Source organism: Amblyomma americanum, chromosome 8 (genome assembly GCF_052857255.1).
Source record: "Amblyomma americanum isolate KBUSLIRL-KWMA chromosome 8, ASM5285725v1, whole genome shotgun sequence".
Lineage (NCBI taxonomy): Eukaryota > Metazoa > Arthropoda > Arachnida > Ixodida > Ixodidae > Amblyomma > Amblyomma americanum.
This window is the reverse complement of record NC_135504.1, coordinates 58,250,601-58,322,057: the sequence shown is the minus strand read 5'-3', so window position 1 is coordinate 58,322,057 and position 71,457 is coordinate 58,250,601. Positions and strand designations below refer to the sequence as shown.

The 71,457-nt window shown below is 47.8% G+C and overlaps 4 protein-coding genes across 4 annotated transcripts in view; 2 read left to right on the top strand and 2 right to left on the bottom strand.

Moving 5' to 3' along the window:
- Positions 1-15,727, top strand: part of LOC144100364 (uncharacterized) — a 16,761-nt gene extending 1,034 nt beyond the window's left edge. Inside the window, exons 2-4 of the mRNA XM_077633337.1 lie at positions 4,356-4,722; positions 12,235-12,394; positions 15,515-15,727. Coding sequence (XP_077489463.1) covers positions 4,356-4,722; positions 12,235-12,394; positions 15,515-15,684 — 697 coding nt within the window. The 3' untranslated portion in view covers positions 15,685-15,727. The remainder of the gene's footprint in view (positions 1-4,355; positions 4,723-12,234; positions 12,395-15,514) is intronic.
- A 19,280-nt stretch (positions 15,728-35,007) lies between these two features.
- On the bottom strand, positions 35,008-48,693 carry LOC144100363 (ubiquitin-conjugating enzyme E2-17 kDa-like). The gene is made up of 3 exons (XM_077633336.1): positions 48,640-48,693; positions 45,095-45,398; positions 35,008-35,350 (listed from the first exon to the last, which is right to left on the bottom strand). Exons 2-3 carry the CDS (start codon positions 45,293-45,295, stop codon positions 35,096-35,098), a joined length of 456 nt encoding a protein of 151 aa, XP_077489462.1. The 5' UTR covers positions 45,296-45,398; positions 48,640-48,693; the 3' UTR covers positions 35,008-35,095.
- LOC144101510 (uncharacterized) lies at positions 38,284-41,323 on the top strand. Its single transcript, XM_077634685.1, has 2 exons — positions 38,284-38,318; positions 39,389-41,323. The coding sequence occupies exons 1-2, from the start codon at positions 38,284-38,286 to the stop codon at positions 41,277-41,279; spliced, it is 1,926 nt and encodes a 641-aa protein (XP_077490811.1). The 3' UTR covers positions 41,280-41,323.
- Positions 48,694-57,790: 9,097 nt separating the features above from the next.
- LOC144101731 (uncharacterized) lies at positions 57,791-64,915 on the bottom strand. Its single transcript, XM_077634863.1, has 2 exons — positions 64,561-64,915; positions 57,791-58,217 (listed from the first exon to the last, which is right to left on the bottom strand). Exons 1-2 carry the CDS (start codon positions 64,858-64,860, stop codon positions 57,966-57,968), a joined length of 552 nt encoding a protein of 183 aa, XP_077490989.1. The 5' UTR covers positions 64,861-64,915; the 3' UTR covers positions 57,791-57,965.
- Positions 64,916-71,457: the final 6,542 nt, after the last annotated feature.

Below are 71,457 nucleotides of genomic sequence, written 5' to 3'. Positions count from 1 at the left end.
ATAAAGGAGGGAGTGAAAGAAGAAAGGAAGAGGTGCCGTAGTGGAGGGCTCCGGAATAATTTCGACCACCTGGGGATCTTTATCGTGCACTGACATCGTACAGCACACGGGCACCTTAGCGTTTTTCCTCCATAAAAACGCAGCCGCCGCGGTTGGGTTCGAACCCAGGGACTCCGGATCAGTAGCCCAGCGCCCTAACCACTCAGCCACCGCGGCGGGCCCATTGTATGGCTACGTTTACGGTTTCGTGTCATCACGAGCTTGTCATCACGATAACGTTCGAATGAATTGAGTTGTAAGAAAAAGAATGATTGCATTAGAGAGCATCAAAAATCTCTGAGAGGAAATCATGAGGTGCATGTGGAGTAATTAGTTAATTAATTAGAGCCAAAAATATCCACAAAGTGGGCGGGGCTGGAGCAAAAGTGGCTCCAAATTTGAAAAACCGGAAGTGTTTTTGGAGTGAAGAGTGGCGCTAAACTTGATAACGAAGCGTGGCGCCAAGTTTGAAAGTCAAAATGGACAATGAGAGAACTTGATTAGTTTAGGCAAAGAGGAGCAAAGAGTGGCAAAGAGGGAAGAGGAGGCGTCAGTGATTACGCATTCCTCAAATGTGGGTGCCGCAGTGATCTCATATTTTTGTTTGTTGTATTTTGAGAGAACTAGCGCGTGCAGTGCAAGAAAAGCAGTCACGGATAGCTTACAAGGTGCTGCAATAGGTCGACAGCCAAAAGGCGTTCAGTGCAGGCCTGACGAGGCCTTCTTCTCCGAATTTATTCTACCACTGGATGCACAATCAGTCACATGATAGACAAGAAACCGTGAAGAAGAAGCAATCACTTTTACAAGAAACATAGACGCTTGAACAATGCACATTGAGACCCGATTTGACTCACCAAATACGCAGCATGTACTGGGCGCTTCAGAGGATTCTAAGTAATTTCCACAAAAAGATTTTTTTTAAGGTTAAAATATGACTTTTGCGGCACGGTATTGCCAGGGTTGGCGGACACCAGAAAACCGGTGATTCATCTTAAGTTGTAAGCTGGTTAACAAATTTTCAATAATTACCTTTTTAACTACTAGAGTTAGGCACCTGTTTGCAATGAGAGATTTTTAGCCGGTCGTTAGTAACCGCCATATCAGTTTTTAGAATTTAGAAAACGCGATTGCCTTCGGTGCTGTGGCCCAACAAATTATGGCTACATAGTGCCGAAATACACGGGCATTAGAAGAACGTGCAGGGAAAGCATTCCTCCAGTGCATGTAACTAGTCGAAAAAGCCCAGTTTTGTTGAGCCACATCACCGGGCATAATCGCGTTTTAAAAATTCTATAAACTGATGTATCGTAATACTTTAGTAAAACTTGGTGTTGGGCTAGTTGGTTAAACATTTCTTTGAAACAGGTTAGCGCTAAAAAATACGACCACAAGGTGAGAGAACGACGACACGACACAGATGAGCGCTATATAGTGATACATTTGTGAGTGATATATCAGTTACTATGGAGTGATATATCGGTTACTAACGGCCGGCTAAAAATCTCTAATTGCAACCAGGCGACCACGTATCCTGCTAAACTGCAACACACTCGCGCTGCACATTGCGCGTCGTCGTTTTCATCGACTAATACTACTATCGAACTCATAGACACAACCTCACGTCGTCATCATCAATTAATGCTAATGTCGAAGTAATATCGTCGCCAGACGTGCCGACCACCCAGCAGGGCAAAACCATGAGACAACCAGGCTAAACACATGCTTTCGCACGTCTATTCGGTTCAACTACATCAAAATACTAGCACTTTTAAAGGGTAAGCAAAACCCCTTGTCTTTGAAATAGTCTGCTAGGTGCGTGATACGCCAGGAATTCAGGATTCAAAGGCCGGAAAACCCCAGACCTTTCACAGCGCCCAAAAATGGGAGGGGTTCAAGGTGGCTTGAACCTATTGTTATACGAGCGAAAGCTCTGTTAAATATGGTCTCCACTGTCTCAAACTAAATGTCAAGGTAGTACTAGCTGATGAACATGACGCGAGATTCTGTATATTAGTTCGATAGTAGTATCAGTCGATGAAGACGACGAAGTCAAGGTCAGCTGCCCACTGTCTCAAATCCAATGTGCTGTACCTTGAAGCCCGCATTCCGCCTCTCTTATGACGACTTCAATTTTTAACTGTGCAACCTTACCTCAGGATCCATGAATCCCATTTCCACCGTTCCCAAAGCATTTCCTGTTGTCGGCCGACCTCCTTTTTTGGTGTCCCCTGCTCTCGTTTCAATTCCCCTCAGGTATTGTTTGTGCAAAGATTACTTCAGCCTTTAGATGCAAACATTTATGATATCCTTCCTGCGCTTCGCAATGGGCCCGCTATTCACTTTGTTTTCGACGACATATTCCCAAAAAATGCAAAACTTTTGCCACCGAGTATTCTAAATGGTCTACTATAAGATCATCTGAGGCCCCTACCTACAGATATAGCAATAGCCACTGACGCATCGCAATGACGCATCGCAATGACGCCGTAATGAAAAATGATGACTCCTTACTTACACTTGCTGGGTTAGAGCAAAGCAGAACTGTGTATGATACCCGCGCAGCAGAGCTTTGGAATGTTAAGAAATGCCGCACAAACTATGGTAAACAAATGTTGCAGCATACTTTACCGACACTTCTGAACCAGTTGTACTGCCACAAGAATCTTGATGTCTCCAATATTTCTCTGAAAGAATTGCCCCAATTGTTCCTGTAATTTTTTTTCTTGCTATTACCATTCTGAGTGGATGTGTCAATTTTGCTGTCCCTTATTTTCTCCTCTCTGCGTTTTGCCTTTATAGGCTCTTGGACCTAAAGTAGTTCTTTTTCCTTTACATGCAGAATGTACTGCGTACTGAACGTACATGTGTCGTTATATGTACTGAACATTTTGTTTGATGTCCTTTTCTGCCAACGTCAATGCTGCACTGTAAGAGGAAGCCAGGACCGTTCAAGCTGTCTATACAGTTTTTTTCCTGGCTGTACTCGCAACATCTAGTTGCGGAAATAAATAAACCTTCAAACCTTCAATGCAATGAAAAAGCAGGTGTGGGAATATTTTGCTCGCATTTAGGCTGGTCCTTTTCTCTGCGCCTTCCAGATTTCACCCCTATTTTTCAAGCAGAGTTTCTAGCAGTTGTACTTGCTCTACGCAAGCTAGACCCCTCTATTACAGCAGTTGCAGTAATTACTGATTCTTTATCTTTGTGTTCGTCCCTCGCTGCACAGGTTGACGGTCCCATTTTATCAACTTTCTTATCCCTACTTCCTCCGCATTTGAGCCTTGTTCATTTAGTATGGGTTCCCGGCCACAGCAGTGTGACAGTAAATGAGATTGCTGATAATCTCGCAAAGGCTTCCCTCAGCGGCCCCGTGTTGCCAATCATCCCGGCTACAGCCTATATTACAGCATCTAGATTTCGGCGACGTGCGTTTTTAAGCACGCAAGACACATCACTTTTAACATTGGCGGATTATGAGCACCGTAAATATTATTGGAACAGGAAAATTTGTTGCTCTCGGCAGCTTGAAGTATCACTGACGAGGCTGCGCTGCAGCATCCCCCCTCTAAATTTCTATTTACACAAGTCGGGTTTGGCGCTCTCTCCCCTTTGTGCATTTTGCCGTGAGCCTGAATCTATAGAACATTTTTGGCTGTATTGTCGCCGATTGAACTCTCTGAGAAAAAGGTTGCTGGAGGAGCCCTTGCAGCATCTTGGCCTTAGTTTGAGCAGCCCGCTCTTGCTATCATTTGGCGCCACCACATTTGGGTTCAGCCACAGATCTGTTTGTACCGCTGTTCTAAATTTCCTGATAAAATCTCACCGAGTGCCTTGCTAAGTGTTCCAAACTTTTCTTATCTATCAATTATTACATTTTGACTTAATCATTATTATTTAATCCCTCTCTTTATTATTATTCTTATAATCTTGAAATCAAAACTGTCATCCCTTTTCTGTTCATGAGGAAGAATTCACCGGTGTTGCGCTCCCACGTGCTTTTCCTTTTTATTAACTGCATTCAGGTGAATAGCCACCCGATTCTTGGCCGATCCCCCAGTGTGGGTATGTGCCTCATTTGATAGGCTAACAACAACAACATCAAATGTCAAAGTCAAGGGTCAAGGTTAAAGGTCAAGTTCAGGTACCCATAGTCATATGATCACGTGGCCATAGCTTGGGACATACCACCACGCCGTTAAGTTCGGTTTGACGAGGTGAGGAATTGAAGGTCATTGTCTCATCCCCATCGAAATGGGAAGTTGCACCCTGAGGAGTAAGCGCTCACTCTAAAACTAAGCTCGCCAACTTTTCAGCTTCACCCTACGGTTCCTGCTTCCCCATGTGCCTTCCTGGTGCAAGAGGCTGGTGGGCGCCGATAAATCGGAGCTCATGCTTGAATTTGCGCGCGAAAACCGCGCGGACCCGCGGATCGACTACAAACTCCTGGACCTAATGGCGGACGACGACGTGGCCCGATTCGTGAGGGAACAGGGCCGCTTCCAGAGGGTCTTCTCCTTCTTGACTGTACAGTGGATGGCCGACCAGCGACACGCGATGAGGAACATCGAGACACTGATGGCGCCCGGAGGAGAGTGCTTTCTACTCTTTTCGGCCAGGCTGAACGCCCACGAAGTCCTCATGGCCGTGAAGAACTCGCCTCGGTGGAGCAAGTACTCCCAAGTAGGTGGAACAGAACGAGCGGTCGGGCTAGCTGGTTCACTGAGGAAGGGAGTTATAGCATAACGTGATTCGCTGCTGTGATTTTCTTCCGCGGGGCCACAGTGAGTACACGCTGATTGACCCCGACGCTGCAGGCGCGCACGCAGCTGACGGGAACGTGGCGCCATCTGGCGCCCTCAGAGCGTTTTCTGCACGCGCAGTGGCTCCTCGCGTAATCACGGGGGCGGATCATAGATCGCGATATGCTGTAATTCCCTAATTTAGGAGAGGCCATTACGTCATGTTTTGGAATCCGCTGGCCTCCGCTGGTCAATCACAAAAGTAAACGGAATCAGCTTCTTAATGTTTGACTATATTAAACAAGCCATGTATAATAATTATAGCGCTTCCTTTTTTCCTTTGTGATTAGCTAGTGCTTTAGGCAACAAATAAATTTTTTAAACTACGGGCTACTTTTTCGTCGTCGACAAATTGTGTGCGGCGGTCCTGAATGCGGGATGAGCGGCACTGCAGAATTAAGTTGTATTCGACTACAGCTGGCCGCTGATCGCGTGTGCGCATGAGCAATAGAAAAAAAAACTAGCTGTGGTTTTAACTTTGGTTAACCCTGGTGAGAAGCGAAAGCTTCCTTTGCATGGCACACTGCCGATGGGGCAGTTGTCACCTGCCACAGTGGGAAGATTGTGATGACGTCAGTAGGTCACATGACCTGTCACGCGACACCACGTGACATATGCCACATGACTGCACTGACGCTGCCCAATTGAAAACCTAGCGTAGTGAAGCTTTCGCTTCAAAATCTCTTCTCGTCGGGACAACAGCAATCCTATAGCAACTGACACGCGCCATTGATGCAGACGACGCAGCTGTGCCCGACGATTCTATTGGCTGCGGCATTCGCCAAGGACCCCCTATAGTTCTTGCGAAAACACATCACTTCCGACGCAAGATTTGCCGCACAGGTCGGACAGCGAGGGGCTCTCCTAAGCTTTCCTTCCTCCACGTTGGTTTCACATCACTTTAACCTCCAGCAGACATGGACGAGCCAGGGTCGTCATAAGCCGGCTGTTTTTCTGGCTCTTGACGAATCCAACTTGTCGTGTGTTTTTTTGGCACCGTGTGCTCGGATTAACGCGAATAGGGCTCGTCCAAAGCAATTTTTTTTGTTGATCAACAGATGAAAGCGCGGGCACTAAATGACTATTTTGGTACCATTTTCGAAAAAAAATGATCAGCCCATTAGAGATTTGGGGGTTAAGAGCAGCACGAAAAAAAACGCGCGGACAAGGTAGGGACAAGACAAGCGTTAATGTTCAGCATTTTCTTGTGTCGTTTTCATTTTCTGCTCGCCTTGTTTCCTACTGCTCTCATAGTGAAGAGAAGTGCCATCGGAGGCAAAAATAACCGGACCGCTCCCCCCCCCCCCCCCCTTCTTTAAAGTTCCGACCCGTGCCACTCTCCGTAGGGCTGCCACCTGACGAAGCACTTCTGGTGTCGAAACGGGTCCACTGCGCCAGTCTCGCCACCAGAAGTATTTTGTCAGGTGGCGCCACCACGCATAGTGGCACGGGCCGGAACTTGGTGGAAGGGAGGTCTGTTACTTTTGCCCCCGACGGTACATTGTTTTATTCGCACACTTTCTTACGCGTATGTTTATTTACCGTTAAACATTGAAGTGTTCGTAAGCAGCCCACGCAGCCAGTCAACGTGCAGCGCGGGTGTCAATCTGCGGGAACATCATTCCTACACAATTTGTAAGGAGGACCGTAAATCAGGCTTATTAGTACAGAGCCATAGTCAGGTACAGTATCGCGCTGAACACAAAACTTTGGCTTGTAATACAGCGTGAATATGAGGAGCAATAAAACGAAGGATGCAGATAAAAAAGGAAAGAGAACAGGTGAAAAGAGCAATCACTATTCTGGGGATTTAATTGTAGTAGTACTAAGGTGACTACAGAGTCTGTACAGAACGTAGCGTAAGGAGGTTACAGACGTTGCGTGGAGATAAAAGTGTAATTCTATTCTATCATGATCACTTTGCGAATGCAAGGCTTTAGCTATGCACATTGTTGGTGGCCCAAGACTCTAATCATTCCTCTGGACACCTCCTCCTCGCCAACTATAACGTCTTTGTCATATCCCTTCCCTCATAAACCTTTTTACTTTGATCATTCTCCGTATCGCTCATTCTAAACGCATCACCTTACGTACTGAATTGGTATCAAAGGTGACTTTGGTGTGCCTGGGTTATTGGCATGCCCTGGTGTTTGGCACGCCGTCATCGCCTCGGCGCACATCAGGGCTGCGATCCGCGTCTAAACTTCATTTTCTTTGCATATCCCTTTCATTCTCCAGAAATCTGCACATTTCATTGGTAGTTGCCCAGATGCCGCAATCACTGGACGGAACTATGTTCATCTCTGTTCATCTTTGTGTGGCCATTCACTATTACCTCTACTCCTTAGCTAGTTTCGCCCTTCAGTTTGCCGTTTTGTTTGACTTTTTGCTGTAGGGACTCCTGACTAAGGCCAAGTAGTACACGGAAAAGAAGTGAACAGTTTTGGCGCGTTTAAGTTTAAGGATTTAAGTTTTCAGCATAGCAACATAAAACCTGTACATAGTCTGTAGCGTTAGCATTGCATTAACCCTAGGGCATAAAACTACGAACAGCGATGCTCAAGAAAGCAGAAAACCAACAGACCCGAGTTAAACTGCTTGGGAGTTCAATGACAGATTAGAGTAGTATATTTTTTCTCGTTCAGAACAACTTGTCACATTTTTTCCTATAGATCATTGACGCGCACTCATTACTTCCGGGGAATTACGGAATTACGGAAGTCTCCTTCAACTCCACACTTGCTTTAGATTTACACTTAAACGGCACCGCATTTCAAGAATTCCACTCGGCGAGGTCTGTTTACCCCAGCATTCGATTTCTTTTGAAAGCACGATGTGGCCAAGAAATGCAAAAGCGCACACATTGATCCATTTGCGTGCCTATTGCAAGTCTGATGAGTCTGTGGTGCAACCTCGTTATTGCAAACAGGTCGATTTCGCCGTGAGTTTCGCACTGCTGTGCATCATCTTGGACGCCTGATCAGGCTTAATGTATTCTGCCATCATCAAGATCCATCTGCACTCGGCCTCTATTTCTGTTCTTACCTTTCCTACAGTGTGGAGTCTATAATCTAATATAACGCTGCACCCGCCCATCGTTTTCACCAGACCTGTCGTTGACGCCTCCTTTCTCACCGTGGCGCTGCTGCCACAGAAACGGCCGCCAGTTGTAAGGCATTAAATGACACCAGCGAGGATGACCACAGACAAAAACCATGTGCTTTAATTGGTTGGCAATCCGCCGCGATGGCTCAATGGCTTCGGAATTGTTCGACTACTGAGCCCAAAGGCGGGATATCCTAGCGCTAGGGGCCGCATTTGGAAGGAAGAGAAATGCGAAAATTCCCGTGTGCTGTGCGATGTCAGTGCACTAAGAAGAACGCCATGTTATCGACATCAACTCGGAGCAGCCCAAAACGGTGTCCCTCAGAGCCCATATGTTGCTTTGGGCCGTTAAATACCACGAACCGTTACGCGGTGTATTCGCAGCCATGAATACATTATTCGCGGGAACTTTAATTTTAACTACAAAAGTTATGCAGATCTTTCTTGTGGCTCCTTCAAATGAAGCACTTTCGAAGAAGACTGCGGAGCCCGCACTTTCTTTAGCCCTTAAATACGGCAGTATAAAACACTCCTGCTGACCACCTGCGGCACAGCTTTATTTTACGAATTGCCTCCGGAATCCCCACCGAACGGTATCATGGGACTTCACACAAGCAAGTTTGCTTTACTGGCCATGAAATTCTCAAGTTTGAGACAGGGTCAGAACCAGCCACTAGGGAGGCGCCACTGTCTACTCAAGGGCAGCGAACTTTTTTTGTGCAACAAAAATAAAAATATCATTAAAAGTGAGAGGGATGGTTGAGTTGCGAGTGTAATAACAAGCGGGTTCGTTTAATAAGTTTAGCCCAGAAATAACTACGCTTCATTATCGCAGTCATTTATACATAAAGCGCAGTTCCTTGCCTTCGAAGTGTCCGCTCGTGAGCACGGTGACAATATGGCGATCTCTGAGGCTAGTAATGTGCACTGAGTGATGGCGAGTGCTTAAAACGGAAACTGTGGCCTCCAGACTACGCGGCCCTAGGTGCACTAATATCACCCAGAGCGTTACGCAGATACGACATCACCCGATGGGATTTCTCAAACGGCACTGCTTGTAATTATTTCCAAATTGCGTGCAGAGGAAAGAGAACTCTGAGTTGCTAAAATTTAATGCTATATTCAGGAACTCCAAAATAAAAATGGTCGTCTTCCTACCTCTCCTCCTGAGAACAGTTTGTGTACCTCGAAGGTTATAAATCGACTTCTTCCCTGGTGGTTTCAGGTGTTCCACAGGGAAGTGTTTTGACCCCCTTTTATTCTTGGTTTTTATAAATGATCTTCCAAAATCTACTAATCAGACTGTTCGCTGATGATTGTGTGGTATACAAAACATTTAAGACCCCAACTGATCAGGAACTAAAGGGTAAGCTACAAGCAATAGAAAATTGGTGAGCTAAGTGGCAATACTACTACTACTACTAGTACTACTACTACTACTACTACTACTACTACTACTACTAATAATAATAATAATTGGTTTTTGGGAAAGGAAATGGTGCAGCATCTGGCTCATATATCGTTCGACACCTGTACCGCGCCGTAAGGGAAGGGATAAAGGAGAGAGTGAAACAAGAAAGGAAGAAAGAGGTGCCGCAGTGGATGGCTCCTGAATACTTTGAACCACTTGGGGATCTTCAACGTGCACTGACATCGCACAGCACACGGGCGCCTTAGCGTTTTTCCTCCATAAAAACGCAGCCGCCGCGGTCGGTTTCGAACCCGGGTACTCCGGATCAGTAGCCGAGCGCCCTAACCACTGAGCCACCGCAAATGGTGCTAAATTGTGACAAATCCGTAATTATGCTGGTATAGAAAGAATGATATTATGGTATAACTTTACTCCATTACAGGAAAACTAACTAATAGTTTAGGACAGCATAAGTATCTCGGCTTAAGCTTCACCTCTGACCTATGCTGTAATACGCGCAAAACTAATGTATGCTCCTAGGCACACAGAGCAATTTGGGCACTAAGACGCAAAATCGCAGTGCAACTCCCGATGGGAAAATACTCACTTGTGCCAGTTACACCCTCGTAAAACTTGTAATTGAACATGGGAGAATTGTTTGGGATCCGTGTGCCGCTTGCAACAAAATAGAAATGGAAAAAGCTCAGAAACTCGCTTCCCGTTTCATCTACAATAAATATCACCGACCGATTCACCGACCGAATTATGTAAATCAGCAAACCTTAAAAGTCTAGAATACCGCAGAAAAGTAGAAAGGCTGAAGTTGTGGTCTTTTTAATTCATGACAACTTTATTATCAACACATCGCATTGTTTTTCAATACACCTTAATGAGACATCAAGACATTGTCATAGCATGTATATTCCTGTGTCGCGTTCTTATAATGGTTGTTTGAAGTACAGATTTTTTCGTCGTGCTATTAAAGAATGGAACCTGCTACCTCATTCCATTGTAAAAAATGACTCCTTGGATGCTTTTCTGGAATACCTGAAATCATACCTGGACCGTAATACACCAATATAATAGTTCTGCCTCTGCACGTGCGTTTCCCGATTTGCTGTTCGATTTTGTTCCTTCATGTCCTGTGCACTTTCTACCGTTTTGTGTCGGATGTCATAGTTGTGAGATGTACCTTGTTTTGAATGGGCATTTATTCGAATTCTTCACACCTGTAATAGGCTGCGAACGCTGACAGTATGAATAAACGAATGAGTGGACAAATACGGGGTTTTTTCAAAGAGTTTGAGCTAATTATAATAATAATAATAATCTTTATTTGCCATCGTAACATTTGGATGGGAGGACGGCGGGAAAAAAGCTGCTCGCAGGCAGCTTGATTAGCCCACAGCCCCTGTTTTTTTTTTTTGGCAGAAGAAGCACAACAATACATCAAATCTGTACACAATTTGGCACAGTAGTCACAGTACAAACAACAGAATAACATGAAATCACAGAAAATGAAAGTATCCGAAGTCATGAACTATACATAAGGCGGAGATTTCTGTAAGGACATGAAAATAAATCAAACCCATCTAATTTGTAGGTGTTCAAAAGAGAGGGTAACGTGTAGGATAGGCGCTGTTTCCCGGTGTTCAGACGAGGAGTAGGAACTAACCACCGTTCTGCATATCTAGTGGGGTATCGTGGCAAATTGGTTTGCAAGTTTGCAAGACCCTGTAAGCTATTCAGATTGTGTCTTAATTCTGTTTTGATCTTCACGCTGAGTCGGTATTTATATAAGTTGTATATACTAATTACCTTGGCATTGTGAAAAAGGTCTGCAGTGTGGGATCGGTGTGATGTATTATAAACATGACGTATGTATTTTTTCTGTAAAAGATGTATGCGCTGTAAAATAGACGGTGCTGCGGTTCCCCATACGAGTTGACAATAGTTAAGGTGCGAGTAAAAAAGTGAGTTATATAAAAGCAATTTGGTTCTCGTTGATAGCTGATATTTTAAACTGCCTACCAAGCCGGTGATTTGAGCTAACTTTGTTATGAGATAGTTTATGTGATCATTCCAAGACATATGAGAGGAGAAAATTACTCCAAGACACTTGAAACTCTCCACAATTTCTACGTTACGGAAGTTTAGTACTATGGCATGATGTGGCGGGATGATTTTGTTTATTGGCCGAAAAAAGATTGCTTTGGTTGCTTTGGGGCCCTGTTTCCTGCAGAACAAACTGTTTTTCACAATACAAATAGAACCCATGTAAAACAGAGAAAACAGCAGCCTGAAGCCGAAACTGGGTTCGTAGATATATGGACGAATTGACGCAGCAATGACGCCCCAGACATTATTGAAAAAAAGCCCTCAATGACTGGAAATGACGACTACGTTCATAAATGCACAAAGCGACCTAATACAAGTGTCAAAATGTTTTCTGCTCGTGGGGAGCGGAGACTAATGTGCGAATAATGTTTATGACGCCACAAACGGAGTATTGCCGGCAGAAATCACCTCAACCAAGGCCACGAAAACAGCCAACTTATATATATATATATATATATATATATATATATATATATATATATATATATATATATATATATATATATATATATATATATATATATATATAATTTGCGCAGGAATGAAATGCCAAGTCACTGTCAAACTTGGTGGAAATGATCAGTGCTTGGAAGAAAATGTACAGGAAATGATTCTTTGGGATACTTAAATTACAAAAAAAAAAACTGTTGTGGTTGCCAGTTAAGGCTCAGTGTGCCAGACTTCAGTGACCAATCCTGTTACTTTAGAAATGGCCCGAGGACAATGAAAAACGCTCTTTGTTTCTCCTGCGCGCGACAGCTTTTAGACGACGTTATTCCGGAAACAACCCTGATGGAGGACACTGCTTCCCTGCGGAGTTACGCCGCCGAACTCGTCCGTGCTACGAAGTTGACTCCACTGGCTTGCGAGATTTTCTCTATCACGGCGCAAAACGGACTCAAGAATGACGCGGCTTGCGGTACGCCCTTCCAGCCAAAACTTTCATGTGCATTTTCTTGTCGAAGGCAATGATCAGTGAACATTGCCATTAACCGAACTTAGTTCTTTGAACGTCAAGAACGAATGCATCGAGGTACATATTATGTGATAGTTCTTATTAGTGCTTCCTTTTGAATGGCATTGTGGAGCGTCTTTTTAAACGGCTGACTCTCTTTACTCTGTGTTTAGATTCCTCTGCTACTTATGCAATATTTATTATAGACATGTGTGACCACTTTTCATGCTCAAACCACCTTGGACCATACCTGGGCTCTTAAAACAAGTAATGACGTTGACCGGTTTCTATACAGCTGTGAACAGTTGAAACGACCGTGGCGTATGTTCTTATGGATGGCTGGTAAAACTTTATTTCGTCAAAAAGCACGTGCTAACGATTCCCTGTTAGACGGCCATCAAGCCATGGCTGACGGCGACCTGGGTGGCCCCTTCCACAGCCCTGGTCTGGACGACTAGGTTTGAGCTGGCCAACACGGCCTCCCACTGCTCGAGAGAAGGATCACGCATAATATCCGCCGGTGGCGGCGCTATGCTACACTCCCATAAGATGGGATTATATATGTTACCTGCTCCTGGCGCTATCTGGACTAATAATAATAATAATAATAATAATAATAATAATAATAATAATAATAATAATAATAATAATAATAATAATTGGTTTTTGGGGAGAGGAAATGGCGCAGTATCTGTCTCATATATCGTTGGACACCTGAACAACGCCTTAAGGGAAGGGATAAGGGAGGGAGTGAAAGAAGAAAGGAAGAAGGCGGTGCCGTAGTGGAGGGCTCCGGAATAATTTCGACCACCTGGGGATCTTTAACGTGCACTGACATCGCACAGCACACGGGCGCCTGAGCGTTTTTCCTCCATAAAAACGCAGCCCCGCGGTGGCTCAGTGGTTAGGGCGCTATCTGGACTCCGGCTTGATTTCCTCCGGATTGTTTTACTCAACACGTATGCTTCTGGAGAAGATTGCAGACGAGATCTTTGCTTAATCAGTACGTTCTTAGAAAGACGAAAATTGAGTGAATAAAAAAGAAAGGAGATGAAAAAAGAGCAAGTGGTTTTCATTACTATTAGAACACGGCTGCGCAATTCGTCGTGTGTGGCATTTTTTACTTTGTTATCGATGGTATAAACTTATTTTCCAAGGGGTGAGCAAGAACCTGCAAATAAAGAGAAGCCACAACCGGTGCAGACTCTTGAGTTAATTTTGTACGAAAACTATAAGGTACCGTTCAGCAAAAAAAAAAAAGAAGTGTCTAGGGACATAAGCATATTCAGGGTGTTGCAGCTAAGATTTTGTACATTTTTTAAAACAGGATTTTTGAGTTAGAGGAGTGCATTTTGGTATTGGCAGCGGTGTAGTACATCAGTTTACAGCTAGGACGTGCTAACTAGTACGCTGGCTAAGTAGTGCTGAATAGTTAACTTTTTAACTATCATCGTGAGGCTCTTTAAACATTCAAAGGCGTGTAGCCTATCGTAAGTGATATCCATATCAGTTTATAGAATTTCGAAAACGCTGTTACCCTCGGCGCTGTGGCGGAACAAGTTTCAGCTACATTGCACCAAAATACATGCGCTTTCGAGAAGCTTGCAGGCAAAGCAACCTACCCAGTGCATGTAACAGGTCGATGTGGCCAAAATTTGTTAGACCGCAGCGCCGAGGGTAACTGCGTTTTTGAAATTCTATAAACTTATATGGATATCGCTTAAGATGGGATACACGCCTTCGAATAATTAAAGGGCCTACCGGTAAATGTTAAAAACTTAACTATTGAACATTAGTTAACCGCCCTTAGCTGTATTATAATGTACTACACCGCTCACAAAGCTATACCAAAAAAAGCGCTTTCTAAATCAAAAAGCCCATTTTTAACATTTGTGTCAGCCTCAGGTGAAACACTCTGCATAAGGCTACAATGCGCTCAGTCCGGGGTTGAGGCTTAAACCATTTCTACAGCTGGCACAAACGACATAATAGGGTCGGAAAGCTTTTCAAACGCAAACTTAAGCTTGTAGCGCCCCTTATAAACTTTGAGTATTATCGGGCGTTTTAAATATAATCAAGCACATAATTCAGGTACGCGCTTAGCGCAACAGTATAATACGTGTAGTGCTCCTATTACGTGATAGCGTACACAGCTCGTTCGATCGAAAGCCGTCGGCATAGTAATAGTCGGCACCGCGAGTCGGCAATAATCGGGGGCTGTGTAAAAAAATACGTGATTGGTGATTTATTGGTGAGTGATAGGCGGTGACTAGTTAATCATGGTAATTAATTGACTGATTAGAGAAATGAAAAAAATGAGAAAAAAGGGCTTAAAACGTGTCAAAATGCTCAGAATGAAATGCCAATGCTTGATGATACTAATTAAGAAAGCTTAGAGTGTGTAATTGATCAATTAATGCAATGAAACAATAGAAAAAAAATGAAAAATGCGTTCAAAGGTGTCTAACTGCTCAGAATGGCAAGCCTAATTTATTTATTTACACAGTACTGCTAGCCTCTAGGTGAGGCTGTAAGCAGGAGCGGGAAAAGAAAGAAAAAAAAAGACATAAGTGACATGCGCAAAACGAATCAAGGCACAACACGCTGCCTTCAACAAATGAGATGCACTCACAAGCAAAAATAGATGAAGGAAAGTTGCGTGCAGAAACCCCCCCCCCCCCCCCCAAAAAAAAAAAAATCTCAAGAACACTCCGTAATCATCAATTACTATCTGACCGCATTCTGACAGCATTCATAAATGCTTCAGTAGTAGGGCATTCTACAATGCTGGCCGGAAGCCGGTTCCACTCACGGACAGTTTTCGGAAAAAAAAGAGTTAGCGAAGGTTTGAGTGTGGCAGGAATAATCTTTAAGTTTTTTGCTATGATGCGATCGGGTGGTTCGTCGGTGTACAGGCTCCATGTAATCGTGTTTTCTCATACCTAGTTTATCATGAAACAGCAAGTGCATGCATTTTAATCGATCATACTGACGCCGTTTTTGTCGACTACGCTATCGCTTGATAGCCTTAAGGCGAAGCTTAAGTGTCGTCTGATTTTTCACTTCACTCTACTTTCTTTGCAGACTTTTACTGTCTGATGAACCCCATTAACGACCACCTCAAGGAAGACGAAAAAAAGGAGCTTCAGGAATTCACACGCCAAGCACTCGAAGACATCAGGAAGCATGGCGTTGGATCTCCTAACAAGGGCCGCAAATGCATTGTAATACACGCGTACAAGCCGAGAAATTAAGCGCTACATGCCCACTCGGTATTGAATAATCGAGCATGTGCATTACCATACGCTACCATGAATAAACTGATTTTCAGTACTATGGAGTCTAGAATCAAAATGTGGCCTTACAGCCTTATAAAAATTTCTTTGGAGTTTATACACTATCCATACACTATTGTCGATAAAGTCAATAGATTTTTATCGACAAATTCTATATACTAGTCTAGAGGGAGTAGAAATCCTACAGACGGTCTATAGACAATCTATGTATTTATGGCCATATACTTTTAGTAGACTTTTTTCTATACACAGTCCACAGGCTACGCATTGCCAAAAGAAAATATCTATAAGAAGGTAGGTAGATAGATAGATAGATAGATAGATAGATAGATAGATAGATAGATAGATAGATAGATAGATAGATAGATAGATAGATAGATAGATAGATAGATAGATAGACAGACAGACAGACAGACAGACAGACAGACAGACAGACAGACAGACAGACAGACAGACAGACAGACAGACAGACAGACAGACAGACAGACAGACAGACAGACAGACAGACAGACAGACAGACAGACAGACAGACAGATAGATAGATAGATAGATAGATAGATAGATAGATAGATAGATAGATAGATAGATAGATAGATAGATAGATAGATAGATAGATAGATAGATAGATAGATAGATAGATAGATAGATAGATAGATAGATAAAGAGGAGGAGGGAAAGGCAGGGATGTTAACCAGAAAGGGGTTCCGGTTGGCTACCCGGCACTGGGGAAGAGGGATTAGGGGACGAAAAGGAGGAAGAGAGAAGGGAAAAAAGGAATAACACACACACGCAAGAAGGTAGTAGTGTTTATAAGAAATCTACAGACAGTCTGTAGACCATTTTTATGAGGGTAAACTTTCAACAAAGCGAGAAACCTGTGCGAAGTTTTCACTGGTTGCCTACCTTTGCCGTGGGAAGACTCTTCTCAAAGTGGGGGCTGCTTCTCGGTAGTCACTGAAGTTGAAGCGAGTAGTCTTCTCTAGAGGCTCGGTACGCAGCTTTGAGCTGACGGTACGTGGCATTCGGGGTTAGTAATCTGCGATTCGCTGATGACAGTGCCTTGGTGAGTCACTCAAGAGATGAAGTGCAAAACATGATCAAATGAGTTAGACAGGCTTAGTAGTACTGGGGGGCTAAAAATTAATGTGCAGAAAGCCAAAGCAATGTTAAACAGTCGTCTCGGAAGGGAACAGCAGTCTACAATGCGTTGCGAGGAGCTCGGAGTGGTAAGGGAATACGTTTACCTTAGACAGGTCGGATCATGAGGGTGAAATAACTAGAAGAATAAGAATGAGGAGGAGCGTATTTCACAGGTTCTCTCAGATCATGAATGGCAGTCGACAGTTGTCTCTCAAGAGGAAAGTATATAACAGCTGTATCTTACCGGTACTCACTTACGGGGCAGAAACGTGGACGCTTACGAAAAAGGTTCAACTTAAATTTAGGACAGCGCAGCACAGCAGAGGAAGCTGTCAGGCGGTTGTATGTTGTGAAGAAGTCAGCGCAAAAAACCGATGAGGCACAGAAGAGAGGACCCATATGAGCGCTCGTGAACGTGTTGTGTGTCTTCTGTGCCTCGTCCGTTTTTGCGCTGTTTTTCTCACGATAGCGCAGCGAGCTACGCCATAGAAATGATGGGCGTAACGTCAAAAGACAGGAAGAGGGCAGAGTGGATCAGGGTTAAAACACAGTTAATGACAGAAGTGGAAATGGGCTTGCGCAGGGCATGTAATGCGAAGGGAAGATAACCGCGTGTCTTTAAGGGTAACGGAGTGGATTCCAAGAGAAGGCAAGCGTAGCAGGGGGCGGCAGAAAGTTAAGTGGGCGGATGAGATTAGGAAGTTTGCAGGCATAGGTTGGCCGCAGCTGGCAAATGACAGGGTTAATTGGAGGACACATGAGAGGGGCCTTTGCCCTGCAGTGGGCGTAGTCAGACTGATGGTGATGATGACGGCGTTCTGGGAGTTTGCTAGAAACGAAGAGTTATGTAACGGCACGTATTTTTTACGCAGTATTGGCAATGCTCCGACACACACACGCACACGCACACGCACGCACACACACACACACACACACACACACACACACACACACACACACACACACACACACACACACACACACACACACACACACACACACACACACACACACACACACACACACACACACACACACACACACACACACACACACACACACACACACACACACACACACACACACACACACACACACACACACACACACACACACACACACACACACACACACACACACACACACACACACACACACACATGTGCGCGCGCGCACATGAAACACGGCTTTTCGCTGAAAGAGGACTATGCTGCTTACGCCGTAAAAGAAAGCTTTACAAGCAATGAAGGGAGAGAGAGAGCGTTTATCGACGGAAAGCAGAGAGGTTGGCCGGAAAAATGAATATCTGGCCCTGCTACTCTGCACTGGGGAACGGGAACAGGAGAAAAAAAATTGGCTGTGGTTTAGCTCTGGTTAATCCTAGTTGAATTGCGAAAGCTTCGTTTCCTCGGCACGTCGTCTACACAGCGTCTCATTCAGACGCTCTCGAGAACTCAAAGCGGTCTCCTCCGCAGTTGGAGTCACTCTGGGACGTGGCACGACTCCTTATAGGCTCCGTGCGCTGCAGTTTGGAGCGCGTGAGTGGCGCCACCTCCCTCCCTGGCGCCACCTCCTCTCCCTCTACCCAGTTGAGCATATCTGGTGGAGCGAACGGGGACGCAGCGTCGACGGCGGCGCCATCTCTTGGAGCACGGCTGCCGCGTTGCGAGGCAACGGCGGCTGAAGGTCGTTCATCGGCCACGGGCATACGGCATACGGATTAAGTGCGCGACGAGCCGAAATAGTTCGCTGGCTGGCGTAGTAAATTTTTCGCTTTAAAAAAGGGTCACGAGGGGGACGATTATGATGGGAGGATGCAGATGAAAAAAAAACAAGGCACACTTTCTAACATCACAAACGTGAGGCAAGGTCCGTGTCGCTTAAAAAGCGTGAGAGCGCTCGCGTTGCCTGTACATTTTTCAAACAATCTGGCCAAGCGCCGAGGATCAAATCTTCCGAGAGAAGCCTTCTGTCCATCGACTTCAAAGCAGATGCGAGCATGAGTCTCGTGGATATGCTGGGAACGCTACTAAAACATGCTCTACAGTCTCTAGCACGCCACATGTGGTACAGTTAGGGAAGTCCGCTTGTCCAATTAAGTGCAAGCACTTGCGCGTGAAGGCGACGTTTAAACGTAACCTATGAATAATGCACGCAATAGGGCGTGCTGTTCCGCGAGGAACAGAAAAGGTCACCGCCGGATCTAGACGTTTATTGCGGATGTGTCGGGTGTGTGGCAGGGCCCAATATCTAGCCGTCGCACTCCTCATAGATCCCGAAAGGAGACAAGTGGTGTTCGGTCTAGAGAACGGCACAGTTGTGCGCAGGCCCCTGCTAAAGGCTTTCCTTGCTTCCCTCCCTCTTCTTCCTTGCTTCAGCATCGGTGCAAGCAATGAAGAAGAAAAGTTAATCAACCACCTTTTTTTTAAAGCAATGACGGAAAAAATGTGGTTGATTACCATGAAATCTGCTCGAACGGATCAAGAATACAGTGTCCAAAAAGCTTGCTTTTCTTTGTGAAAACTGTCTTATAACCTCAGACGCACTATAGGTATACATCGAAAAACTGTACTACTACCGAAATCGGACAAAAAAACGACATCATATTTCCTAGAATTTATAGACCCATTAGCTTAATGGCTGTCGTGTACAGCAAACTCGCTGGGATAACGGCAAATAAAATTGTGGGCATGCTGAACTTCGAAAAACCCAGGAAACAGCCAGGCATTCGGCATATATACTCGAAAGCAGATTACAATCAGGCAAACTGTGAAACTGCAGAGAAGTTCACAAGAGCCCAGCTGTCGTGTATGTGGCGGTTGTAGGCTTTGAAAACGTGCTTCGTTCGGCGGAAACAACACCGGCCACGCAGGCATGACGCGTCTACGGCGCTGATGCAAGATGCGTTCGCTTAATGGGAACTATCTACAATAACTACATAGCAGCCATAGAACTGCAGGAGAAAAGAGAGAAAAATATAAAAAAACTGACAGGACTGTTACCACTCTGCAACGCGTCATTGTAGGTATCTTGCTGTGAAAGTATGTGCAGCTGTAGAAGTCTTTTCATTTAGCGATACACTTAGGTAAATAATTTGAGAGCGACACGCATATGCCAGGTGTTTCAGGGAAGCCTGCAACAAATTTTTGAAATAGGCTCTTCGAGTTTTTATGAAAGCGAATTCTGCGGCAGAATAGTACCAGTGTCGGTAGACATCAGAAAATACGCGAATAAAGTTCACTAGTTAGCCTGTTAAGTTCACATAACTTTTTAGCTATCACATTTAGACACCTGGTTACAAATAGAAATTTGTAGCCGCTCATTAGTAATAGCATATAGCTTTTAGAATTTCGAAAACGCCATTACCGTGGACGCTGTGGCTCGACAAATTTTGGCTATTCATGCTATTTATGTGTAATAGAGTTATTGCCTTGCCTGCATGCTTTCGAAAGGGAATGTATTACGGCACGATGTAGCCAAAATTTGTTGGGCCTCCGCGGCGAGGGTAATCGCGTTTTCGAAGGTCTGAAACATGACGTATCTACCACTAACGACCGGCTACAAATCTCTAGTTGCAACCATTTACCTAAATGTGTCAGTTAAAAAGTTAATTATCATAAGTTAGCTAACCGGCTAATTACTTAGAAGGGTGATGGATCGTGCTAGTGGGTATTCAGATGAGGTTTCAGAGCGCAAAACAACGAAGGGAGGTGACACAAGTGCTAAACTTCCACTAACTATTGAACTTTATTGACCTCTTTTCTGATGTTCGCCAACACTGGTATTATTCTGCCGCAGAAGCCGTGTTCATAACTCAAGAAGCATATTTGAAAAAGTAGTGGCCGGCTTCCTTGCAACACCTGGTATTCACTATGTTATAAAGAAATCTTTTCAGTTCGCACAAATAGCGGTTCATCTACTATAGCCTCTCTCCAGTCTGCCGCTAAACCTCTCTTCGGGCAGTGCTTTTCTCAGCAGCCGCCGTAGGCCAAGAGTGCAACATTCTTACTCTCTCGCCACACTTTTCCTCCTGCTTCCATGGTAACCACCCTCTGAGTTCTTCCGGTGTCAGCCACCCTCCAGCTGCACATTTCTCCGCTCTCACCGGACCCTCCTTTCTCCATGGTGACCCTCCTCTGGTTACGCGGACCATTACTACTAACCCAAGGAAAAGGCCTTCGACAGCTATCGCTGTAGAACGGCGCCAAGAAGGGCAAAGCGATCTCTCCAGTATTATTCTACAATTATCCTGTATTATTTACGGCATGCCTGCAAGAAGCACTCTGAGAGGTAAAGTGCGCAGAGCTAGGGGGCAAGGCTTAACGAGGAATACCTCAACAATAGAGGGTTTGCCTACTGAATTGCCACTCTAAGCAACTCAGGGGACGTACCGCAGCGAATGATTAGGACCTTTACACGGAACCTGTAATGAGATCTTTAAATTTACGGTGAATAAAATGAATGCGCAATTGGTTTGGCTTTTACAGTGCTTAACGTCCCAAAGCGACTCAAGCTATGAGGGACGCCGTAGTGGAGAGTTCCGCACAATTTCGACCACCTGGGGTTCACAATACTCGGGCCTCTAGCATTGAACACGCCAGTTGCTCCTCTTTTAGTGTTGTAGCACTTATAGTAGCCATTCCCCGCATTTAGCCGTTGTGTGCTTGTCTGTCTGTCCGTCTGTCTGTTTCAAGCATGTTTTGTGGCAGGCTGCTCACCTGCCCACCGGGAGGTGGACAGCCTGACCAGGTGTGCGTGTGTAGAAGCTGCTCGGGAAGAGAGAGAGAATTCTTTACACTGAAGGAATTCGGGTACGCAAGCCCTTGGGGTCCCTGCACGATCCCACTGCACTCAAGTGTTCACGTTCCTTAGGTTCACAACCCTAACGGTCCGGCCGGTAGCGATGGTCTGCACGGCCGGGTTCTCCGAGCGCAGAAGGGTCTCCGAGCCCTCCCCATCCCCCCCCCCCCCCCCCAAAAAAAAAAAAAAAATTCTGCTCTGTACGTTCGGCGATGATGTTCCGGAACTCGCCGCAGTGGCTCAGTGGCTGTGGTGCTCAGCCACTAAATCCCAAGGTGACCCCTGCCACGTCAGATGCCGCGGCGGCAACATTTTTGCGTGGACGGAATGCAAAAACGACCGCGAGCAGAGAAATGTCAGAGCATGATAAGAACAACAAATGGTCAAAATTAGGGTTCAGAGTGCTCCTCCGAAGCTTTGGGACGGTAAACCTCAAGTACCACCCTGCTTCCTTGGGAAGATGAATAATCACTATTATGAAAAATGCAGGCAAGAACCGCAAAAAAATGCGAAGTCAATGTTGTCTCTTTGTTAACTTTTATGCCACGTGTAAGCTTCTGCCTAAGCAAGCGGAGCATGCATCCGTGCTTCTTAACGCGATACGAAGGAGAAATGAAAGTTGACGGAAATTGAAGCTGATCGTGCAGATTTTTGTTTACGGAACTCGGAGAAGAGCTCACACTCTAGTCCACTTCTGTCAGTAATTAATGGCTCTGTAATTCATCGAATTCGCCGTCAGCGTTACTATAACGAATCGAGTATCGGGAAAAGTGCGCCAAATCTTATTCCAAAAATTTTTCCAGAATATATGGGCGTTTTGCTGCCCAACAAACTTTGCCGACACTGCTGCAAAAAAAAAGCTAAACTGTTGCATTTTCATCGTCATCATCATCCTGACTACGCCCACTGCAGGGCAAAGGCCTCTCCCATGTCTCTGCAATTAACCCTGTCCTTTGCCAGCTGCAGCCACCGTATCCCCGCAAACTTCTTAATCTTATCCGCCCACCTAAATTTCGTTCGCCCCCTGCTACGCTTGCCTTCTCTTGGAATCCGCTCCGTTGCCTTTAACGACACTGCAGTTTGTTTAAAAAGGCCGAAAAACTGGATGTGCAGCTGACCTCAGAGTCCCCTTAAAGCGGTGAAAAAGTAGGCAAAAGCGGTCGCGTTTTACCTGAAAGTTACCGGGAAGGTGACGGCGACCACGTTTTGCCTGTGAAGTCATTAGCTTAGAGCGCAGAACTTCATGAATGTAAAAACTCATGTGTGCAGAAAGCAGCAGCCTAATTTAACTTTACTTCCCTTTCCTTGTAGACGTTTAAAAAAAAATAGCTGGACGATGACGAAAGGGAAGAGTTCCGGATCTTCACGCGCACCGTACTGCGAGACATCAGTACCTGAATACCATACTGAATGAGATTTTTCCTATTTGGATCTGCACCAAACCCTGGCCAATTCCCCACCGTGGGTATGTGCCATCGTATTTGAGGCAACAACAACAACAACAACCACGACAACAAAAAGACAAAAAGCGCAAAGCTGGCACTGAGAAAGAGAACCACTACTTCGCCGTAATTCACGTTTAAAAGCCGCAAACATAAGCGCACCCCTGAACACACTGAATAAACGCACTGTTCACTGGAACGGATGTAGTATTGCTTTATAAGGTTAATCAGCAAAGTCCTAGTGCTGTGCAGTCTGCACGAAGAAAATCTAATTGGTTGGTTTTTGGGGAAAGGAAATGGCGCAGTATCTGTCTCATATATCGTTGTAACACCTAAACCGCGCCGTAAAGGAAGATATAAAGGAGGGAGTGATTGAAGAAAGCAAGAAACAGGAGCCGTAGTGGAGGGCTCCGGAATAATTTCGACCACCAGGGGATTTTTAACGTGCACTGACATCACTCTGCACACGGGCGCCATAGCGTTTTGCCTCCTATAAACGCAGCCGCCGCTTTCGGGTTCGAACCCGGGAACTCCGGATCAGTAGGCGGGTGCCCTCACCACAGAGTCACCGCGGGCGGTAAGAAAATCTGGAGAAGAGCAGTTTTCGGACAGGAGGATACACTCATGCCGTTAGGCTGGTTGCCCAAACTAGCCTATCAAGTTTGCTAGCGTAAAAACACCGGATTTTCTGCTACGAATAGCTTCCACCGAACTGGAACACTCATGTCACTCGCATGGCGGTCGAATTTCGATGGAGGCCCGCGTACTGTGCGATATCAGTGCGCGTTAAAGAATCCAGGTGGTCCAAATTTCCGGAACCCTTCACCACGGCGTCCCTCAGAGCCTCAGTCGCTTTCGGACATTAAACCTCCATAAGCCATAAACATGTCATGTGCGGTACCTCCAAAATTGAAATCAGCACACCTTTTCGTCTTGTGCAATATAGACTGCGTGGAAGAGAAAAGCAGCTATCAGGAAACTTCACAACTACGCGGCCCTTATATATAGGACAATTGATGGGTATCCCGCACCCCAAAAATGGCCCTCATAACGAGCAAGGCAATAATTAGGCTGGTATTGAAAACATTACTCTTGTTGTGAACAGTGTAAAGAGTTCATTAAAATGGAAGCAAGGAAAAACAAAAATAAGTAGATAGACATTTAAAATCAATAGCATAACAAAAGACGTTCTTGACAAATTTTAAACGGAGTGTTCCTGCTTTCATGTTTTCCCACGTATTCTGTGCTTGTCAGTCTTTTGTTCCCGGACGGTGGAAAAGTTATGTTTCTGTCACACCTAACTGAAATCGTACTTTTAACAGCGATAATTTTTTCGATGCACTGACAATATGAGTATTATAAAAGAAGTGCCCCCCCCCCCCCCCCCCCCGGTAGCACTGTACGGTGATTTGTACGCATACCGAAGGCATCGGTGTTTGTTTATTAAATTATGTGAACAGGTCGGCATTCCTAACACTAATTGGAAATAGTCAAGGGTAAAATAGGAGAGGCTCGTAAAGGATATTAAGTGCATAAGAACCACATGGCAGATTCGACCTATTTGGCAGGTAACTCAGTGTACTTCAGCCCAGTATTTATGGGACTGTCTCGTCGTATGTCTGCAGAAGATAAGGAACTAAAGACACCTCTGGCGGCGGTAGGTCTCTCACCGGACAATCCGGATTCCTATATTGCCTGGACACAGGGTCCATATCATCGTTCACTACTTGATTTCATTACATCAGCCTACCCTTTCTCATTTATTTAAGCATCTTACTCATCTCTCATGTCATAACCTTTATGCCTGGATGAAATAAACATCGCTTGAAAAAAAAAAGACACCTGGTGCGATCGAGTGCAATATTTGTGTCTTATGGGCTGGCTTATTTTGTGGCCTCAAAATACTATTTATTTTGCCTGAATGAAGCTAGCAGACAACTATTCTTGTAGTTTTTTACTTATGTCACATGGTTTGTTTGTAACGCAATTGGTTGTAACAATGATAGAGTGATGTGGTTAGATAACGAAATGAAATATCTGTTTAATATTAACAATATCACTACACAATACGTTTGCCTCGAACCCTTCGAGCAGATATTCTTTACGTTCAAGAAATGCTCGTTGTGCCCGTTGACCTAGCGGAAAGTTAATCAGTGCGGTATGATCAAGCTGCATGCATGAATAAACCATAATACTCGGCATAAGTCTTGAAAGGCTTCGATAAAAAAGAACAGAAGAAAAGAGATTGCTATTCAGAACACAGAAGAGGACCTGAAATTTCGGTAACCCGCTATAATGTTAGGGACATATTTTGCCACCGTTTCTTAAAGGGATCTATACTTCGACTGGTGATATTTTGAAGCGAAAAGCTTCACTACTCTAGGTAATAAAGCAGGCGTCGCGTAGGCCGGAGAATGGCCTTGAACGACCTTCAGCCCAACCACGTTAGCCGTTAGCCTACCTAACCTAACCTAACCCCTTATGTTGTCGAACCCTTGACCCCTGACCTTGACTCTTGGCCCTTAGTTGGCCTTCAACCTTTGACATTCGATGACCTTTGGGTTGACCTTTGACCTTAAGAACATCCGATGGGGTGATGTGATGCCACGTGACGACATCCGAAGGGGGTGTCGTAAGACGATTTGATACCACGTCATAGCCACGTGGTCGTGTGGGTATACTCTATAGAACGGCTGTCGCGAGCGTGTATCGGAGCTGACATGGACGACCATCCGATGCTTAGCTAGCGTGCTTGCTTTTCGCTGAATTCTAGGGTTGGCCAAGTTAAGCCACTGCCGGTTCTTTATAATAACGGTCATTGAAATGACTTGCGAACCAGAAATATCCAAACAAGAAAAATCAAGCTTATCAAATAGCGTTCCATATCACTATGATTTTTTTCGATCGTATCGATGCAAATGGAGTAGGCCTGTGCAAATAGAACTTTTCAAAACCTAACATGATAAGAATAGTGTAGCTAGGAGCCTAACTGGAGCACGATTCGGCATTGAAGAAACCGAATCGGTTATAAATGGAATACTCCTTGTCAAATATTTCCACAAGTAAGGAATATGAAAAGAACAGGTGGTCACATCGCAGCGAAGGCCTAGCGGTTTTGAGCATCCGCCTCCATGCGAAAGGTGGTGGGTTCGATTCGCAGTACCGACGGGTACCCGTCGGTGAAACAACCCCTACAAGCTTCCCCAAACGTGGTGCTCGGCTTTCTATATGGCTTCACACCCGTCGGCTTCACAATGGGGGACCAGCTTGTCCAGACCAAGTGACCGGCTTTCCAGGGCTGAAATACTCGAGACATGTGCTTGGACCAAAACGTTGCTTTGACGGATCGGTGCTACATTCCGCACTAAAAAAAGCTAAAATCCTCCTCGTGCGGTAACGAATACTTGTACTTCCTCTTTTTAATGCAAGTTAAAGCACAGAGTAACGGGTTTGAAAGCACGAGCTGCTCTCCCAAGCGATCCACCAATGTAAGTCGAGCATCAGGGTGACTGATTTTTTTGTACCCATTCGGCGAAACCGGGAAACGGAGAAGTAGCGACGTTTTAGCGGCGCGGCGGTCCGGAGCTAAAACTTTATGAGTTATATAGACAGCTGTCAAAAATGCGCAACACTGATCTCCGCCGGGGCTTACAGGGGATACGTAACACAAAGTCAATATATTAAATATTTATGACCTTGATGTGTGAGCTTAGACAAGATTACTTATTCTTGCTGATGACAACAGCGAGTATAGTGCTACCTCTAGTAGTAGGAGTAGGCGAGAGGGGCGAGACCAAAGTATGAGCCCTGGCCTGAGTGTTTTGGAATCAGTGCAGGGTTTGCTAAATCTGCCAATGACCTACCGCTTGCCCCGATCCTAGAGGCCATGTATGAGCATTACGAGCCCAGCTACAGGAATTGACCGCGTCGTGGCTATGAAGCCTGCATCCTGCGAAGAGCGGCCGCGACAGCAAGCTTGGCGCATCATAATGGGTTATTAAGCGAAAGCTTTACTAGGCTATGTAAACAAGGTCGTGTCCGCAAAAACGCATCCGCAGCAGTTGTGGGCATCTCAGAAGAAACAGCGTTAACCGAGTGGCTGTAATAGAAAGAGGATGATTTGACGATGCTTTGTAAAGAAACATTTTCGAAATTGGATGAATAGTTAATTAAAGCCAAAAACGTTCAAAAAGTGGGCGGGCCGGATGTGTGGGGCCAGATGCCCGGAAGTGTGGGCGGAGCCAACATGTGGTGCCAAATTTGAACACCCGAAATGAATACTGAACGTAAAAGCGCGAAAAGACAAGGACACAGAATAAGACAGGCAACACGAGCGCTTACTTCCAACTGATTTTATTTCATGCAAGAAGCGGAATTTTATACTCCCGATATTGCCTTCGGCATTACCACAGAGTAGTGAAAGGCAACAGTTATCGAGCGACAAACTTGAAGGATGTGAGATATGCCATCTCTTTTTTGGACAACAGAATTGACGGAGCACTTACATAGTGGTAATGCCTTGTAAGCATGCGCAGGCAATATCGGGAGTATAAAATTCCGCTTCTTGCATGAAATAAAATTGGTTTGAAGTAAGCGCTCCTGTTACCTGTCTTATTCTTTGTCCTTGTCTTTTTGCGCTTTTACTTTCAGCATGGAAAACCAACTCGCCCAATCGCGGCTCCTATTGAATTATGGTTCTAGTACAATGGAATCCTTTTTGATGTGTGAACATGGATCCGTATTTTCTGGTCTCCCTCACCGCAAACGCCATCTGCCAAGCTCGTGCTCTCTCCTTCTGTATTCGCTGCAACGTGATACCTCCGGCTGTCACAGCCCTGTTTGGATCCCTTCCACCTTCGGTCGGCCATGTCAAAAAGGTTCTCAAGATACATCTGACGGAGTGGAGAAGGCAAGCAAGACTGTATAAGGACTGCTTGCAAGCAAGGCTTCTGACAGGTGGGAGCATTCCAAGTGCCAAGAGGAAATTACAGCAATTCACTGGAACGTTCGACCAGACCTTCGAGTTTTTGTGGAGTACTGTCTTGCAAGGGCTTCGCAAACTGGTCCTTCCACAGCTGTCTAGGTCGCACAACTACGTCCGAACGTTTGGGGAGAAAACTCTTCCTGAAGAAGTGCGCCGTACACTTCAGCTGGGGCCCAAGTTCGCTGTGGAACAAAAGAAATCAAAACCCGGAACTCTTGGCCATGGTGCGAAAGGTCTCGAAACTTGCACCTAGGAGTGATCAAGAGAGCTGCGTGTCGCAGGGCGTCGATGGTTTAAAGAAGTGTTCGAAGACAAAGCCTCACATTTCCCCTTTAAGTGTTTTGAGAGTCCTGAAGCAAAACGATTTATGTCTTTTTCCTTGTGATAAGGAAGATAGTTTTGCCGTGATAACTAGGAGCCTTTTTCATGAAAAAGTCTGTCATGCTGTTGATAAAGTGTTTGATAGGCAACAAGGTATAAATCTGTCAAAAGATTGAAAGCAAAAAAAGTGCATCTCATTGATTCTTGCCCGCTTAGCTCAGTCTGCAGGAAATGCCAGTGGTCTAAGTCTTAACACGTTCTTTTCCGCTAAAACACACAAAATGGAATGTCCCTTAAGAATTATCGTTTGCGCACACCTGGCAAAATTCAGTCTCTGACTTTCCACAGAAAAGTCTAAAAAAAATTCCGGAAGTGTCATTGATTTTCTGAAGCAAAGTTAAGGAAAGAACATGGTTGCCTTCTCTGTCGATGTGAAAGACCTTTACTACTCGTTGCCGACAAACGGATTGTTGCAGTGCGTTGAAAGATGTATTGAGAAAGCTGGCCCCATTGCTTTCCAGAATTCAGAGGGAGTGAGTGTAGGGGGCTTTATCTTAATTCCACTGTTGTAAGGTGGGGCGATGACCTGTGTTTGCAAAAACAAAGAATATGTATAGGGTCTAGCATTGGTCCCTTGTTAAGTGACCTTTTTTGGATGAATGTGACAGAAGGCTTTTTCCCTGCCTTGGAGACGTAGCAGTGTTAAAAGTTTTGTAGCGTGAGCTACACTAGCCGAGGTTGAGCAGTTTCGCGTGGCTCCTGGAGAGCCGAGCTGCGCATGCGCGAGGAGCATTGACGTCACACGGGGCACAGCTGGCGCGCCGGAGCCGCCGCCGCCGCGCGCGCCGCGCGCGCCTCGGCGGTCATAGCCGCGCAGGCTCACTGGAGCCGGCGCGTGCCCGCTGTGTGCCTTCGTTGCGCAGTAGCCAAGTCCGACGCTGCGCCGGAGGCGCCTGATAGCATCTCATTTAGTGCGCATGCGCAGAGGTATCAGTAGGGTATACATATTGCGGGCGTTTACCAGTGTGGTGTAGCCATGGCGCAGGAGAGCGAACTTGCTGCTCAGCGGGAATTGAAGCTCAGCGTAGCTCACGCTACGTATATCCTGGCATAGCCGAGCTAAGCCACTGCTAATTTTATCGTTTTGTGGACGATTTTTTATATTTTTAGACACCACTGTCATCGCCCTCGATGGCGCGGTAGGAAGCGTTTTAGATCATTTGATGCATAACTTTTCTCCACTGGTCGTCAGGAATGAACTTCCTGAGAACAGTAGCATACGCTTTCTCGATATCAAGTTAACTGGGATGGAAAAATACCCTTACCTTTCAGTTCCGCGCATTAAAAGCTTATAAAAAGAAACATAGCTCGTTTAGGGTTTGTCAACTGTATAAAAAAGTCATGCGAACATGCAATTGAAGAAAGCCTTTTCCTGCAGTCCAACAAGTTGCAAGATGTGGGTTATCCGTTGCACAAGCTAGTTTCAGTTCCGGAAGGGCTTATCCAAAAGAAAAAAAAAAGGAAGTCAAGTTTCAGGAAGAGCCGGAAAAGACAAAGCCGAAAAGAAATCGGCAGTCATTCCTTATAAACATAAGCTTTCGCACAATCTTGAAACAAATGGAAACACGGTAAACGCTGCCGTGTTGTTCTCTGCCCCAAATAAGCTGAGTTCATTATGCAAGCAAGGCACTTAAGAAAACCCGGGAAAAACTGGTTGCACAATCAGGCATCCAAAGCAGTTCGAGAGATGCTCAGAAGGTGTTCCGTACTAAGTGCCGTTAGCCCGTGGTAAATATTATATAGGCCAAACGGGAAGATGCCTAAATGAGTGACTGAGTGAGTATGACTACTTTGTGAACAACAATAAAATAGGGGCACGTGAGCATTCATTGTCACGAAAGCAAAAGTAAAAAGTTTTGTCGCTTCTCTTTCACAAGTGCGAAGTCCTTTATAAGATCAAATCTCAAATTACGCAAGAAATTGTTGAGGCTTTGGAGATAGCGCGAGCTGGCGATGACTGTGGAAGTGCGCCGTCAATTCTGTAGTAAAAAAAAAAATTGGCTGGGGCTCAGCTAAGGTTAAGCCTGGATATCTCGAAGCGAAAAAGGATCGGTGATGTTTATGGTTTGGCTTATGGTTATGCTTTACGATTTAGCATATGGTTATGCATACGGTTTAGCTTACGGTTATGCTTTATAATTTAGCCTATGCATATGCTTACAGCTTTGCTGCGTCGTTTAGCGTGACGTTCTTCTCACTGTTCGGGTGTCTCGGACGCTCGTTGAGCTATCAGCCTTTCATTTCTTCGCTCCTTTTCAGCCAACTCCCGTGGTACCACTTCTGTATCGGTAGTATCGCTCTCTTCTCCTTCCATGTTGAATGCGCACGCCTATTCTCTGGCAAGCGGTTATATAGTCGGCCTCCTCGATAAACACGCGCTTGTGCCTAACGTTAAACGATAACGCATAGCGCGCGGCAGTGGACACCTGCGCCGCGCGTGACATCACGCGCGGCAGCGGCGAAAGGTCAGGCGACGGAGTCGGCGGCGGCCACCTGCGCCGTGCGTGACGTCACTCGTGCTCCGACATAATAATAATTAATAATTGGTTTTTTGGGGAAAGGAAATGGCGCAGTATCTGTCTCATATATCGTTGGACACCTGAACCGCGCCGTAAGGGAAGGTATAAAGGAGGGAGTGAAAGAAGAAAGGAAGAAGAGGTGCCGTAGTGGAGGGCTCCGGAATAATTTCGACCACCTGGGGATCTTTAACGTGCACTGACATCGCACAGCACACGGGCGCCTTAGCGTTTTTCCTCCATAAAAACGCAGCCGCCGCGGTCGGGTTCGAACCCGGCGCATGTCGGGTTGAACTCCGACCTACGTCGGCTCGCTCGAAGCGCGGTGTTCAGTAGCGTAGTGAAGCTTTTCGCTTCAAGATAAATGGCATATCTTACGCCGTTCAAGTGTGTCGCTCGATAACCGTTGTCTTTCAGCACTCTGTAGTAACGCGTTGTAAGCATGCGCAGGCAATATCGGGAGTATAAAATTCCGCTTCTTGCATGAAATAAAATCAGCTGAAAGTAAGCGCTTGTGCTGTCTGTCTTATTCTGTGTCCTTGTCTTTTTGCGCTTTTACGTTCAGCATAGAAATCCAACTCGCCCAAACGCGGCAAAAATGAATACCGAGAAGAACGAGGGAAAATGCGGAGTTAATCATAACCAATTGATTAATTAATGATTAATGAAACCTGTAAAGCGTTAATCAAGGTAAACTAGTGGTGAATTAAGGGTATTAATGGTGAATTAAGGGTGAAAAATGATGTAACAGTGCGGCGCGGAGCGGTGAAAAAATTAAAAATTGGTTCTTGGCGAAAGGAAATGGCGCAGTACCCGTCTCACATATCGGCGGACTCCTGAACCGCGCAGTAAGGGAAGGTATAAAGCAAGCTGTGAGAGAAGAAAGGAAGAAATAGGTGCCGTAGTGGTGGGCTCCGGAATAATTTCGGCCACCTGGGGATCTTTAACGTGCACTGACATCGCACAGCACACGGGCGCCTTAACGTGTATCCAGACGGCGGGCCACAGACTTGCCCGCGGACCGGTCACGTGGGGTCGACCAAGCGTGGCCTGCCGGGTCTGGCCAGTGACAGCATCCACACGACGCACTAAAAGAGCAGACGACAAGGCGGGCCAAGCCTCTGTGATCGGCCTGCAGCAACGCTCGTCTCACGCTTCGACACTCGGCGGCGAGAACAAGCGGAATCCGCGGCCGCGGCAGTGATTCGGCCTAAATACCCAGCGGAAAGCTCGATCGGTAAGGGACAGATTTCTGCCGCGGTGAGGAGGAGGTATAGCCGCGGCGACAAACATGGGCAGGAGCGCAAGCACAAAAGCCAGTTTTGCTGGAGGCTTTCTACATTAACAATAATAATAATAATTGGTTTTTGGGGAAAGGAAATGTCGCAGTATCTGTCTCATATATCGTTGGACACCTGAACCGCGCCGTAAGGCAAGGGATAAAGGAGGGAGTGAAAGAAGAAAGGAAGAATTGGAGGTGCCGTAGTGGAGGGCTCCGGAATAATTTCGACCACCTGGGGATCTTTAGCGTGCACTGACATCGCACAGCACACGGGCGTCTTAGCGTTTTTCCTCCATAAAAACGCAGTCGCCGCGGTCGGGTTCGAACCCGGGAACTCCGGATCAGTAGTCGAGCGCCCTGACCACTGAGCCACCGCGGCGGGTGACCTACATTAACAAAAAATCGAGTAATTGCATTAGCGACGCGTCAATAAGTTTGTTCTTCTCCTCCGAGCGCGCTTTTCCGGAAAGATTTCAGTTAGAATAACTCCGCCTCTTCCGTGCGTGCCTGTTTTTTTTTTCTTTCGGTTATTTCTGTAGGTTCATCTTCAATGCCTGTGTGCCCCCCCCCCCCCTTTTTTTTTTCTTCGCTGATGATACATTTTGATACCCGTTATTTCTTCGATTGTAGATATGCCATCAGATCTCTCTTTTTTTCTGTCAAGAAGCCCAGAGCCGCCCTAGTGTCGTGTGCACATGCGATGTGTACACCTATATACTGATGTCTGTTACGGAAAATAAAGCCAGTTGTTAGTAGCGTTCGTCTTTGTCGTGTCTCCCTACCGCGTTCGTCTATTTTTTGCAAGTATGTGTCACCAACTCGCCCAGAAACAAGTTTTATTGAAGCATGGCAGCGCTCTTCCAAGCAGGACCGCTCGCTTCGGGCTGTATTCATCGTTGTTATTGCCTTTTTGGCTGCATTCACTGGCAATAAATGGAGCACCCATTTCTCGTTTGGTCTCACCTCACTTGAAAGAAGACGCATGAGTGAAATATTTGCTTTATTTTTATTTAGAGTGACGATTGTGCCCCTTATTGGCTTAAGCGGAGCGTAAGTTTGTTGACAGAAATAGTTACTTGTCCTAACAACTAAACGGCGCCACAAGGCTGAGCTTATCCTTTCGTCTGTGTTCGTATACGCTGAACTAAATGTCGGAAATGTGAGAAATGCTGTAACGTGCCGAAAAATACCTGCGTTTAGTGTACATGAGAGTGCATACGCTTATGGCACGTAGACAGCATCAATTGTTCTTTTCTAACATTATCTGTGTACGTCCCGCGGCGACGTTGCGACAGATTTCGCTCGCTCTCGCCGCCGAATGCCCAATTATGAACGAGCCATAAAGCTGTACTAAGGCTAAAAAATAAAATGTAGCGTCCTCTGACCACGTTGACATGTTAACAGTGGAAGCAAAACTTCTTTCGCTGGTGTCGCCTCGACTGCCGGGAGCACGGAGTCGGGAAAGACCAGTGTGGTGTAGTTGCCAGACTTGATGTGTGCGAGTAGGCTAAAAAGTCCGTGGTCCGCAGCCAGAAAAACTGCATTCGCATTTCTCGCGCGATCCGGCCCGCGGACCATGAACGGAGCTCGTAGACTGGAAGCGAAACCCCACGGGAACGCTAGTCCGCGGGTCCAAACAGGTGCGTGGTCCGTTGTCTGGATACACCTTTAGCGTTTCGCCTCCATGGAAAGCGATGCCACGCCAAAAGTGGAGTATACGGCCCCATTCGCTTCGAGGCGTCGCTCCTACGCCATTGGCGGTTTGATGAAGTGACGTCACGATCACATGAGAGACACGACGCAACGGCGCACAAAAAACATCTTGAAATTAGTATACGGCACCTTCTGCTTCGGCGCGCCGCTTGTACGCCAGTCGCTCTCTCGCCTTTGCCGTGTGCAGATGCTGTGTTCGCGCGCTGATGCCGTGGTGCTTAATTGCGGCTTGTGTGGGCGTGTAGCGTTATCTTTTAGCCGTCTGTGCCATCGCATAGTGCAGCTTCAACGTCCAGACCACATGCAAAGAAAGGCAAAGAGGAGAAAAAAGAGGCGACTAGTGCCGAGGAGGCGTCAGTGCTTTCGCATTACTCCAATGCGGGTTGCCGCTGTGATCTCGAAATTTTCTTTGGAACAGTAGCTGAAGAGAAGTACGGGGTGTTTTATTCGCAATTCGTGCAATTATTTGAAAAGTATTTGAAAACTTGAGGACATATTCGATCCGTTCTCGAAAATTTTCAACACGCATATCGAGCAGAAGGATCTTCGATTCGCTGTTCGAAAATTCCGGATATTCGCACACGGCTTTAACACAAGTCACTACAAGAAGGAAAACACGGGATGCTAAATGTTTGTTATTTGTTCGAAGCACGCATGCATACGTCATTACGAACGAGTTCCAGCCCCTCACCCCATTCGACTTACGGGGGCGAGAGAGACAAGGCGAGTACGAAATTTGCACTTCACCCAACTCCCCTCCTCTTTCATGACCCCTTTTATGACACCGGCAGCTCTCACGAAGTGGGAGTTTGGATGATCAATCAACCAAGTAATCAATTCTGGAGTACCATGTCAGGCCGACAACCATACAGACCTCTTCTGTTCCATTAAAGTCCTCCTCCTCCTCCTCCTCCTCCTTATTATCATCATCATCATCATCATCACCATCAATCGATCAATCAATCAATCAATCAATCAATCAATCAATAAAATAGTTTATTCGAAACTAGTTCATGTGGCGTTGAAATACATTTAAAGAGGAAGCCTAATAGAAACTGGAGCTGCATCGACTGCGCTCGCTACCGTCATTGGAGGGACGCGGCATCGACCGTCAGTTCTGCATGGCGTGCTCCCTGGTCCACTGGCGTGCCATGGCATTGAAGGCCGGGCGGTCGTCCTTGTACAAGGCTGCCGCCAAAGGAACCAGAGCGTCATCCGGGTTAGGGTCGCACATCAGGCAGGATATGGACAGGAGCAGCTTGCCGACAGATAGCGCGGGAGACCAGTGCGCATCCAGGACGTCGAGGCAGATGGCTCCCGAGTCGCTGCTGATGTTGGGGTGGAAGATCTTGGTGAGGAACCTCACCTGCGAGGTGGAGACGCTCTCACACTGACGTAAGCATGAAACTTGGGTCATAAAAACAAACAATAATTTGCACAGGGCATTTATTCTCTTGATCATGAGAATTGCATACGCAGGTGGGGTCGCACGAAACGCTGATGCTAACTCTGATTACGACGAATAAAGGCAGAGGTAACACTAACACGGAGAGGCCTCGTTTGGGCTCCCTGCTTTCAATGCCATGCTCAAACGTTCAGCTGGGGCGGATTTATTTATACAATGCTGCCTCCTTTATTTTCCAGTCCAGGCAGGTGCCACACGGACTTTATGTAAAACGCCCTTACGGGCAACTCTTAGAAGGGGTAGTTCGGGAACACGCTGGTGCACTGTTCACGAGGCTTCTTTTATCTTAATTCGCTGCAGATAAAGAGCTTCCGTGTAGTTTACTAATGGAACTTGAACAGTGACGCGTTGTCATCCAGGTGGGTGGTGGGGGCGGGGGGGGGGCGGGTCATTCAGGGGAGACAGCAGGGGACATGGTCTGAAAATATACAATACAAATATACTAAAGTATATTCTTACACCGTTGCAGAGCGCGACCTATAGGGGAGCGCTGCCTCAATTGTGTTGGTCGCGCCCCTGCTACTCTTAAATCTTCCCCTCTTGCTCTTCCATACCCGTCATGTGACGCAGCGTAAGGGACCTTGTGAATGCAGTGACCGCCGAAAACCAGACATTCGGAAAATTTCTTGACTGCCTTAAACATTTAGAGCCACCACCACTAACCTGCTCATCTATCTCCGTACAAAACACTGCTTCATAATTAGACGAAGCTTTGTGCTGCAAAATGACATTACCAGTAGAAAAGATGGCTTAGAATACAGTTAGTAGTTATACAGTATCCAACGCACTCCGACGTGATAACGGCTCTTTCCGCATCTCAATCCTGGTGATTTGTATATTAGCCGACAGCGTGTAGCATAACGCTTGGTGGGAACAGTCGTAATGATGTGCATGGAAGTGTGGCACTCGGGGACTCCGCTCTTCCAAGGTGTGCCCGCGCACTTCTGCGTGCCTACTCTCATTTTGGCTGCAGATAAAACCTGCCAATGTGTGGATTGAGCCAGTTAACGTGAGTAAAGTTAGAATGGAAGAAAACATTTAGTTCGGGTCATCCTCTTCCAAATGAATTTCTCCCCACCTCGCACAAATTTTTAATATACACTCGGACAAAGGTGCCAAATCAAGACACCTCTTATGACACTGAATGCGAAACTTTGACACCATGTTCTGATCACCTAGTGCTGTTCCTCAAGCCTTTCCACTGCCGTACTTTCCACGGTTACTTTCTTGATGTATGCGTACAGGAAGATTTGATTCAATGCATTTGCATTGAAAACCTCATCGGGGGAAAAAATGTGTTGTCGCTCATAAAATTCGCACACTGGATTGAGGGGAGTGACGTCAAAGGCCGGATGACTGCTATTGGCAGGAGGGAAGAGGCGTCAGCAGACCGAAAGTGACGTAATGGTATCAATAGCTTGTAATTCTATCGCGCTGCTAACACATAATTAGGCGTACCTCCGAACTTTTTTTCAAATCACAAGCTAAAGTATCGGCATAGGCAGTGAGACTTGTATACTGTACACTCTAAACAGAAAAGAGTCAAAAAGCGCGTAAGCTGGCCTCTAGCGCACAGGCTTTGATAAAAGGGAGTGAGCTATAGGACAGCTTACTCCCCTTTTAGTTCCTTATACGGGTGTTCTTGTTTAGTGTGTGGAGATTAGCTACATTTCAGAGAAAGCGAAACGGCAGAGAAACTTCTTCATGAGAAGTAAAGCTGTCAACGAGGATTCTATGTCCCTAAATTGAATGGACGTATACTTAGGTATTGTGTCTGAAACGTAAAACGAGAGGTGATGCAATATTTTCTGTACTCAACTGCTTACCGCTAAAGCAACTGCGGTTACGTTCGCATGTCTCCTGCAGCGGAAAGCGTCCGGAAGGCCCTCCAAAGTTTCTCTACTCTTAGACGTCTAAAAATTGCCTCATTTCAGGAGAGAACACTTCGCCAATCTGCTGAGAGGACCGAACGTTTTGGTGTCAGCTCGGTGCCTTTATCGAAGGCTTCAGAGCGGCTGTCGGGCAGCTAATAATTGTTTTCAATAATAATTGTTTTTTTTGGGGAAAGGAAATGGCACAGTATCTGTCTCATATATCGTTGGACACCTAAACCGCGCCGTAAGGGAAGGAATAAAGGAGGGAGTGAAAGAAGAAAGAGAGAAAAGGTGCCGTAGTGGAGGGCTCCGGAATAATTTCGACCACCTGGGGATCTTTAACGTGCACTGACATCGCACAGCACACGGGCGCCTTAGCGTTTTTCCTCCATAAAAACGCAGCCGCCGCGGTCGGGTTCGAAACTGGAAACTGCGGATCAGTAGCCGAGCGCCCTAACCACTGAGCCACCGTGTCGGGCAGCTAAGTTTACTGAAAGAGCGTGGCACATTTATTTCGACAGCCAAATTACTGATAGTAATGAAAATGCCGAAACGCACTGAGAGTGCTCCAAGACGATGCTTAACACTCTTTAGCGCTTGCCCGATGTGCCTACTGTGAAGAAGCTGTCTTCTCCAAAAATTCGATTTGCTCTTCTGATTCCTAAACATTCACAAAGTGAGCAAGGGGGGAAAAAGCGTCAGGGTGTTTGCCAGTCCTTCAGCAAGAGGACTTGTCTACGTGTGGGGGAAGACAAGTTCTCTTGCTGGAGTGTTGGCAAGCGCCCTGTGGATTTCCCCTCCCTTGTTCTCTTGGTGATTGTCAGGAACCATACACCCTGCATCTCTCTATCATGCGTTCTTAAACGAGACTGGTTTCTAATGAACACGTTTTGTTCCGATTATGACCTATAATTTGCTATGTCCGTCAAGAGAAACAGGCGCTTGTGCCAAAAGAGAAGAATGTACTGCCATTTCATCCGCCCCGGAGGCTCAGGGTTAGCGTGTTCGGCTACTGATACGGAGTACTCAGGTTCGAACCCGACCGGCCCGGGTTCGAAACGCGGCCGCCGTCGCGGTCGGAGGCCGCGTTTCGTTGGAGGCGAAACGCTGAGGTGCCCGTGTGCTGTGCGTTGTGAGTGCACGTTAATGATCCACAGGTGGTCGAAATTATTACGGAGCCCTCCACTACAGCCCCTCTTCCTTCCTTTCTTCTCTTAGTCCCTTCATCCCTTCCCTTACGGCACGGTTCAGGTGTCCGCCGATATATGAGACAGATACTGCACCATTTCCTTTCCCCCAAAACCAATTTTTAATAACAATAATAATAATACTACTACTACTACTACTACTACTACTACTACTACTACTACAACTACTACTACTACTACTAATAATAATAATAATTGGTTTTTAGGAAAGGAAATCGCGCAGTATCTGTCTCATATATCGTTGGACACCTGAACCACGTAAGAGAAGGGATAGAGAAGGTAGTGAAAGAAGAAAGGAAGAAGCAGGTGCCGTAGTGGAGGGCTCCGGAATAATTTCGACCACCTGGGGATCTTTAACGTGCACTGACATCGCACAGCACACGGGCCCCTTAGCGTTTTCCATCCATAAAAAACGCAGTCACCGCTTTTATGGAGGCAAAACGCTAAGGCGCGCGTGTGCTGTGCGATGTTTCATTAAATTGGTTTTTGGGGAAAGGAAATTGCTCAGTATCTGTCTCATATATCGTTGGACACTTGAACCGCGCCGTAAGGGAAGGGAAAAAAGAGGGAGTGAAAGAAGAAAGGAAGAAAGAAGTGCCGTAGTGGAGGTCTCCGGAATAATTTCGACCACCTAGGGATCTTTAACGTGCACTGACATCGCACGAAGGAGAGAGGGGTCGGTGACGGGAGCGGTCGCATACCGCGTCGGCTCCGTGACAGATCGCAATCAATTGCGATACACCAACTTTTCCCCCTGCAAGCCTGGTATCATCGTCTCCAGGAACCTCAGCGGCACCCGTCTACACCACGTTTGTTAAGGTGGGGCCAATTTTTGACCACTTTTCGGTCATTTGAAGCTTTCGTCACGCCGCGGTGGTGCTAAGCCTAACGGCGCCGGGGCCTGCGATAACCCCGGTCGGGGACCCCTCGGCTCTGGCGGCTCCAAATCAAGTCACCGGATACGACCCGCAGTCCTTGCAGATCGTAACAATGGATACCCATCAACCCGAGGATACGACTCAAGGCGAGGATCCTCTACCAACCGAGGACGATTACCTCCAAGATATGGTCCGCGTCTGGCGCGGAAAGAAGAACGCGGCGGCGGCATCGAGGGACGCTGGTGCTGGTGCCACCCAGCAGCAGGCGCCGGCTAGCTCTGCGCATACGCAGGGCGGGAGTGCGCTGAACGCAGCCTCGAAGAGCTCCAAGCAACTCCGGTGGCGGCCGCAGAACACGCCGCGCATTGAAAAAGATGACATCGTCGTGGTGCTGAAACCAAGAAACACGGTCAACCTCAAGGCAACTTTTGGTCCTGGACGAGCCGGCGCTGCAGTCCGCAGCATCCTCGGGGACCACGCAAATGCTGGACTTGAGGTGTGCCCCGTTTGGGACCAAAACGTCCTTGTATGTGCACTGAAATCTGTCGACGCCGCGGAGGAGCTACTCCGGGATATTGTGCTGCCGGTAGGGGAACGCGAGCTACCGTTCCGGGGACACCCTAAACTCTCCGGTGCGTTCTGTCGAGGCGTCGTGACTGTTACGCCAGACAAAACGTCTGAAAGCGTTAAACGAAAACTCAGTGCGGAACAAAATGTGGTGTCTGTGCGCAAGCTAGGGGGAACCCCGGTTGCGGTGATCACCTTCGCGGGGACCAAGATGCCACGGACGGTGTTGTACAGCTACGAACGGCTCCCTGTTCGCCTGCACAAGAAAACAGTGCCAGCATACCACCGCTGTGGCACAGTGGGCCATCGGGCCGATGCGTGCCTGCGACCGCAGCCGGGCCGCTGCAAACGCTGCGGAGTCCAGGTTCCCGATGCCACTCCTGACGGCCCGGCAGAACATGACTGTGTTCCGAGCTGCCTCATCTGCGGAGGCGGCAACCCTACCGGAGCTCCTGGCTGTGCCGGGCGGTTCCGGAAAGCCATCAAACCGAGATCCCCATCCGGATCCAAACCGAAGACAAAGACGGGGCCCAAGCAGGCTCCTCCGCCCAAGGCCAAGAAAGCGCCAGCCGATCAGGAAACCAAGGCCAAACCCGGCACATCGAAACCTGTCAAGTCCGCGACCCAGGCGGTGCCCCCGGTCCTCAACGCCAGGGACTTCCCCCCCTTGGCACCCGTCCAACCACAGGTGAGCAGTTGGAGTAGGGCAGTCTCCGGGCCCCCTACCCGTCCCTCCCCTACCGAAACCGCCCTACAGCAGCAGGTAGAGGAGCTCAGGCGCCGGAACCAAATTCTAGCGCGCCAAATTCAAGAATTAGAGGCCAAACAGGCCGGGTCATCCGAACCAATGCAAGAAGCTGAGCCAGATGACGAAGATGACGGATCATCCGTAACATCTTGCCTCACTAGCGTCTCGCGGCAGTGCGGGGACACGGTAGTTGGATCTGCTGGTCGCGTCGCCGGCCTAGAGGCACTGCAGCGCCAAACCGAGCAACTGGAGGAGCAAGTGGCGGCCCTCCCGAATCAAATCATGTCAGCAGTCCGCGAGTCCTTCCAGGACATGTTCAAGGCAGCTTTAACGCAAGCACTTCCCGACCTTATGGCCCAGGTCACTGACTCGGTCCTTAAAGCCGTGCAGCCCTGGGTCAGCACCCAAATTAAGAACGCCACTAGCTGCGAATCCCCTCACCTCAAACGTAAGACAGCCTCCCGCCAGGCAGCGGAGGAACATGGTTCAGGCTCTGCAGCTGGTGGGTCGGTGCGGCCAATCGCTGGGGTTGCGCTGGCTCCCGGCCAGAGCTAGTCCGATCGCCCGTAAATAAATAGAACAAAATGGCTAGCAGATCTAATAGGAATGATAAAAACCTTGAAAAATTCCAGATCATCCAATGGAACTGCAGGGGTTTCAGAGCTTGGAAAAAACGGTCACACCTCCAGCTCTACCTGCAGTCCCTAGGAGACATGCCGGCACTCATTGCCCTGCAGGAGCCCGGCATAGACGCTAAATTATCAGGCTACAGCACCTTTCAGGGGGGCGCCTCTATGTGCATCTTGGTGAATAAAGCTTACACCGTGGTTCAGGTCGACTTAGACTTGAGTATCGAGCAAGAATATACAATGGTCCGGGTACTGCCTCTCAGACGCCGCGACCCGTCAATACATATTCTCAACATATACTGCCCTCCGCATAAGCCGCGCATAACTTTTAATGAAATCTTCCTTCGCGCGATAAAAATGGCAACCAAAGAACCTCTAGTGATCGTTGGAGACTTCAATGCTCCCAGCCTTCATTGGGGCTACCACTTCGAACAGGCAAGAGGACGTAAGCTGGCGGAGCTCATCTCCACTCTCAGCCTCACGTTGCTCACGGACCCGGCGTATCCCACCCGAGTGGGGAATTCGGTAACCCGCGACACGTGTCCCGACCTTTCTCTCGTTAAAAATGCTAGAGCGGCTGCTTGGGAGAACTTGGGAGATTCTCTAGGCAGCGATCACCTCCTTCTCCGGATTACACTCATGGCGACGGCAGCGCGCAAAAAATGGGGTCAGGCCAAGCTGACCGATTGGCACAAATTCCGAAATCACACTATCCCTCCCGTACTATTTTCCGGCGGGTACGCGGAGTGGGCTAACCACATATACAACATTCAGAAACAACACGTCACAACACTACAAACCACCGAAGAGATCCCCGCAGTAGACACCCACCTCCTGCATTTGTGGGAGGCGCGCCGGAGCTTAACTGAACGGTGGAAAAAGCAGAAAACTAATCGCAAATTACGCGACCGCATAGCCAAACTCACACAGCAGGCTGCAGCGTATGCTGCCGAACTCTCAGATTCAAATTGGATACCACGCTGCGACGCCGCAGCTCATCAGATGAGCTCGAAGGGGACGTGGCGTCTCTTTCGCAGTCTAATGGACCCCTCCCAAACGAGAGGGGAGACGCAAAAGCAGCTCCGGCGGGCTCTGCAAGGGTATCAAGGTACGACGGCGCAACCTGCGGACACTCTGTGCGACAGATATCTCTGTCGTACGGAGGACCCGCCTGGGCCTGAGTACATGTACTCTGGCAGGCCTAATGAAACACTTGATGCCCCTTTTGAGTTGCACGACCTTAAGGCGGCCTTAGCAAAAATGCGCCGGGGTACGGCTCCGGGACGGGATCACATAACAGTGAACCTGTTGGCGAACCTACCGGACCCAGCCTACCTCCATTTATTAGAATACATAAACCAGATCTGGGACAGGCGTCCACTCCCTCCCGAGTGGAAAACGTCACTTGTGATGTTTATCCCTAAAACAGGTAAGGCCGTGAATACGGACAACCTGAGGCCCATATCACTGACCTCATGTGCGGGCAAGCTTATGGAGACGATGGTTCGGGATCGCCTCTCTCCATACCTGGAGAGTAAGGGCGTCTTTGCAGTCACCCTGTTCGGGTTTCGCCCCCACATGTCTGCACAGGATGTCCTTCTCCAGCTGCACAGGGATGTAATACGACCCACAACTATGCAACACAATGACAAAGCCATCCTCGCCCTTGACCTGAAAGGGGCTTTCGACAATGTTAAACACGGAAGCATCCTGGCCAACTTGAGTTCTACCGATTGTGGGGCTAGGGCCTACGCGTATGTAAGAGATTTCTTGACTAATCGCCAGGCCTTCCTTCGGATTGAGGGCGAGGAATACGGCCCTTACATGATGGGAACACGGGGTACCCCTCAGGGAGCGGTGTTATCAGCGCTCCTGTTCAACATAGTTATGATGCGCCTCCCAAGCCAACTGGCCCGGGTGGAAGGCATTCAACACGCGTTATATGCAGATGACATTACAATTTGGACCGCTGAGGGGAGCCTTGGGGACATGGAGGCCCGGCTGCAGCAGGCCGCTTCCATAGTCGATGCGTATGCTATGGACTGTGGGCTCCAATGTGCTCCAGCGAAATCAGAGCTTCTGCATGTCAGAGCGAACCCAAAGGATAGGACAGCAATTCACATCTCTCAGTCAGGAGGTCCTATTAGAGAGGTGGAGGAGCTCCGTATTCTGGGCCTTTTCATTCACCCCAGACTCAGACCGGACTCCACCATTGTGAAACTCAAGAGAGTAGGCGAACAGGTAGGGCGCATGATCCGCCGCGTTTCCAACAAGCGGGGCGATCTGCGGGGCATGGTTCGCGCTTTGGCTCGTCTATGCCTTCGTGACTAGCCGGATCCTCTACGCCGTGCCATATCTCCGCACTACTAAGCAAGACGAGGCGCGAATAGACGCCATCATCCGCAAGGCAACTAAGCGAGCCCTGGATCTCCCGGTGGCTACCTCTAATGCCAAACTGAAGGCATTGGGGGTGCTAAACTCCTACCAGGAGCTGCGGGAGGCCCACCTCTTGAACCAATACACGCGGCTCATGCAGACGGCCCCTGGGCGCCGCCTGCTAAACCGCTTACACATCCAACACGACTGCACTCCAGAGGAGACGGAGTATCCCGGTACTGTGGCGCCATATGCTCTGGGTCTCCCCGCTCCCCCGTAACATGGACACCGACATGCACGAAAACAGACGACAAGCGCGGGCTCGGGCTCTTGAGAGACAACACGGCTCCCGACCCGGTGTATATCATGTAGACGTAGCAGGGCCGTCGCCCACGGGATTTTACACGGCCGCTGTTGTTCACCAGGAAATGCACGTCGATGGACTCTCTTTTCGAACCCGGAATTCAATGCGAGCCGAGTAAGTAGCGATAGCGCTTGCTGCCGCCCCCGCCAATTCGAGAATCATCATTAAGGACTCCCGAAAAGCATGTGATCACTACTTGGCTGGGGAGATCTCCCCCTCAGCTGCTTGCATTCTAAGGCGGACTGCCACTGATCCAACACCGAAAAGAATCATTTGGGCTCCTGGCCATCAGGGCGTACGAGGTAATGAGGCCGCTGACGCTGCTGCCCGAGCGCTTATTAACCGGGCTCCTCATCCCAGCTCTTCTGGCTCGGAGACTAACCAGCCGCTGCTGCGATTCAGGGAAATAATAACGCATTATAGCGACAACCACCGCCTTTTCCCGGCCCCTGCCAAGGGGCTGAGTAAGACGGAGGAGCGAACTTTAAGGCGCCTGCAGACAGGTACTCTGCTCTGTCCTGCAATCTTAAAGCATTACGATCCTAACACGGATGGGCGATGCCCGCACTGTGGGGAGACCTGTGATATCTTCCACATGGTGTGGGCATGTACTCAAAATCCCCACCTCCCCCCTTCCCCTTCCAGAGAGGCATGGGAGACTGCCCTCCTCAACTGCTCCTCGCTTGAGTCCCAAAGGGCTCTGGTGAAACGGGCGAGAGACGGGGCATTGTCATGCGATGTTCCGGACTATGGACGCCGACCATGTAGCGGGGCCACTCTGTGGCTCCCAAGCTCTATTGCAGCAATTAAAAGTTTTCACCACCACCCACATCGCACAGCACACGGGCGCCTTAGCGTTTTTCCTCCATAAAAACGCAGCCGCCGCGGTCGGGTTCGAACCCGGGAACTCCGGATCAGTAGTCGAGCGCCCTAACCACTGAGCCACCGCGGTGGGTAGTGCAATTTTAAATTTCTGTCATTTCAACGGCAGCCATGCGTACCCTGGGAGGCAGGAAAGGATATTCCTTGGGGAAATTGATGCTGAGCTTGAACACCCCTCCTTCGTAGGGGCTGTCCTCGGCTCCCGTGATAGTGGCCTGCCAGGCAAACAGGTTGGAGTGGTCCACAAGACCGGCGGAACAGTTGTCCGGGGGGTCGACGCTCATCTCTCTCAGCTCCTTCTTGAGGCGTTCCAGGGCCATGGCGCACCTTGTGGTCAACCTTCTTGGGGTAGCCCAGGTGGGCAGTCGGCGAAGCGCGTTACGCTCAAGTGAATTTGAAGGTCACTCGTGCTTTCAGTCCAGCCTGCACACAGCGGCGATGTTAGAGATTCGAACGCGCTGCATTGACAACTATTACTGCTGACTTAATTGGCTAGGATTCCTGAAAGCATGACAGTTCATGATATGTGGAAGCCCGCGAATTGAAATGCAGACCAGTTTGGCGTGATGTCTAAGCTGCATTTCAAGAGATTCTAAAAAGAATGTTTTGCAATAAAATAAATAAACTGAAAAGTGGAGTAATGAAGCAGAAATTTAGCATAACTTAATCTATCTTATTCTATGTATGCCTTCTAGCACTTTTAGAAGGACTGAGGACCAGACCCACTCAGGAGATTATTAAAAATGAGAACAAACAAACCACATGGGCGACAAATAAATCTGACAGAAAGTTTCGAGGTCCTCGGCACACACAGGGAAGGCAGTGTATATACAAAGGGTGGCAAGACGGGCATATGCAAAGAGCTATAAAATATAGTCTTTTTAGTGAAAAGCCGTTCAGTGCCACCGTTATTTCATTAGTAGTTTGCTAGCATTATAAGGGTCCTTTGCAAGCGGAAATAGCGAACGCCGTCTGTTAGTAGGTGGCAGATGGCAACCTGGCCCTCTGCCTACGAACGAACTTGGTATACTAATTCGGACATAACGACCTTTCGATTGTTGACCTCAGTTATACCGAACCTAAGTATGCCCCTTCGGATACAACGAACTTTCGTGTATGACTCGGATGTAACAACCTAACCTAAATTAAACCTAAGTATAATATTTCACCACCTTGATTATAAGAAACTTTCATGTTTGGACCTCGGTGTAATGAATTTAGTGTGTTAACCTCTAATATCGCGAACGTGCGCGAAGCAGCAAATGTGCGACAACATCTCAAGTCGTCGGTTGCGTAAACACTGCCATAAGAGAGATCCTCGCTATTCTAAAGGTGTTCCGCATTTATCTTTCTGAGTTGTGAAAAAGTCTCCTGCGCAAACTACTTGCCTGTTTGGGTTCAAGCACAGGCCATAGGATAGCTAATGATAGTCTGAGTTTTTCAATACTTAATTTAAACATCAGAAATTGCCTGAAGTGTCCGGAATCGGCGAAAAACTGCAGTCGTCTGCGCGGACAATTTTCGTCTAGGCGAGCGGAGCAGCAGATTTGACAGGCTGCGCCATCTGGGGTACTGCAGCAAGGTGAAAAGTTGGGCTTGTTGGTGCCTGATCTTGTGGCGGGAACAGCGCAGCACGAGAGAAAGAAGGGAGAGACGGGACACGACGCTGACTAAAAACCAGATTATAATGCACATTCGTCGAATATATACATCTCGCTCGTGCAAGAAGGAAATGACAGGAGCAAACCACGTAGAAGCATTTTCTGCGACACGAGCTCCTTCACGCTATCGCGTTAAAACAAACCCATGGTTCGGGAATGCGATACCAAATGAAGAGCGTTAGCTAAGTTGTTTTCTCCTATGCTTTCAATAAATTTAGATACGAACGTGTACGTCACGAAATGACGATTCGTTTGATACCACTCGCATCCCTCTGCGACCACTGGTTCGCCCGCTACGACCATCCGAAGGTCGCCTCCCATTACGGTTTCGAGGAACATAGGTCGTCGGTACGAATCCCTCACACATACCAGGTTTCAACTCGGCTAACAACTTTGTGCGCTCTATTGTGCCAATTCGGTTGCCACCTCTCCAAACCCTCGGCGCCAAACGGGTGGGCCACAATTTTGCCACGAGTGGCGACTCGAAGTGGCACCAGTTTCAAATTTTGCAGGCCTGCGTTGCTAAGGCTATGATCACATGATTTAGCCGTCATCTTGAAATCTGAGAGCGGTCGGAGAAACCGACGCGATATGAGCAAATGTAAGTGGTAAGAGCTCTTAAAATTTTTAATTTTCCGCCCCGTCATGCAGGCGAAAGAGCGCGATGCATACTACTTTAAAGGGGCTGTGAAGTGGCTCTAATAAAGTTGCGGCATGCCTGGCATATAGAAGCATGCTGCTTCTCGAATAGTGTCCAGCAATGATTTTTTAAATGCGCTTTGTAGAAGGTGAGTTATCTGTAGTTAAAATTTGAATTTCAGCGTCTTCGCGACTTTCCCTCTCCTCTCGACGCCGGTAGGCGCTCCTTCGCCGACCAGCCTCTGGGAGCGGAGCTTCCCGACCCGCCGGAGCTAAGCGGCTTATTGGCCGCGGCCACGGCAGCTGCCTGAGGTCTGAAAGAATCTAAGCAATGGCCACATCTCTCCTTGTATACGCAGATGCGGGGGACGGAGGAGGGTGCGAGCATGAAGAAGTCGCCGGGAAGGGCTCGCCAACTTTAGAGAGTTTTAGTTTCACGTACGTAGAAGGTTCACGTACGCAAACGTGAGAAGTCTACGTAGCCTGCACGCAGGTCGTTTAAAACCCTTATAGTTACACGTACGCGAAGCACGCCGCGCGTTGCGCCTAGCGCCATCTACTAAGAAACACAGACACTAGTTGTAGCCTAAATCATCCAAGATAAGTCTTTAAGCCAAGCCATTCATAGCGAAACCGTTGCTATGACGACGACCAATGCTACTTCGTCAGGCTTAACAGCTGAAAAATCGCCCTTCTGTCTGAAAAACAAAAGCTATTTGTCGCTTGAAACCTTATGCGAGGGTAAGAATGGGCAAATCGAAGGCGAATACAACAGTTTAGAACACGATATCGCCTCGAGGGATTAGCGACGAAGCTGTTATCGCTGTGAAGCGGCGGGCAGGGCGCCGCCATGTTTGTCAACGCTACGTACGCAAGCAACGCAGAGACCGCAACCTAAGAATCCGAATCTCACGTACGTACGTGAGACTCGCGCATACCCTTTGCATTCTGCGCATGCGCACTGGTCACCCGTACGAGCTCTACGTACGTGAAGCCTCTACGTACTTGAAACTAAAACTCTCTACTCTCTTTTGACGCGTGATTGTGGGTCGTCTGCTGCGTGTAGAGGAGTATTATTTGGCTCTGGTTTTCATGGCAACACAGTGCCGTGATTAAGTGAGTTAATGTGCTCTCCTCGGAAGGCGTTTCAGAGCCCTTTTAAGCTCAAAATAAGGCGCCATGGCAGGCGAGAAAGCGGAAAACGAAGCTGCCACGGAAGCAGCGTTTACGCGTTTGTTGCATTCCGCAAAGGAACGCGGCGCCATTTGGCAAACTAAATGCCCAGTTAGAGCATAGAAAAGCCTTAAACATGATCAGAAATGACGCCTCACGTGACTACATCCAAGAGTTTCTTTTACGCTTACCTAGAGGGAAAGCTGGCGCCCCGTCTATGGGAGTTTGCATGGAGCTTCCTCGAGACCACCTCCGCCACCATGGGCGCTCTAAGCATCATGGGACGGACCTACCGACTGGAGAACGAGAGCTTTTGGCCCAAAAAATAATGGAAAAATAAACGTTGTTCGATGATAAAGAATGCCCTAACATTCCATATCATGTCGACAAATTGCAACAAACGGGCAGAGAAGCATGTAAAAGTAAAGTTTGCTCAACGTAATCGATGGCTTGCTCTCCTATTGGTCAAATATTGTACACACCAAAATACAACAGTTCGTGCTTAACAGGCGCACTTTTAAAAAGAAATATGTTTAAAAAATGTGGCCACATAAACACTTTACAAGGTTTTTTAACGGCGCTTCGGAAAACAAACCTTTTATTTGCGTCATGTGCTGTTGCGTTTTCGCTACTATGTCTTTTGCGCACTACGTTTGTGCCAAAGTCGTCTGCGCGCGGGGCGCGCCATGGACGAAATGGGACATCTCAGTAACACCACTCTGTGTTCCAGAAAAAATCCGACTGTCCCGCACCAAGTAGCTCACCGGCCCTTGATGCTTTGAGCGCCCGTGGTGGCCCAGCTTTCCCTCTATAGACAAGCGTCATGTTTGTAAACAAAGGTGGCGCTGCGGTCGGCAGCGACGCGGGGTGTAGGCAAAACGCAGCGCGCCTACACGGCGCCAAGCTACGCTGCCTTCGAAACCAACAGGTGTATGCGAATATTTCAAAGCGTGCGCGTCGCTTGTGGTTAGAAACATTTTTGTTGATGCTCGGAGAGTAGTTCTGTACTTTTTCAGCCTGTTCGCCAGACGGAATTAGTAGGCGGAGCGCTGCATCGGGTGCTTCTCCGCTCCTAGTTGGCGGCAAGTAACAGCGCAGTGCTACGGCAGATGAAGGCGCGATGATTCTGGTGTGGGCTAGTTGATGCATACTTTCTACGACACAGATTGACACAGCGCAACGGAACGAGGACGAGAAGAAGAAACACGAAACACAGGGTGGGCGCTGAAAGTAGGCACCAACTAGCCCACACCAGAATCATCTTAGAACATATTTCTCCTACATTGGGCTCTTTTTTTTTCTGTCAACGACCTATGCACGATTCTGATATAGCCCTGGTCAACCTGGTAGCTGTCACCACCTGCAAGTCGAGAGTCAGCGCCCGTCCTGTGTTTCGTGTTTCTTCTCGTCCTCGTTCCGTTGCGCTGTGTCAATCTGTGTCGTAGGAAGGCGCGAGGTATGGGGAGGAACTAATCGTCTACAGTTCTCAACTTAAGCTATGTTGCTATGCTATGTTGCTACAAGTTCTCAACTTATGGGCCGATAAAGCATATCCGATCGCTAGTGCAAGATAGGACGACGTGATGCACGACGCGAATCAGCTTTCTGACACGACGAACCTTGTAATGTGCTTCCTATTTTCACATAGCCGCTTCCCTCCGGAGAACTTGGAAATTAATGAACAATATAGCTGCTTTGAATAAGGCAAATGTGATTCGAGAGCTCCACGAGCGCATTCATAAACGTTTTCCTCGAGCTCCAAACGAAATTTACGCTCACTTTGGTAAGCTACAAACGTTTGCTTCTTATTTTAGAATTTATTCATGTGTGCGCATTCTGCTTGGTTGGGTGGTTTTTGGCGCGGAATTTGCTGTGTTTGCCAGGTTCTGATCGACGTACAATGTGAAAATTCAATTAAGTTGGGAAATAACACTGCGCGACATTGTCGAGATCCTATAGCGTCGTTGAACCGGCGTTGAAACGACACACTTGTTGAAATTCCCGAAAATGAACACAGAGAAAAAACCATCGTGCGTGCTACTGCCCGAGTCCGGTGCTTCTTCCAGCGCGGCACGGTGTGGACGCTGAATTAAGGCGACTGGCGGCAGCTTAATTTTTGTCTTTACTTTTGCGCGAAGTGATGTTCAGGACGTTGTCCGGGTGATAAGCATCTGAAAAAGGCCCCCCGAGTTCAACTCACGATCCCGAGCACGCGTAATATCGCGCCTAAACTTATGCTGAGAGCACGACTGAATGAGAACGGGTTACAGGCGTTAATTTATTTTTTCACAGTTCACCCATCGACCGAACAGCAACGATGCGAAGTAAGGGATGCGAACCAACTTATTAGATTTGAATGCAGAAACGCAATGTAATAACAAGGGGTGAAATTAGCTCGGCGTAATAACCCACGAGCTCGGCTGTAATCCGCGAAGCCGATCCGTCGCCGAACTTGTCTTGCTCCTCGGCCCCTGCCCGTCGCTTTCGCGCCTATCTGACTGCAATAAACCCGTGGAAACTTATGCCGCTTCCTTTCTTCTGCATTGCGGCTCAACCAACCGCACCACAATTTGTCGGCACGCCGTGAATTGTGCCCAAAAACACGCAAGCGTGGCGCACCCAATGCGGAAGGTCCCGCTTTTTGCCTACACAACGAAAGTCACTGCTGACGCCAGCGCCGCCGCATCTCTCGGACGTCACGGCCTGACGCTTGTCTAAATAATAGCAATAAACTCTATGCCTACATCTCATTACACCATTAACACCGTACCCAATAGACTAGCAGTTTCTCATCCTTTATTAAGGAAAGTTTAAACCACAACCCGTGTCCAAATCCGTCCTTCGAGCAGCAGGCGAGCGTTGCCTTCACAGCCCAGCTTGTTGAGTCAGCGTTCTGGCACGGACGCAGGGTTCAAAGGGCGTTTAGTGCGAACTCGAAGACTCGGTTGTGGACTGAGAGTGGTGGGTTGCATGCAATTAGGAGATGATTTGTACTCACGATAGTCGTGGTGGCTGAAGTCCTCAGCGCCCACAAAGATGACCACGTTCGTCTGACTGCACAGCAAGGGGACCAAGCCTCGCCCGATGTCAAGCGCTGTGATAAGTACCTCTTCTTTTTCTTCATCCTGCCTAGGATACGCACATGCCCGTAGGGAATGATTGGCGATTTTCCTGCGTGTAAATGGTCGATTATTTATCCCGGATCATGTTATCCAATATGCATATTCTGTAGCCATCCAAAGGCCGATATAGCTTTTATGTTGTACGAATGCCATGGGAACCTAGCTCCCACAGACCTTTTTAACCAAGCAGAGTGGGAGTATACGGTAACCAGCTCGGATCCTAAAACCCAAAAGGTGGTCGTGCATCGGGCCTTGGAAGTCGCAACATGTCATTTCACTGATCCCCAAGGTCAAGGAGAAAAAAAAGACTTGACACCAATTGAAGATCTGAAAATTGTTGTTGTTATCCTCAAAGAATGGCACATGCCCAATTTTGGGGATCGGCCATGAAATGGGGTGCACAGAGAGTTTTTGAGACGAATTTTTTCATGGACGAGAATAAAATGATTGCTGGGGAAGAGAGAAGTAAAGGAAAAGAAGAAACACCGAAAAAAACCACGGAATGTATAACTCACGCAGGAGATCGACGCTGTGAGACTTGCAGCCGAGTGATTAAAAAAACTATTAAAATATATTAATAATAATAGAAATGTTAGCAAGGCAGCCGATCAGATTACAGTAAGAAATTAATTGATCTTTGATGAAGTAAATTTTTATCATCATCATCACCAGCTGTAAAACTGGCAAATCGCAGTAGCGAAAATGCGATTTCGTGTTTAAAAGAATTGGAAAAATTTTTGGCGTGATACCACAACCGATTGAAACGTTTATTCATTCGTTTTAAGCGATCTCAGGTAGTTATTCAATGGCATTTGTGAGAAATTGACAAGGAACTAGTGTATGGGAATACGAAATATGCAGTAAAGGTGTTAAACGAATTACCTGTAGTAGTGTTTTTGCAGTTGGTTACAGAACACGAGCTCGCAGGCTTCATCTGGACACACAGGCAACACTTCAATGGAGGCGAAATGGAAAAACACCCCTGTGGAAAAAGTTTGGCATACTTTAAAATATTAATAATAATTGTTTTTTTTTGGGGGGAAAGGAAATGGCGCAGTATCTGTCTCATATATCGTTGGACACCTGAACCGCGCCGTAAGGGAAGGGATAAAGGAGGAAGTGAAAGAAGAAAGGAAGAAGGAGGTGCCGTGGTGGAGGGCTCCGGATATTTATTTAGACCGCCTGGGGTTCTTTAACGTGCACTGACATCGCACAGCACACGGGCGCCTTAGCGTTTCGCCTCCATCGAAACGCAGCCGCCGCGGTCGGGTTGGGACCCGGGTGCTCTGGATCAGTAGCCGAGCACCCTAATCACTGAGCCACCGCGGCGGGTGGAAATTATTGTTTAATCTCATTTTCTTCTCTTATTCAGAGATTCCAGCAAAGACCAGCAACAAATTTTCGTGGTGTGTTCTTTCCTGTTATGCTCAAGGTATCAGTAAATTTTGGATTGACACATGAAGTTGATCTGTTCCCGGAAATTAATTTTAACTGTAGTTCTGTCGTAAAGATTTGGTTTTGAACAGCTGTGTTGTAGCCACCCCAACCTTAGCTATTACGTCCTAGCTACTGTATGGCTGTTGAAACTAAAACCGAAATTGCGTAAAAATATTTTATATTGTTTACCCGAGGCAGAAGAATTCCATGTGGGGATCCATGTTCACTAAAGTCTCGTGTACCAATGGAGTAAAAAAAAATCTGAAAGCCAAATATTTGGTGTTACTACTTTTAAACTACCCCGGGTAATCAAAACTACTGCGGTGTCCTCCTCTGCGACTAGCTTCAGCATACGGAGTGATATTCAGGAGCACAAGTTCTGTCAATCCTATCTTTACCAAAGTGCGTGTGAACTTAGTCGGTCATCCATCGGTGCGTCGGAGTGTGTTTCTTGCAGGGGGCTGGGAAGCACTACCATAATAGCTTCTGCTCACCTGTCTCGCCTTTCTCACGTCAAGGTGAAGAATTACTATCCTCTGCCTTACGCTTGCACACGATAGCATGGCTGGTTTGTTTCCTAGCGCATATTAGCTGGTAACCGGAAAGACTGTTCATGAGTGCTACTTAAGGACACTGGGTAGTCAAGATCGGGCAAGGATTCTATTTCTTGATTTCTGTCAATCGCGAGTGGCGGAACATACATATCGTGACATTTTTCGTAGGCTTGCATGCTTTTACACCGTTAAGTAAAACCAGTTGAACACGATTTCGGAAACTAAGTGACGAGTGGGCACGCCGGTTATACAGACTTTGAAAACTCCCTCGCTTTTGTGCTAGAAAATCTTGTCGGAAGCAACAGTGGTAATTTCCCTAAACTCATCGGAATATTAAACAGTGATGAGACCGAAAAATAAAGGTGCAATGCATGTCTTATTGACGCTAGCATGTTTTGCTCCGCGCTGTTCTTACCTCGTGCGAGGCACGCATCTTCTTCACTCCTTGTGCGAATAATTTGAAAGTTGTTTGGAGGCTGACAAAACATGCGAAATCTCTTACGAACCTACTTATTCTTTCTAAAAGATATAAACAACTTAATACTTCTTCTTTCTAAAAGATATAAACAACTTAATAACAAATGTAGCCAACCTAGAACAGAATACACGGAAATAATACAAGCAATCAAAAAATAATACACGCCGCCATGAAATATGGATCATTCCTCCTTATGGACCTCCTGCATGTTTGTAAACAAACGAGGTGGCGCTGCAGTCGCTAGCGAGCTCGTGGTAGGCAAAAGGTCGGGGAGTGGCGTCGCGGATAGGTGTTGAGCGCGGGTTTTCAAGGCTTGTAGGCGCGTTTCCAGTTTCTGCGAATCATAGCAATGGTCGATGCTTCCAACTTAGTAATTTGTCGAAGTACACGAGCTGGCGTTGGCCACGTGTGGCCTATAAAGAGAAATAGTTTGCCACTGTGTATTGTATATATGGTTAGTAGTAAACATGTAGAAAGCGTTCCTGCCGTTTATTTATGCGCTAGGCATTGAATAAAACAAGTTTTGACACTCTGCACTAGCCGGAATTATTTTACTTCGGGACAGTATTGAGGGGAAGTGCTGGCGTTTTTTCGTCGGAGCACACATGCGCTCATCGTCTGCTGACATACGTACGTGTCGCGCTGCGCGAAAAGTGGGGACAGCGTCGTGTCCCCGATCTCCTGTCTCGCTTAGCGCTGTTTTTAGCCGCATGACCACGCACCAGCCAGGCCGACTTGTCCTCTTGTTAAGCTGGTCGATTTGGTGAAAATTTTTGATTTCTAGAATTATTTTCTTTCCCAGCCCTGAAGTCTAGTTTCGTGACGAAAAATTATAGCAAAATATTGAGTGCAAATTTATAAATTACGCTTTTTAGAAGTGTGGTCGTCAAAAATTGTGAGGTAATTTCTTTGATTTCAGTGCCGCATTTCTTTGACCAAAGCGAAAGCGAAGATGCCATAAACGAGGGAATAAACTTTAAGGTTCGTTTTCTGACCTCTCACATTTTCTGCGACTGGATCACTCACCTTCGTAATTCGCATGAAAATCAAATGATTCAATTTGTCGCAATCTATTCCTGAGACGTTGAGGAGCGTAATAAATCTCTCGATTTTTTTCCCTACAGGTGCAGTATTGTGTTAGTTAATTTTTGTTTGAAACGTTTTCATGTAACTATGCATGCATAAGTACTGATCATATAGAAAAAGAACTAATCGCGTCATCATACAGAACAGGGCTTTATGTACATGCTGGCATAAAAAACTGCGCACTATATACTCAATTATTTGAGACCTTGGGGGGACTTGACGACGGTGTTAATTATAATTGCCCAGAACTGCATCAGGTATAGCTATAAATAAAAGGAATGACTGAAACTAGCGTAGGAATTTTATTTGCACCAAGTTTAGTTACATATCGCATGCATGAATAACGAAAACACTTTTCATGCCACGTCCCCTCTCAATCTCGCCACGTGTCTGTTAGTAGCACGCCTGCGGCTGCTTCTTTCCAAACAAGCTTCGCGATCATGTATTACCTCATGAAACATGACACATGCATGATACAATGAAAAAGCATATGGCGTTTAGCACACTTAAGGTACGTGCTATTCTAAGCACACCAACGCGACCGCGCAAGATTGACACAACTTACCAGACTTCTTTCTACTCGAATGAAATAATTACGTCGTCATATCAAGAAACAGTTTCAAGTAAATATTAAATGTCACAAAACGCGCCATTAAAACATGGTGTGCTATTAACAAAAAAACGCATTCCTTGGGGGCGAGTGAACCTGTCGGCGCCCCGTGCACCCCGGCTCAGGGTGATAAGTACGTGTGCAGCTACATATGTCTTTTTTTCCTTGAGCAATTATCAGCCTATACTATCCTGAAGTTCAGGTGAATGAACGCAGTAACTTGCATGCTATTATGTGCATTGAGTGGCAGTGCCTATCGACTCCCAGACTTCGCGCTTTACTATCGTGGCCCAATGCCTGTTAGCCAGTTTCCGAATGCGGCATTTATGCGCGAGAAGCCTATCGAGGCTAATTTAATATTTTTTATGCTACTACGCGGATCCAGCAGTGACGCAGCTGGTCAATACATGCTGCTTCTGCGGTGCACAGGCTTGAAGCAGCCGCCGGTAGCTGCGGCAGCTGCGGTAGACACGGGCAAGCGGAACCTGTTTTGCCTACCATGCGAAAGTCGCTGCTAACATCAGCGCCACCGCATCTTCGTGACGTCGCGGGGTGAAGGAGGTCCATAGAACCAATTACGGCCACCAAATCATTGTAAACGTGCACCCTTGTTGCGGCTTTTAAATTCCCACCTAGAAGCCGCCATTGATACCTTAACACCATCCGAGCTCATCTTTCTTATGAAATAGGTTTTTTGAATAACCGTGTTACAGCGTAACCATTTTGTGCTGCTTTCTTTTGTAAAGTATTCTTTGCCTACGGTCCGCCAATATGTAAAGATTGCCGGGGAACACTGAAGCTGCGAACAATCAGCTTTTACCTTGGTGTCACGAAACTCGTGCCTGGCTTGTGCTTTTTTTTGCTGCAGCGGTAGCCACGGCGACGATGTTTCCGGAAAATGTCGCGGCGCCGTGGCGCCATGCTATGACAGCGATTCCTGTCAGGGGCAGCGTTTGTAAGACCAAGCGACTTTGCGTGCTTTCACGAGCGAGATGAGGAACGAGCTTTTTTGTGGCAATACTCGCCCAAATCAGTTGTTCACGCCGAAAATTTTTTTTCGAGCAGCTAGCCCACCAGACAAGTCTCTTCCAGAGGCGCCTCCACGCATGTAGCTAAAATGTCAGCGAGTTGACGAGCACCAATGCTTGTTCCCAGAATGCCATACTTCGAATAAAAATCTAAGAATCAGCAGGTTTTACCAGTGTTTTACTCCCTCTTGTATGCGTGGTGGTGTGCCAAGATATTCGGGATATCTACGGGGTGCGATATCGTGCTACTTACTGCGTGGGGTGGGCCGTCGTCGAAGGCGCTTCAATGCGCAAGATGCAGAGCAGATCAGGGAGGAGATCACAGTGAGGAGAGATGAAGGGTGAAACTTGCACTTGCTCTGACTACATGTCTAGCGGCTACTAGAAGTATATTTACGTGAAAGTTGTTTCTGCCGAAAAACAGATATCTAATTTGTCTTTGTACTAAAATATTTAAAAATACATGTTTCTTTCATTTAGTAGATTATTAGAACAAGAACAGACAAATATTCTTTCCAGCTTCACGTCGAGAGACAAAGAAAGCTACTAACGCAGTGGTTCTCGTCTACACATTAGGATGTTTCTTGCAGAGTCTTATTCTACGAAAATAGAAAGAAAAGTTTGGAATCAAAAACAAAACCACCGGACTGCAAATATTTGACACAAAGGAAGAATTCCAGGCGACGTAAATATGAGGCAAAGGTGAATAAAATAAATCTCAGCCTGCTGTGTGCGTAGTTACTGAGCAAACTAGTCTGAAGTGTGTTCCAAAATACAGAGGAAGTGTGCCTTCAAATTTATACTTGCGTCTGGGGATATCAGCAACACTGAAGCCCGAACACAAGCTTTCCAGCTTGACAACTGGGACTGTACAGGTGAGACCCAGTTCAGTAATGCCAATAGCGCAATAAGCAGCGCTGAACCCACTTTTGCATGCATGTGTTCTTCATGATGCAAGAAGACTTAAGCCCATGCATCGGAAGAGCGTTATTAGTTCCCTTTACCGGCTATTACACCGGACCAAAAGTGTTGTTCCATTGCCTGAGCCGCCGTTTAATGGGCCACGACAAGGCTTTCCCGTAAGGGACGCTGCAAGTGTGCTGAATTCGTTTGGTTGCAACAGCTGTCCCTGGTCGCTCAGCCTATGTACCCCTGGTGCGTCGATACCCAGGTGGCGTCAAGAGGCAGCCCCATGACCATGGTCACTTCAAGATGGCGTGCTCCTCGGTCCAGCGGCGCGCCGTAGACCTGAACAGGGCGGGGTTTTCTTTGTAGACTAGCGCCACCTCGTGGTTAAGAGGGTGGTCCATGTCCGGGGCCCGCAGGAGGGAGCAGATGGAGAGCATCACGTCCGATATGGACACAGCCGGAGACCAGTTTGACGTGAGTATGTCCAGGCAAACGGGGGTTTCCGCAACGAGGTTTGGATGGTAAATCTTTGTAACCATCTTCACCTGCGAACCAAAAAGACAGCGGTCAGGCCTATAGTGGTCGTTATGTAGGAAGCAAGAAAAGGACTGGTCCTAACCGCCTTTTTCCTGAAGCTGGGAGTGCAAGTACCCCGTTATATAGCGACTAAACGCCGTTGCTAGAATTGCAGCATCGAAGATTTGCGATTTGGGACAGTTCATACATGGTCTGAAACAAATAAACCAGTGAAACGACGAACGGTGCATAGCATAACCAGACATCCTGTCTGCACAACGTAGCATGAAAACGGTTACGTTACATGTGCGACACGTGTGGTGTGCAAGATTCCCCTGACTTGTGACATAGTTCCCATCGGCCAAACACGTCGATGTATCACTGACAGTCTGCGAGAGCACAACTCCTTGAACCCCACTGACGGAGCAAACCAGGCTCTCTACTGCCGGGACTGCGGCTGCTACCAGCTGTTTTCCAATGCTAGTCTTCTAGGTAGAGGCAAAGGCACGGTGGAGTGCGAAATTCTCAAACCTTATCACATCAGCATCCAAGGAGATAATTGCATCAGCACGACTATATCTTTGATATCTTTGCAGCTATATCTTTTGTGCAGAAAGAACTGAGTTTGCTTTCACACCGGCGATAGTACTTTATCTGCCAACCATCGTTGCTGCATGGTGTGCGACTTAGTTGTCGTGCTGTGCATGCTCGGCTTGTTTTCCTGGGGGACGGATTTGTTTCAATAAAGCACAGTTAGTTCAAGTTTAAATATGTGCCTATTTTCTGCATTGTCCTTCGGAGTTTGACTGATTTGTTCAAGTTCTTGCCCGGACAAGATGGCTTCCCCTATTTATTTGCGTGTGGAAGAGAGAAATAGTCCGGGGCTAATGTCTCCTGGTTCTCTTACGGTCCCTGTTCTGTTTATCTTTCGGCGCATCTGTCGCCAGGGAGGAGTCATATGAGCTCCTAGAATAACGATTGCAACGCAGTTTATGTACAATGCTTAGAACGCCTGGACAAGAGGGGCTTCAGAATCGCGACTCAGGCAAAGGTGTTGAAAGGGTCTTTCTAGTCTTTTTCGTCTACGCCTACGTCAAGCGTTGGCGTCGTGTTGGCTGGGCCACCAGTACAACGGTCACAACGCCGGACCCATTCGGCACGAAGGAAATGTGATGAATTGGGCCCTTTTTACGCATACTTTGGGTGTTCAGGATCTGTAACGAAACTTGGGCGTTTTTAGACAAAACAGCAAAAGTATAAAAGACAATCCCCTCGAAGATCACCCGTAGTGACCATGGGTGAGCCCGCATCGTCAGACTGAGGACTCACAGGAAGATCACTGCTATACAATGGCAGATTCAGAGAGGGTTCTTTGCTGTGGTCAATGCATTATTATTTGTTCCTTATGATTTCTTTGCTTCTGTGCTAGACTGCACGTGATTATTATTTGTTCCTTATAATTTCTTTGCTTCTGTGCTAGACTGCACGTGACTGCACTACGCTGTCACTCATGACATCAGTGTGTTCAGACTATAAACTCGGCGTGGCGCGCAGGAGAGATGTCATGCGTGACGTCGCTGCATGTTGACTATAATCCGCATGACATGGAGGGGCGCCAACACCAACACTGCAAATTCGAGAACTATTCCTTTAAAGGCTGTCGCTGTAAGTGCCCGATCGCTTCTGTGTCAACGGCGCAGTTATGCTGTCCTCAGCATCGCAATATGGCCGACGAGAAAGGGTGCACTATAAACACAAATTAGCCGATATGGGAGTCTAACGGAAGCAATCTATCCTCTACACTCTTTCAGAGGCGGGGTGTGCTGCCCAGCTCCTGAGGTAAATTTCGATCACTAAATAAACAAAATGCTTGCTCTTTGAAACTGAGATACATTCCCACTAGAAAGAATAATGGCCTGATGTAGTTAGCAAACGTGGCACTAGAGGTCTAGAGTTTATCAAAATCAGGGAATAGAAACTTCGGCTTAAATATTGGTATACTGCTAGAGTCTTTCTGTTGCCAGCAATAAGCATTCCGTATTTTTAGTTATGTATATCTACGTAGGGCTTAGGCAGCATACTCCGCCTCTAAAGGGAGTGCAATAGAGGAGATATATTAGGTTAGGGCAACCTAAAAAAGATTGTCAGTAACAGGCTTAATCCAATTTGAAGATAAATGAAAAGGCCCTAGGGTGATGGTATAATTTTAACTCCCGTAGGTGGGTAAATGGAAAAAAATGTAAAAAAAATGAGGGGAAGGGAAGCTACATAGCGACCCACAGCCGGGTAATCGGGCCCGGGGCGGCTCCCCTGATCTCCCCTTGTGACGTAGCGGAGAGGATGGATGAAATGAATATGTGTATGGTTGTAGGAAAAGGTGTTATGACTCATGAGCATAGGGATGGGAATGTGGACAGCGAGTTATTTTGCTTTGATCCTTCGAATGTCTTGACTCCATTGTGGCCTGCCTGGCCAGGACAGGAAGGGCGTCAAGATTGCCCAATGGTGCGCCCCGCTCACGGGATGCCGGACCACCCACGAAACTCAACAGAGTCCAACCGCCGGAGACAGGAGAACCTAACCCGGGGTCAGCTACCTCGGGCCCCTCCACGAATTTCAGGGTTTATTTCCAATCTTCCAGCTGCTAACTGTCGAGTGCTTTTGGTGGTTTTTCAGACACCGGAAGTATGTGTGGTGTGATCCGGCCAATAGAAGCTTAGGTCGTCAGCCTGTCGGCCCTCCGGCCCTCGGCACCATGGCCTAAAACCTCCGGGGGCTCCACCTGTGCTTCCAACCAACCAACACACCACGCTTTTATTTTCTCCCCTAGCTTGCTCCGCGCCTACTGAGGAAGGAGTGTTCAAGGCTGGGCCACAAACCAAGAACGTGGCTTAGAGTGAGGTGACCCGCGCCTACTCCGCCGGTACTCCACAACATCGACGGTTTCCGCACTGGTCGCACTACGCCCCCCTACTTCGGCGTCCCGCAATGACCCCTAGTGGCCCCGCGGTCAGCCGTGAGGCTGCTTCCCCGAGGCATCGCTTTCGCGGAGCTTGGCTGCTGTGAACCCCCGCTCGTACCTGATTTCCCCGCAACCAGAAACCGGCGCGTCGGTCGCCAGACGTGCACACGAGCTCGACTAGCCCTTAGTCGTCTGGGAGTAGCTGATACTCCCATGGGGTTTCGCATCCCCAGAGGGTGGGCCCCAGCCAACCCATCCCCACCGCTGGCGCTGCACCGGAACAAAGCCTAGTAGCCGAAACTACACCGGCCCGTATCTGCGTGGCGGGGGGGGGTGCGGCACAAGCAGGCCGCCCAGTCGTAACCCCCCTCTCCGCTATAGAGGATAGCTCACTCCCTCCAATATCCCATGTAGCCTAGCTCATGTCGGTAGAGTGTGGCGATGTGGCGTCATTGCGTCATTACCGCCAGTACTCAAGACCGCCAGCTTGTTTCGATTGAACCAACGTCACTGTGTCTAAGAAGTACAGCTTTAGAGTATGCTCACGGTCATGTGAAGACGATTAAAGAGATGCTTTGAAAGGCGCATGCCACGGTTCTTTGATTGGTTCCAGGAGACCTTTGTGAAAATTGGTGCATCTGTAACCTTAGAAACATTCCAATATTGTTTTTTAGTAAACACAGCCTCGGTGAGAGGATTGCGACGTTTCGTGATGCCCACAGATCACGCTCAGGAATACCCCAATGGTGCTGACTTACCAATATGGTTCTAAACTCAGTCGTAAGACGAGGAAAGAATGCGTGGTTCGTTTACTCGAGGTGTTTCTCAAGCAATTCTTTGGACTATCACAGGAAGCGTGCTTTGCAATGCTGTTCGAAGTGCCACGGTTTCACTCGTTTGCACGCCTCCCTTAAAATTTTCGACAACCACAAATTCTGCCTGCGGTTCCTTTATGATCCACCGGCCTTTCTTTGGCGCTGGTTCCTTTTAGTACATGGGCTATGACTCCGTAGTTTTGGACAAGTGCGACTGCACACTCGCCAAGACTGTCTTTGGCGGATGGTTCTTTAGTGTAAGTATTTAACGCCGAGAACTGATCATTATGCATCCTTCAGTCAGATCCGCCGTGCTGTCAGTGCATGTCTAGGAGTCATGAAGGAAGACTGATTGTCAAGTAAATAGCGATGACTCCCGAAATATCGTTTAGGAGGAGGCTTCCTGTTTGTTGCGAGCACGTTTTCTCTTGAAGAGCCCTGCATTTCTCTTTCAACTTACATCATCATGAGTCGCTCGCTAAGGGCCCAGATGCTGTTGTCACCCGCTTTTGTGTGTATATGTTCCAAATAAAATGAACTGAACTGAAATTCCACAGAAGTGGAAAGACCTCTACCATTGGCCTCCATTAAGCCCTGTCTAAATCTGTTTCGAACATCATACTGTAGGCAACAGAGGGTACTCCTCTCTAGTTCAAGGGCATGCCGCCACCTTAATTTGGCATAGATGATGAAAACCATCGTTGACTATCATTCTTCGCGTTCGCCACAAGACTGCCTTCGATGTACTTTTCGCGCGCGCTTTTGCCACTGTCCGCTTGATCGGGCACACTAGGCAGGCACCATGCACTGTCCCGGAAAATAAACTGTACAGGTCAGATCTTTCTTCAAGCGGAACGAGTGTATGGAGGAATTACTTTTAGGCAAAAAAGAGTCCATGTATTCACCATCGGCTTCACAGCGAAGTCGGGCTTTGTGACATTAGTCCGTGGCAAGCATATCACGCGTAATCCTAATAGGATGGTCCTCATAACTACGACGCCGGACTCATGTCCGCTCTTGAATAGTTTAGTTTGTTTTAGGCTGCTGTTGTTGGAGCGTCAGCGTGTACCCTCACGACCTGCCAATCACACACTGGGCTATGGGGAAGCCGGGCACAACAACCCGACCCTGTTTCTTGCGGGAAAGCTAGGAGGCTATCGCGGGACCTTGGTCGCCAGGGCGCGAGCGGCGCTAGAAGCCATTGGGGCTCCGGAATAGGGGCTCCACCTAGATTTGTGAGGACCTGGGTCATACGGCCTGGGCCCAAACACCTCCTTGTAAATAATAAATTTTTACCACCACCACCACCACAACCTCGTCAGCTGACGCATGCCAGAAAACGCACATTTTTAATTAAAATAAGTGACTTAACGATGCCTTGGCTTATCGAAATGCCGTATCATTTCAGGAGTTAGACTGTAATCCTAGGAACCTCGATGATGTTGCACCGGACGCGCCCCACTCCAGAATGCGGACGTGCTGCTTTAGTACGGAGAAACCGGTGCAATCTCAGAGAAACGCATGCTCACCTCGAAGGCAGCAAAATTAGCTATCTTTTCTTATACAGCTGGCTAAAAGTGAGAGATATGAGCACCTATGACAGCTCGCAACAGATAGCGGCACATGCTTGGCTCCCGTCCTCATGCATGACAGGCGGCAGCCCCTGTTTTGCTGGAGTGTCACTACGTTGTCCACGGTCTACAGCCGAAGCCTTGTGTGTGATGTGTTGTGTATATGGGCGCTACCGCACCTAACTTTCATTAAATTATATTTCTATCTTTAATAAGAAGCCGTCCTTGATTCTTCCTCCTCGCCCCGAGCCTCACAAGAGGTAGAATACCACTAAGTAAGAGGCATATCGAAATATCTCGTCATTTGACGAACCAGCACTTTGTACGCCAGTGAAATTGATCACATCAGTCACGAAAGTTCCCATGGACGTCATGCATTGAAGTGTGTGTGGTGTAAGGGGGGCCGAAACTCTTAGGTTGGGTGACTGGCGAGACAGACACGTGTAGGCCCCAAAATAAATTCTGTACTAGTTAAAAAGACGGAAATGCTTGGTAAACACTCTAGTTCCAGGTAACAAGACAAAAAAACGATAGAGTGATACGAATAGGTAATACACCAGTTAAAAAGCTGTAAAAGCAACACATTGCAATGTGCCTGAAGTTCATGAAGACGAAGGGAGACAGTTTTTATTCGCTTCTCCTAGCTGGCACCACTATCGACTATTCTCCGGAAAATGGCCACAAAGAAAAGCTATGCGTAAGCGGAGTTTCAAAATTATATCCGCAACTCTCTAGGTATAAGAAACGTTACTGTTTGTAACGTGCTCGCGGGACAGCAGGAAATGTTTAATCAAGCCCTGGCCGGCGAGCATTGGACTACTGACCCCACTCAACACACGCCCAACCAAACGCACTTTCAATACTCTTTCTACCCTCGTTACTGGAATCATCAGAGCTTTGTCACATGCAGCAAAAGCTAGAACCTATGCTAAGTCTGCGCGCGCCGCGGTGCCCTCTCTTGGGAATTAGGCTTAGCGACCTCAAAGACACTGTCTCGGATCCTTGGCTACGGAGGCGCTCGTACCTTGGGTGGCTTGAAGGGGTAGTCCTTGGGAAAGCGTATGCGGAGCACGAAGGCGCCTCCCTCGTACGGCGTCTCCTCCGGCCCCAGCAGGGTCGCTAACCACCGGAACGGATCGTTGCTGTGCGACGGCCCCGCAGACCAGTTGGCCAGCGGCCGAAACCGCAGCTCCTCCAGGTCGCGGCGGATGCGCGCCAGCGCCACGGCCGACGCGGTAGACGGGTCGCTTACCCGCCCGGGTTGTTCCTCTAAGGGCCTGAGCGGCCTGACCGGCACAGCCATTCCCCCCCAGCCGTCGCCCATCTCTCAGCGGATCTGCGCTTCGCCTTCGTCCACTTCTTCCACCCTCATTCGCGTGCTTCCACACTCCCGAACGCCCAGCTACTCATGATGATGATGGCGCCTTTTGTTGCAGTGGGCAGGGTAGTTACCAGCCATTCTAGAGCGCACGCGCTGGCTTCACAAGTTCACAAGAACTAAATAACCTAAATGATACCACACACCCTAAAATGTGTGCACGAAGAGGTACGTGCTCTCACGTAGGCCCATTAGACAGTTATTGACACCGGAAAAGAGATGTTGAAGGAAGAAAAATGGTGGTTCAGTTATTAGTTTCTGTAATTGCGTTTATTTGCCACCACGTTAATGGAAGCTTTCCTAAATAAGTGCGGCATTGTCGAAGACATGGTAAATCCGATTTTACTACTGGAAGACTGCGCACAGTTATGTAATATATTACCTACCAGGTTCGGTAATGCTCAGGTTAAATAATTTCAGCATGCACCAGTTTCTTTGAGAGCTGCTCTTTAATTACGGCGTTGTCCATGTAATTCCTCGATGGGGAATTCGGTGTTACTCAATGTGCTCGTAGGTGGCCACTGACCATCATATGAAGCTAGTTGGTTCATTAATAACATTTGCTTCTGTGTATATTATCGACAGTCAGTAAATATTTTCGCACTTTCCAGTGGCTCCGGTCGACAGTAAGTCGCGGTAAAACCTGGCCGTCGCCGTCGAGCTTAACGCTAGCCGAAGGGCGTGCATGGTTCAAACGCTGGTTGTAGATTCCGTTGCTTCTTCTTCTTCTTCTTCTTCTCCTCAAGTAATATGGCACATACCCACGTGGGGGGATTGGCCAAGGTATAGGGTAGAATGCCAATGAAGCATTTGCGCGGGGAAGGAAACGTCAGAAGACTGAATCAAGAAAAAAAAAAATTGGGAAAAATAAAATGAATTCAAGAGGTATGAGTCATCCGGAATAGAATCAATCTAGCCTTTTTGGACATGCGAAAGAATTTTGTGTATAGCTAACAGGATAATCGATTAGTTGCACTTATGTAATCGTGAAGGTAGCCGCATACACTGCTTAACGGGAATCCCTTGGCACTCGCACCGAACGATAGAAGAACTGTAAGAGACAGAGGCAGTCCAAGTCTCGAAAGAGGAACCTCCAGATATTGCTTTCTCTGAACCGCGAACCGCCGGCAAGAGAGGAGAAAATGATCGATTGATTCAACTTGCCCACATGATACACAAAGGTTTGTCGCAGCGAACCCGCACCTGCATAAGTACAAGTTTAAGTGAGGGATTCTACATCGCAGGAGCGTCATGGACACTTCACAAAGCCTTGACTTACACCACCGGATATTCCATGGGTACTTTAGGTGTTGAAAGTCCACGGTATTCAGCAACGGATCACTCAAAGTGGCTGAAATATGTTGGAACCGCTGGAAACGTGAAGCTGCTAACAGAATGAGGTGAGGGACGGGATATATTACAGGTGCGCTGAGAGCTGACCTTGCCAATAAATCAGCCACCTCGTTAAAATAGACGCCTGAATGCCCAGGTACCCAGACCAAACGGATCTCGCGCACTGTGCTCGGAACAAAAAACCTAAGTGAACGAGTCAAGAAAGATTTTTCCGAATTTTGGAGAGAGACAATAACTGAAAGGCAGTCTGTGAGAATAAGAACCCGTGCGACATGTCTGGGAATTTTGAGAAGAGCCAAACCAATGGCCAAAAACTCTGCGAAGAATATAGGAGTATAATCAGGGATACGAACGGAGTAGCTCCAATCTAGATCCTGCGAATATATGCCAATCGCCGCCTTCTCACAGCTGCCGGCTTGTATCCACGGCTTCGTCTTTGTCTACTTGTTGTTCACAAAACGCGGCGGCGGTGGCAGTATATTCGGTCTTGGCACGCTTTCGTGCGTTTCGGTGTCAGAACGCCCCCCGAAATATTCTGACCACTCGATCTCCTCTACCCCTATCCTTTCGGCCTTTTTTTTTTTGCCCACGCTATCTAAAACACCGCATTGATATGTTGAAGCCGAGAAATGACTAAAATATTGTTTGCGCGCAGGCCCTCCTTTTATAACACACCCTAAAACAATTTCTGGCTACGTCACTGGCTGAGACAGTTAGGTACCGCGCTCATGAAAATTTATTTTTCTTTTGAATGTTGAAATGCATTCTCGGAGCACACCCGCGCTGTCGGCGCACTCGTCCGAACAGCGCCTCAGCTCGCGAGAAAAATTATGGCTGAGCTGTTTAGGGGTGTCCTGCCCATCCACGATTTATTTTTTCCACGTTGCTTACTTCGACCTCCTTCGTCGTCCCCTGGGTGGGTTTGCAGCCATTGCCAGCATAGCCGTCCCTTAGTTCTGGCTTTTATCCAATCCTTTGTTCCCCTCCATGCTACCCTATCTCTAAGCTACTCCCGCATGAGCCTTCCGCCTCGATCCGCTGTGCCTCCATAAAGTGTACGCACGCTGTGCCTTTAGTGTTTCCTTACGTTGGTTTGCTTAGTCGGCGTTCTCGCGGCTGGATGGATGGATGGATGGATACGGCTGAACCCTTTAAATCAGGCGGTGGCTCAAGCCCCCTAGCCATCACTTAAGAAGTTTTACTCTTGCCTTGATTTTAGCCACCAGATAGCCTTCGCTTGGTTACTTTTACCCCCATAAAATCTACTTTCCCTTCACTGTCCTTAAACCGCAATGCCTTGGATAAATCAACCCCTCTGCTTTCCACTGTAGGGTGGAGCCCTTTACAGAAAAGTATCAAGTGTCCAGCCGTTTCCTCCTCTCCGCACGCAACGCACAACGTGTCTATCTCGTGGTACCTGACTATATGTCTTAGTCCGCAAAACTCTCGTCCTGGCCTCAAACAACAAAGAGCTTCCCCTACAATTATCATAGATATTTTCTTTGGCAATTTCCTGCTTAAAGATCCTGTATGTTCCCAGTGCTGATTTTGTCAGCATCCCTTGTCAGGTGAAGCGCCACTCGTGGCGGTTGTCGGTTTACGTTTTTTTGTTGTTGTTTTTGTTGCAGCTTGGTTCCCGTTTGGGCCCGTCGCTCTAGGAAATAAATGTTCAGGTGAAAGTAAGCGCTCATTCATGCCTTTCACCTTGCGCCGTCTCTAACGGGATGCAGAAACTCGCTATGCGGCATAATGTCGAATTTCGTGCTAAAATCCACTATACTCGGGGGCGAATTTCTGTGGCCATGCAGCCAAGGCTATGTAGGAGACTAACATTTTTCTCCTGAAGGTTGGAAGACCGAAGGAAAAGGGTCGTTCCGCCGCAGATATAGTCCTGAAGACGACGGGGACGAAGCCATTAAGTTCACACAAGAGGATCGACCACTCTCGCGTTAAACAATTGAATAACCCCACCAGTCGAAATTATAGAATTATGAGACTGGACAGAAAAAGGCCCACAGGGAGCAGGTTTACGACAAAAGAACAGAACAAGCCCTTGAGCCGCATTTTGTTTTCGGTTTTCAGAGGAGGGGGTAGAACAACCCTTGTTTACTGGTCAGACTACTTAGCGCAGTGGCACATTGTGGTGACAAAAGGCCGTCTCCTTCCCTTTCCTGCATAGCCTTGGCTGCATAGCCACAGAAAGTTGTGCCCGAGTATGGTGAGCTTATTCAAGATGCTTCAATAGCCATTAAGCCTCTATTTAAATTCTCTCTTGTCTGTACGCGGCAGTGATAGCGGTCCAGTTGAAGCCAGTCGAAGGGCCCATGCACTGACGCCCACATGACGACGCGAGCACAGTACACGCCGTCCCCGACTACCAGGCCGCCTGCTGGGCCTATGCATCTAATCTGCTGACTCCCCAAGTGCAACACATACCGAAGAATCTTCCTGACCTCAGACACTTCCCATGGTACTAATCGTACGGGCTTTGGGCCACGTGGCCTTTAACAGCAACGAGCGCACACAGCCGCTCACCGGAGAACGTACCGGCAGGGCACGAGGCAACGGACAGTCACCTGCCGTAGTGACCATCGGAGACTCGGCACCAGGTAAGCACCGACCGCACAGTGCAACTTAAAGCCGGCACGGGAGATCCTTCCATCATCTCTCCGGGAAACCGTGGCACGCCGCAAGGCGCCGTACTTTCGCCGATGATTATTTTTAACGTCGCACTGATAGGCCTGCCGAAGCTACTGGCCGACATCCCCCACCTGCATCACAGCATTTATGCTGACGACCTCACACTTTGGATCACGCGCGGCAGTGACGGCCAGATTGAAGAGACTTTACAGACCGCGATCGAACGGATCGGAGATTATCTAAGTACAGTTGGCCTCACGTGCTCGGCGACAAAGTCCGAGTATATCATCATTCCTTCCCCGGGACGACACCCTTCAAAGATACTTCCGGACATCAACCTCCAGGTGCAAAGAAACTCGATTCCTCGAACAGACAACATCAGGATCCTGGGCTTGCATCTACAGGCCAACGGCAGCAACAACATCACGATCCAACGCATCGACCAGTCGGTTGTGCAGATCGGACGCCTCCTTAAGCGAATCTCCAACAAGCATCATGGCATGCGAGAGTCCAACCTCCTGCGCCTCGTTCAAGCTTTCGTCTGCTCCCGCATCACCTACTCTGGACCCTACTTACGTCTCACTCGTGCCGAAAGCGAACGGCTAGACGCGTCACTTCGAAAAGCATACAAGACGGCCCTAGGTCTTCCCATGTCCACAGCTACCCATAAGCTCATGGCTCTCGGAATCTCCAATACCGTGAGCGAACTGATCGAAGCAACCCTCACCGCCCAGTATGAGCGGCTCTCACTCACACACGCTGGCCGAGCGGTACTGCAGCAAGTTGTGATCTCCCCGCCGAGATCGGCCCCAAGTTACGCTGAACTTACATCGGAATATCGCCTAAATCTCCGCATTCCTCCCATTACCAAACGGATGCACCCGGAACACTACGCCGAGAGACGGGCCGACCGGGCTCGTCAGTTCGAGAAACGCTTCAGCGGACGTCCGGACGTCACGTATACGGACGCCTCTTACCATCCATCGAGGCCAGCGATGGTGGCGGTAACTCTCGCCCCTCACCGCAGCTGGTACACAGCCTGCAGCATTCGCAATGCAGAAACAGTCACCGCAGCTGAGGAGGTTGCCATTGCACCCGACCCTAATACCAAAGTCGTCATCAGTGACTCTCAACAGGCTATTCGCAATTACGATGCTGGCCGTATCTCTTGCCAGGCGTTACACATTCTACGTTCTACAGCACCCTCTTCCACATCTCGCTTACTTCTTTGGGCTCCAGCCCACGAGTCGCTCAGCGGAAACGCCCAGGCACACACTCTCGCTCGAGATCTCAGCTGCCGAGCCGAGAGTATGATCAGCCACCCTGCTTCCGCTGACACTAATATCCCACGCGCTTCTCTACTCACCACTTACACGGACATACTCCAGCACTACCGACTCCAAAGGTGCACATATCCTCCCGCACACCGCGATCTAACAAGACGCGAGGCCGTCCAATGGCGCAAACTACAAACTGGCAGCTTCCCACACCCCCTCTTATACAGCAGGATCTTTCCGGAACAGATAGCCCCCATGTGTAAACACTGCTCAACTCCGGCCACACTCATACACATGGTGTGGACTTGTACACATTACAACACAGACAACGCAAACACCCCAGAGACGTGGGAGTCTCACCTGTGTACTTCCAAGCCAGCAGACCAACGCTGGCTTATCCAGCGCGCAGTGGAGGCCGCGGCATCCCAAAGGATCCCCGCCGACCTCCGCGCAACCGGTCCTTTGACTGGTCCCCTGTTTTTAGGCGCAATAAAAGAGTTTACCTACCTACCTGCCGTAGTGAAACACTTTGATCCCAACATAGATGGGCGCTGCCTGCACTGCGAAGAGATCTGCGATATCTTTCACATGGTGCGGTCATGTACTCAGAATTATCACCTTCCCCCTTCCCCTACCCCTACCCGAGAAGCATGGGAGACTGCCCTCCTCAAATGCTCCACACTGGAGTTTCAAAGGGCTCTGGTAAAGCGGGCGTCATGAGGTGTCCCGAACTAAGGATACCGACCATTTAGCGGGGTCTTGTGACTCTAAAACTCTCATTTTGAACATTAAAAAAGTTTTTCGCCACCACCACCACCTCAACGAGGCACTAACGGTAGAGGCACTCACATTACCGAATGCTACAGACTCCAAAGAAGAACACTTCCTCCACACACTAATTCTTACTAAGAGCGGGCGCCATGGCGTGATGCCAGGTCAAGACGAACTCCTTCCCGAACCCTTACCACATGCACATCTTCTTACCATCTAATACCTCTAACATCGCCCAACCCACACTGTACCACTACACGTGAGAGTGATCAATACTCCCCCCCCCCCCCTCCCAGCAACCATCTATACCCCACTCCATTACACCCTCATGCTAAACAGCTATGTCCAGCCGTAGTAAGATCTAGGATGAGAAATGGCTTAAGATAGGCGCATTTGACGACCATGAAATTTTATCAGAGCTGACGTCGCCCAATAGAAATATTGGCGCATTCGGATGACGCAGACATTTATACTACTCCTAGGGCGTCACATAGGTTAGAAA

Bases quoted from the DNA above. Each gene is read 5' to 3' on its own strand.
- LOC144101510 (XM_077634685.1), top strand. From the start codon at position 38,284: ATGTACTGCCATTTCATCCGCCCCGGAGGCTCAGG. The intron at 38,319-39,388 runs GTTAGCGTGTTC...GGTCATTTGAAG, and splicing joins ATCCGCCCCGGAGGCTCAGG to CTTTCGTCACGCCGCGGTGG.
- LOC144101731 (XM_077634863.1), bottom strand. From the start codon at position 64,860: ATGGGCGACGGCTGGGGGGGAATGGCTGTGCCGGTCAGGCCGCTCAGG. The intron at 58,218-64,560 runs GTACGAGCGCCT...TTTGGTTCGCAG, and splicing joins ACCCCTTCAAGCCACCCAAG to GTGAAGATGGTTACAAAGAT.
- LOC144100363 (XM_077633336.1), bottom strand. From the start codon at position 45,295: ATGGCCCTGGAACGCCTCAAGAAGGAGCTGAGAGAGATGAGCGTCGAC. The intron at 35,351-45,094 runs GTACGCATGGCT...TCCACCTCGCAG, and splicing joins ATCCTTTCCTGCCTCCCAGG to GTGAGGTTCCTCACCAAGAT.